The following is a 72,089-nucleotide window of genomic DNA, read 5'->3' as shown; positions in this document are numbered from 1 at the left end:
CGCAGACGAGCAGTGCAGGCGGCGTTGGGCAGACGGCCGACTCTGACCTGCTGAGGCGCATAGTAGGCCTGGTGCGTGGTGCCGGAACTGGTGGTACCGGACTGGAGACCCGCACCTCAAGGCTAGTGCGGGGAGCAGGACCAGGGCACACTGGACTCTCGAGGCACACTATAGGCCTGGTACGTGGTGCCAGCACTGGTGGTACCGGGCTGAGGGCACACACCTCAGGGTAAGTGCGGGGAGAAGGAACAGTGCGTACAGGGCTCTGGAGACGCACAGGAGGCTTGGTGCGTGGTGTAGGCACTGGTGGTACTGGGCTGGGGCGGGAAGGTGGAGCCAGATATACCGGACCGTGCAGGCGTACTTGCTCCCTTTCGCATCGAGCCTGCCCAACCTTACCTGGTTGAATGCTCCCCGTAGCCCGTCCAGTGCGGGGAGGTGGAATAACCCTTACTGGGCTGTGTTGGCAAACCGGGGACACCATGCGTAAGGCTGGTGCCATGTACACCGGCCCGAGGAGACGTACTGGAGGCCAGATATGTTGAGCCGGCTTCATGGCACTTGGCTCAATGCTCAATCTAGCCCGGCCAGTGCGGGGAGGTAGAATAACCCGCACCGGGCTATGCACACGTACAGGAGACACTGTGCGCTCTTCCGCATAACACGGTGTCTGCCCGTACTCCCGCTCTCCACGGTAAGCATGGAAAGTGGGCGCAGGTTTCCTACCTGCCTTCGCCACACTACCCTTTAGTCCCCCCCCAAGAAATTTTTGGGATTTCCTTTTGGGTTTCCGTGCTAGCCGCGTACCTTCATAACGCCGGTTCCTCTCTCCGGTTGCCTTTGCTCTCCTAGCTGCCTCCAGCTGTTCCCATGGGAGGCGATCCTTTCCAACCTTAGCCCAGGGTCCTTTACCGTTCATAATTTCCTCCCATGTCCAGGAGTCCTGTGTAGTGGGCCGCTGCTGCTGCCCGTAGCCACGCTGCTTGGTCCGATTTTGGTGGGTGGTTCTGTAACGGCAGTCTAACTCGTCCTCCTTCTCAGACGAGGAGAGGCGAGAAGGATCGGAGGACCAATGTGCAGCGTGGTAAGTTTCCATGATTTAATATGCACGAAAACAATATACAATTACAAAATAACAAAAGAACTAACCGTAACAGTCCCGTGTGGTACAAACACTGACACAGAAAACAACCACCCACAAAATCCCAACACAAAACAAGCCACCTATATATGATTCTCAATCAGGGACAACGATTGACAGCTGCCTCTGATTGAGAACCATATTAGGCTGAACACAGAAACAGACAAACTAGACACACAACATGAGCCCACCCAGCTCACGTCCTGACCAACACTAAAACAAGCACAACACATAAGAACTCTGGTCAGGACGTGACAGGAACACTACAGTTCTCCCACCAGCACTGCTTGTACAAGTCCTGTACTCCTCACAGGCTGTTATCTTCATCCAGTTCAAAACACATTCAGTCATACAGTATTTTGTCCATTCTTAAGCTGCAGGTATAGGCAGTGTAGAAGTGACTGGCCCAACTGTGGTGTATGTCCCCTCTGCCATGAGACTTAGTGGGATGGAAAGTGGTAATAATTCTTTGCTCAGAATGACATATCTCATGGCCTAACGATCCCACCTAAATAAGGGCTCTGTGACATGCACAGGAACAGCTGAGATTTTTTGCATTACTGAAATTGGCCCATGTGTCAAGGTTTCATTTCCCGGCCTTGTTTCTGTCTCAACCTTTAATTTGGGGTGCTGAAGCATCATTGTTCAACGAGTCACACACTGCCTGCAGCACAATATCAGTAATTGGGTTTGACCTTTTTTCTGGAATACCAAAGCTACAAATGAAATTCAAACGGAGTTTCAATAATGACGTTTTTGTAGGTGGGGGCTGGGAGATTTACAATGCCACAGCTGTAACAGTGTCTCAGTGCCCTGGGTAGGAGAATAATAAACATTAATTTAGGTGCCTGTATCACAAATACAACAGGGATAAATGGGACTGCTCCATCTGGGTTCACTTCCATGTGCTCCCTCTTTTCGAGGATCAACTATCACAATGTCATCACACTTTGGACTAAGAATATCATGCACTTACAAGAGCAAGAACAAATTTGTCTAAATCATCTTTTTGATAAGAACATGTAATGTGCACATACAGAGTGCTTATACTTTGAGACAGGAAGCACTATGACATCTAAGAGTAACTGTGAACATTAACATATGAATAAGAATGTCACATCCATGCTTGAGTGACAGTGGATGCTTTGGGCTACAAGATTCAGATGAAGACAGAATGAGTAATATGTTGTGGTTAGCTGTACTGTATTATTCATAGTCATGTGTTAGAAGACATCCTCGGAACATTCATATCAGTCAATATGATTTAGATCTGCAGTATTTACAGATTGCTGTATTGTGCATACTCTCAAATGAATCGAATAGAAAAACAATCAATACACTTGCATTTCTGTGTGAAATAGTTTAGATTCTCACAGAGAATCAAATAGTTTGTACAAAAGCATTAATAAGTGTTTTTAGTCTTGATTGAATAGTTTTCTACTAACATCTCTTTTATATCCATCCTAACATAAATCCGTCCTGCAATCTATTGTCGAAGGTTATCATATTTCTCTTAACATGTTGAATGTAGAGTGTGTCTGCTGGTCATAGTACATTGGTGTGTAAAAGGCTGTTTGTTTGACGGATGTCTCAATAGGAGTGAATACGGGGAAAGTAAACATGATATTTATAGTCCCGTTGTGCTTGGAATACAGTTGGTAAAGGTTATAAATGCGTCACTGGGAGTCATGTGCCTGCTTGATTGAGTTCAGTCAGTCACTTGTGACATAGCTTTCACAGGGAAGTAAAGCACTCCATTCCATCTCCAAACGTTTAGTGGTATGAAATTGTTCCAATACATTTTAAGTAGGTTAAATCTAAGTTAGGTAATATTTCCCCCAAAGCACTTTCTTTTGATAATATGAAAAAGGGACCCTGAATGTAACCGATGATCCTTGTACAATGAAAAAGTTTCTTTGCCCAGTACTTCCACTCCAATGTCGATGATGAGGATACATTGAACTCAATTTTCATCATCATCATCATCATCATCATCACAATCTACAGCAACCATTGCAAGAAACAGATGCTTACAGTATTAAGCATCAGCATGTCCCACATCTTAACAAAAGGCACGATTGATCAATAACCTGCCTGAGAAACATGATACTGGAGGGCATGTACAGTATACTGCATACAATAGTGGTCTGACACCTCTGTACCTAACCTCTGTATGGTGCCTATTCTCCTCTGTCTGTGTGTGCAGGGTGCAGCAGCCCGGGAGCTTTCCATGGTGCTGAATCTCCACCAAGAAAACCTTGCTGTAGCCTTCAACTGCATAGTCTCTCACTCACATCACATCCTATGAAGGGCCAAGGAGAGACAATTCAGGTTTGCTGGAGGAAGGTAGATAATGAGAAATTGAGTGAGTGCATTATATTTCTATCCTCCACTCGTCTCTCGAGGTTTAGAATAAGCTGTTAAGACAGGTATTTCGCCCCCCAGACTATTACCGTAGCCAGTTATCTAATGTTCTATCTCTGGAACAGTTATCTATCTCTGGAATGATCAACCCTCATTAGATGTCGTATAGATACAGACTTCGTTACCAACATTGGATCCTCATCTGTTGATTGTGGCAGTGAATGCTCACCACAGGAGGGCGATAGAGAGCTTCAGAGGCATTGGCGGTGGACAGTATGTTTGAGATCTTTTGAATACCCCCTATTGATTAGTAAACACTATTTAATATCCTATCAAATCCACTCAGTGATGCTGAATTTCCTCTTAGTATAATAGTATTTAACCATATTTTCTCTCTTAATAGAAAATAGCACAAGGCAACACAATTACCAATATGACATTATGGATGCTAACTTTAAGACAGCATAATTGACCCCTCTCTATTCCCTAAAAAAAGCTACAATGCATTTCCCTTTAAATGCCTGACTACATGGCATTATAATCATGCAATATATCCACAAAACCACAAAGTACATGATGCACTGGTCCATCAGTGAAGTGTGGTGGCAGACAGATAGGGAGAATCTACATTGTGATGCGAGCGCTGGCTGGCTGCTTTCATTACCTGTCGCACAACAGACCAGATGTTGAACCCAAGCGTGAAAATAATAACATGCTTGGTAAGTGTCTCCCTGCTGGAGATGCTATGCAAAATAGGATGGAGGGCTGAGGGTGGAGAGCCTAGAGCTCTGCTACTCGACCCGAGCCCGATGGGCCCCAACATTATACATCGGGTTAGGGCTGGGTAGGGCCTGTTTTTGATTAATAACTAGGGTACGGGTAGAGATTAGGTATCATTGAATGGAGTTTTGTCGTGGTGAAGTTTAGAGTGATGAAAAGCAGTTTAAAAGCTAGCTGTTCTCTGTCTCATCATGGAGCAGAGGCATTTCTATCTATACTCACACAAGCAGAACCATGCACAGAGCACATGCAGAGTGAGCAGCGCAGGGAGCGAGGGACAGACAGACGAGCTGTTAATACATTTACTAACGGAGCAAGACATTTCTGATTTCCGGCAGGGCCGGGCTTTAAATTTGGCAGAAGCAATCGGGCCTGGGTAGGGTAGGGCCTGAATGTCACAGGCATGGGTAGGGTAGGGCCTGAATGTCACAGGCCTGGGTAGGGTAGGGCCTGAATGTCACAGGCCTGGGTCGGGTAGGGCCTGAATGTCACAGGCATGGGTAGGGTAGGGCCTGAATGTCACAGGCCTGTGTAGGGTAGGGCCTGAATGTCACAGGCATGGGTAGGGTAGGGCCTGAATGTCACAGGCATGGGAAGGGTAGGGCCTGAATGTCACAGGCATGGGTAGGGTAGGGCCTGAATGTCACAGGCATGGGAAGGGTAGGGCCTGAATGTCACAGGCATGGGTAGGGTAGGGCCTGAATGTCACAGGCATGGGTAGGGTAGGGCCTGAATGTCACAGGCACGGGTAGGGTAGGGCCTGAATGTCACAGGCCTGGGTAGGGTAGGGCCTGAATGTCACATGCATGGGTAGGGTAGGGCCTGAATGTCACAGGCATGGGTAGGGCTTAAAATGTTTGCCTGTGGTGGGCTCTTGGAGGGGCTGGTGGCAGTGGTTGTAGGTCAGTGTCACTGGTGGTCTGTGGGTACTGTGACCAAAAGGGACACTGCTGCATGAGGAAAAGTCCCTGAGAGGTCTTCAAAGCATCCTTGGAATGGTCCACCGAAGACACCTCATCCTTGGAATCTCCATCTTTCCAGACTGCACACCTACTGTATGTGAGAATGGTTCCTTACAACCCCCACTCACTGAAAGGGAAAACAAGTGGAATATGAAACAGTTGGAAAGATAAGGAACCGTATTCACAACACTGAACTTAATTGTGTGAAGTTACAAAGTAATTACTACACTATTATATAACAGCATATAAGTATGATCTTGTCTCTACAGTAATTAGTGTTACAGTTACTTGTTCAAGGGGAAAGTGTTACCAAACAGGGATATAACGGAGCAAACCCTGGTACAAATAAAATGTGAATAACTATCAGACCCGTTGCAATTCACATCACTTGTCCAATCAGATGAGTGAAGTGAGTGCTAATGGAAGGGTTGGTTTACAGGCGGGTTCTGCTTTCAGAGGGTAACAATGCTATTTTCTAATCCCAAATGCAATTCCCTCTGATTGTTTTTAGAGGTCTTTCTATTGTTCTGTGTCAGACATGCATATTCAATTACCTCAGATTAGCAGTATTCTTCATTACTTGATTCAGTCCGGAATTTAGAAACAGACCAGGTTTCAGGTATCAATCTGTTCTCAGGTGTAAGTATGTATTTGTTTGTGTGTGCGAGTGTTTGCGTGCGCCTGCGTGTTCACCTGCGTGTGTGTGTTTGTGAGTGTGGTGGGGGATGGTAAAATACTAATTCCTCTGATCCCAAGCAGTCATTCCGTGTGAGGATGCAGATATTGTAAGCTGGGAAGGTTACTACAGAATTGGATTTCACTCCGACATGTGGAAACTTTTTCAATCAAAGCTTTTGAAAGTTGGCTGTGGTACAGTTTATCAGTCAGAGGTATAGGAAAGGACTGGGGATAAAACCCGGGGTGATAGAAGATCATGTCAAACAATTGTCAGAAAATGAAGTTGAAAGGCAAGGCCTAAGGCTTCTTAAAAGTATCCTGCTTTCCAGAATGGGTTGAACTCCTGCTTTGCCTCCATTCACAGTGTTTAATTAGGATATTATTGATTTAAAGTACTAATGCATTATGGGCAGGTGCTATTATTAAAGAGGTAATAGTATTACATGTATTGGTGGTGTACATCACAGTTTATGGCAAATTTATATTCGAATGCACTGAGGCCCAAGGGCAAATTAGATTCACATGAATTCCCAACTGCATTTCAACAATTCTATTTATCCTGTTCATTGGATTTGAAGTCAAGTTCAGTCAAAACATAATCAAGATTGCATGAGGGTGTTGTTTATCAGATCATGCGGACAAAATGAACTACAAATGACTCGGTCTTTGACAGCAGTGAGCAACCTAATAATCACCTCGATTCAAAAAGTTATCACATCACCTTTCCTCTACGTAGTTAAATGAATAATATATTTTGTCAGATTCTCAGAGCCGCTTATCACTTTCATGGGGGCATCTCTGGAGGTAGTCCAATGCCTGAATACAAAAAGAGAACTACAAATAGGTCTGCCTTTGGATAATCTATGTATTCAGTAAGGATGCCATAAAAGCTTATCACATATTTCAGTGTCACGGAGCTCTGACGTTTTAAATACAAAATCAGTTGCTGTTGCATAGACTTTCAATAATTAATTTAGCTACTGGCTTGCAGTGCCTATAGTAATAACATTAGAGCCCGTTATCCTCTGCTACTCTGGTCTGTAGTAAACGTTATTTGCTATCAGTCGAGCTGTAGCCTGAGCTGCATTGCTCAGCAAATATCCTAGTAGGATTTTGTAGCTGGTGATAAACCCTAACATAAATCTCATTAGAGATTGTACAGTTAATCGTTCCTATCCGCCATGACATTGATAACACAATCACACACTCCATGGCAGGCACACTGCGTGGAATGTTCCACAGGAAAGCCTGGAGCAAGGGATGGTGAAAAAAAGAATAGTTAAGCATAAATATTATTTGAAGACCAAAGATCAATTGTCTCCAGTGATCAAAAACGACACCGCTGGACTGATTCACTTTGAAGCTGAAGGCACTTCTGCTGAAGCCTCCTGAATTCGAGCATTGCTGATTCAGTGACACGTTTGACCCTTTAAACTGCATTGGAGTGTCCAATCCATTTTATACTTAGTAGATGACACATAGAAAACTTTTTTTGGTGTGGCTTGAGACCCCCTTTTTTTCTACTGCAGAACTTCAAGTACATCGGGATGTCAGTTGATATTGAATGGCTAAACTGCCCTTGGCAAATACTGTTTGGTATTCTTCTCAAATTCTCACAAATGCGAGTAGACAAATGCACATACCAGAGAGAGAATCTCCATAACCCCTTGACACATTATGTCTGTCTCTGTGTAGATATGGAATACTTGGAGCTGGAGGGTTTTAAATTACACTGCTCGTCCTAACTGATGCTGTTTGAGGATAACCTTTTTTATATTCTGTCTGCTTGCAAACTGAGGAATGACAATGTCAGCATTCCAGTATGTGACACCATGCTAAATAACAGCGCTTTGCTTTCAGGTCTTATTTGAGGCCGTGTTGGCAGGCCTGATCAAGCTTACCAAACAGAGATAAATTACTAATACAACATCTTCTACGAAAAAGGCAAGACGCTTCACTGAATAAATCAGACCTCTGCTTAGCTGGAAAAGGAAGATATATTTCTAAACAGTATTCTAGGAACGATCGTCAAGATGACCAGGTGCCCTTCAGTCTTAATGATGGGATGAAGATGATGATGTATTTTAATTAGGAAATCTTGATATTGATTATGTCTTTTAGACCAATGATGATGTAATACATACTAACGTGAAACTGCACGTGCACTGTAGCACCTTTGTACTTTGTATGGCGTATTTCATGATCTCAAGGATGATATCTGTCTGATGGTGTTTAATATCTGTTTCTATGTTGCGAAGCCAAAGACAAAATTCCATTTCCACATTGCGTGGACAATAAAAAAATTCTAATTCTAATTCAGAATTATCTGAAAACCCAATTTCGAACCTGTATTAAGATATAGTTTTTCTCTCCTCACCACTGTCTCCAGATTCTTGTCAATGCTTCCTTACAGTATGTGTGACCTTTCTGTGATGAAATGTTGGGGACATGAGTTCTGACATGTCGCTTTGTCTTGGGAATCTCTGGCAGCGGAGGAGGTTCAGCCCTCAGTGCAAGGATGCACGACAGAAACCTGGGGTATCCCAAAGGCCACTATCTGTCTTTAGTACATTTGCCAAGCATAGCATTTAAAAGGGAAATGTATTCATCATCTCCAGCACTACCCGAACATCAGCGTAGTGAAAATGGCACGTTTCTACGTTTTGTAGTAAAAAAAGATTGAGGAAGAAACGTTTTTCCAATGGCATCATCTGGCATCGTGATTTAAATCCACATGAAATCACAAATCACATGATGCACACCAGATGATGCAATTGAATTAACACATAATAGTCCCTTCAACACTAGAAGCGCCAAGTGAGTGATTTTGACTCAATATGAATTTAAATTTGAAATATATTTTTAAGCCATGCCCCCCTCAGTCTTTGACATTTCCTAAATACATCTATTTCACACACATATGTTAGAATTTCAATAACACAAACATAATTTGGGTTATAAGCAGTTTTAAGAGGACACCAAAAAGTGACTATTTCAAATCCTCCTACAGAGTCACATGCAGGTAAGACATTTTTATTCATATTTAGTATCATACGAGCAGATTCTGAGGTTTCCAAAACACTTACCATTGGCAAATGACTCTCAAAATACAACTTTTCCCAAAAATAACCACTGTTCCGTGCACTACACATTTCAGCACATGGCAACAGATAGCCTACAGTAACAAAAACGAATGAAAATGCTATTGCGTGTTAATGGAATGCACAACCAAAATCCCATTTTTCCGATAGTGTTTGGTATATGAAATGTATTTATTTATTTAATGTTGAAGTCAAAATGACTCGTTTTGGCCTGAAGGGGGGGTCCCTCAAGGCCAGACTTTTCCAGTGTTAAAGGTACATCTCAAATAGAGAACAAAGGGAAGAACTTTCTTCAGAACTGTTTTGTACCATCTAACCCACAGCCTCTGGCATCAAGATCAGTGGTGTTCACTCCTGGTCTCATATAGTCACAGTGTCTGATGGTGCACTTTGTTATGCACAACATACTGGACGTACTGTTGGTGAGAGAGAGAAAAACACCGCCTGAAACCACGTCAGATCTACCGAGCAGTAAGGGAGACTCATGCTGAGTCGGAAAAACAAAGTAAGACTTTCACTTCAAAGCCTACAGGAGAGCTTCGTCTATGTCAAAGCTCTGCTAACAACACACACTTTCTGAGAATAAAAATACCTACAGGGAATAGAAAAAACTCACAACTGCCCTTGACATTCTGACTGTCGTAGTGAAAGTGATAGGACTCGGATTGCCACTGTTCGAGCGCTAGAATTCAGTTTGAAAGTCCCTCTCCAAACTTTGTGAAGATTCTAAAACTGTCACAGAGATCAGAGGACAAATTAAGACAGGCTGTGAGAATATCAATCATTAACATCCTATAATATTTAGTGGAGTGCAAATTCTTCTGTCTTCCTCATCACCCTTTCCTCTTTTAAGACACGCATGGCATGTTTTACATATCTCAGTAAGTGTCTGGTTGGGAATGACTCTGCCGCTGCTGACTCTGGTTTGAGACCCTAGACAGTAAAGCTGACGACATTAACAATGGAGCCTGGGCTTCCCTTGACATAAAATGCAACAAATGAATGGGTATACTCTATAGTAATCATGCTGTGACACATTCTGATCTTTATTCAACTTATGTTGTATTCAAATTGTTGACAGCCCTTTTTAATTACTCACTGCACACACTGTGATGTTGAAATGACAAACACAAACGCCGGCTGTTCCACTGGAGCCGAAGTCCCAATTAAGTCAACAAAATATTCATGTTTCATTTCTTGGCAATATCTGCTTATCTTTGGAACTTGTTTGGTACTACCTGTCACATATTCTGGATTGATGTATTTTTGCGTTTACAGAGCCTCTTTGTAATTACAAACTTGATGAGGAAATGATACAGCATTGTCCTCCACTGTATATGTGTTCCAGACCTGTGACTGATAAGGTATTACTTACAGGAACTTGTGATGTGGGTCTAAAAATGAAGTACTGGTCCTGACCTTCTGTTGTGCTCAGCGGTGCTGCCTGCGCTACTCACGCCATTTTTAAGGCCGGTCGCCATGTCTCTCCAGTTATCGACCATATGCTAGGCTCTTCAGCGCCTGAAAAACAACACAGGCAGGCCGCTTTCTCTCTACAGAAGGTTTGTTTTCAAGAACTATGGACCTGTGTGGATGAACCAGTGTCCTCTGTCTCTGTACAACCCTGTGTGGATGAACCAGTGAGAGCTGGTCAAACTTTTCGCTTTTTGCCATTCTCAGTGCAGGTGGTACATAAAGCCCTGAAATCCTTAGATCAAAGAAAGCCTGCAGGTCCTGATCTTTTGGATCCCTGCTTTTTAAATCTGCCAGCTGATTTCATAGCTGAAACTTACATATCTGTTCAATCTAACCCTGGAATGTAATGAAATTCCAAAGATCTGGAAATCAGCATTTGTCCTGCCACTTTTAAAAGGGGGAGATCCAACTCTTTTAAATAATTATAGGCCAATCTCAAAGCTGTCATCCCTGGTGAAAATACATTTACATTTACATTTAAGTCATTTAGCAGACGCTCTTATCCAGAGCGACTTACAAATTGGTGCATTCACCTAATGACATCATACTTGAAACCCTTGTAAGTGAACAGCTAAAATAATTTTTATTTACTAACTCTATTTTATCAATGTACCAATCGGGCTTCAGGAAGAAGAATAGCACAATTACAGCAGCCATGAAGGTTTTAAATGATATCACTGAAGCCCTTGACAAAAAACAGCACTGTGTCTCACTTTTTATTGATCTCTCTAAGACTTTTGATACAGTTGATCATGCTATACTAAGGCAGAGATTGTTGAGTGTAGGTCTTTTGGAGCATGCAGTTGCATGGTTTGCTAACTATCTGTCTGATAGAACTCAGTGCACTCAATTTGATGGGCTTATGTCTGTTAAATTGTCTGTCTTTAATGGTGTGCCCCAAGGCTCTGTACTTGGTCCTCTCTTATTCACTATTTATATAAATTATTTAGACAAAAATGTCCAAAATGCACAACTTCATTTTTATGCTGATGATACTGTTATTTACTGTTGTGGCTCGTCTTTTACAAAAGCTTTCCAGAACTTGCAAACTGCTTTTCTATACTGTTCAACATACCTTGTGTCAATTGAAAGCTTATCCTCAATACTGACAAAACTAAACTAATGGTGTTTTCTAATGCAAGAAATAGACCTCAGAACCTTTCACCTATTACTACCTGTCAGGGCAAGGAGATTGAGTTTGTAACCTCATATAAATATCTTGGAATTCTATTTGATGACGGCCTCTCTTTTAAATTGCATATTCAACAACTTACAAAAAAATTTGAAGCTGAAATTGGGATTTTATTTTAGGAATAAGGCCTGTTTTTCTTTTGAAGCCAGAAGGAAGCTAGTATCAGCTATATTTATGCCTTTACTAGACTATGGGGATATTTTATATGTGAACGCTTCCGCTCAGTGTTTGAGATCAATTGACACTCTTTACCATGGCACTTTGAGATTTATTTTAAACTGCAAAACCCTTACGCACCACTGCACTTTGTATACCAGGGTTGGCTGGCCTTCTCTAGTCACTCGTAGGCTCAGTCACTGGTATACTTTTATTTACAAAGCCATTTTGGGTTTACTACCTTTTTATTTTGGCATTTTTATTGTTCAGAAATGTGGTGGGTACTCTCTTCGTTCGCTGGACTTTATCCTGCTAACTGTTCCAAATGTAGGAACTGAATTTGGTAAAAGGTCTTTTATGTACTCTGCGCCATCGTCTTGGAACACCTTACAAAATAATTTTTAACTGGAAGAACTTGTCCCGATTGGTGTTTTTAAATCACTGATGAAGGATTTTGAGGCTGATTCCCTGACCTGTCAACGTTTTTAATCTGCTGTTTTTGATTTTGTTATACTCTTGTGAATTTTATGGTCTTTACTAGAATACTTGTAGTTTTTCATGTTGTCTGTCTGTAATTTTTGTAATGACTTGGTGCTGCCTATCTTGGCGAGGACGCTCTTGAAAAATAGATTTTACATCTCAATGAGCCCTTTCTGGTTAAATAAAGGTTAAATAAATAAATAAAATAAATAAATTCAATAAAGTAGTTCCAATGGTAACATCTGAATAGCGATTACTTTACTATACTACTTTTTCTGTTATAAAATGCTTTTTTAAAATTCATTCTATCACCAATTTTGAAAAACCTGTATTATAATGGATTTCAGAATACAGCGCAATCAATGGTAATTAAATGGACCGGTTCTCTGATTGTGTTGCTATCCTTTCAGAGCATGAGGAAACAAATGGATTCTCTCAGAGCTCAATCAGAGTGGAATGGACTAGGATTCATCAAGAGGTGAACAGTTTCCTTCTGTCTTTTTACTGAAGTTGATAATTACTTCGTGATTAAATGGTTGTCAATATCAGTGGGGAAAAACTGTCAGAAGAGTTATTCAACTTTGAGTCCTGTCAACAAAGTGAAATGGCCTCTCTGCCTTAATGGATATTAATAGCAGACAGAACCACAGAGAAGATATCCTGGGAGGTCTATTAATCCCTAGTTGATAGGAATACATCTGTTTCACACCCATGCTAATCCATTGGCTTTTATGAATGTATGACTTACGCTATTAACTGATATGAGCTTCTCAACAGAATGAGAATAATATATTTTTTGATGCCATGCAGGGAATTAAATGTCACAATGGGAAGTGCTTGGATACGGAATACTAAACCACCAGCAGTGTGAGAACAAAATAGCTTGCCAAAGTCTACAATAATTCCACTTCCTGCCGAGTATAATCTATTATTTTGTCTGATTGCAACAAATGGTCTCCTGCTTTCTAGAGTAAAACCATTAGACCCACAAATACTGACAGTTATGCCCCCGAATGATCCATGTATTTTCCCTAACTGCATACACATTACGGGTCAATGAGACATTACATCAGCAGACCACGTCTCCCCACCCTGTTTGTGGCATCGATTAGGCTTTATTCACACCCTCCAAACAGCCATGACAGGTTTATGACTCAGTATTATGAGAAATGCCTTTATAAATCTGAGCTTCACACTACTAATTGGAACTCGGCTAGCAGCAAAACAGCAGTAGAGAATTTATCTCTTGCGAATAACCAAACAGTTGTCAATAGCATTAGCCTTTATTCTTACCGCTTTCAACAATGTTATTTAAGAACGTTACAACTGGCTTTGTTGGACCAAAGCAATTCGATACTTAGACCTTGAAAAGGCATAGACAGACCCACCAAATTACCATTGCAACCCAGTGCATAGCACCTTAAATAACAGGGTATTTACACTTCACCCATGATGTTCTTATATTCAGGTTGTGGTGCAGAGACCACACCTTAGATTCTGAATCTAAATCTATAACCTAAAAGTAGACAGAGCTTTCACTTTGCCAATGAACGTTTTCACAGTTGTCAGAGACATTTACATCATCATTTGGCAGTCGTCTCCTCATCGTCTGGGGTGTGAGAGAGACAGATAGGGTGGGCAGGAGGCAGAACACAGGTGGTGTGAAGCTATGAAATGTGAGAAAATCTTTCTGTACAAGACACTGAAGACTGGTTTGCAAGCTGGTATTTAAAAGTGAGAAGAATGTTTAGGGGGTGAGAGCACCGAGCAGATAAATGGACATTCAAATGAGCACATGTCCTTGGCATTGTTACTACAGTAAATCCCAGGGAATCCCAGCATCAAACAAATAGGCCGTAGGTAGTCATTTTTAAATACAACTGAGAATTTCAGGATTATACGTGTGCTTGTCAAGTAATACGTGATTGGAATTATAATGATTTGCATGAATTAACGTTGTTATTTAAAGGCCTCCGCAAAGAGGAAATCGGAGTAGATAAAACATGCATCAAATCAATTGTAACCAATATCTGTGAAGCACGTTTGAGAAAGACTAATAGAAAATGCTGGAATACCGTCAGAGCGTTCAAATATACTGCAATTACAACTGCTTTGACTATCAGTAATGATGGAAGGATCGGTCCGCATGCAAACAAGATATGCGAATGGGATCAATATGTATCCAATCATTAAATGTATCTGGCTCTGAGCACATCCTAACACCCTGTACAGTACATCCAGTGCATACTACACAGCACACTGTCAGTTGAGTTGTATAAGATCCTGAGGGGATGCAGAGGAGTATGAGTACAAGAGAATGCAAATGGCTACGCATGCATGAATCTGGGACAAGCTGGCCGTGACCTCCAGAGGTCTACCCATGGCTGGTGGTACTGTAGCTATCCAGGGAGCTGGTATCCTCCAACGTTGCAGCTCGTTGCTAATTAGCCACACTGGGGTCCTGAAATCCTGTCCTGAGACTGACCTTTCTCCAAGGTAAGGCAGCTTACTGCATGTTCAACAGGCCGCGGAGAAATGAGACCAGTCAAGGTAGAGCGTTTCCTGATCAGGTTAAGAGGGGCCACAGTCCAGGGAAAGTCTATTGAGAGACATGTCGCAGAGACGTTCACCAACAAACTTTTTAACTCTGGAACCAACCTGAAAATAGAATCTTATTTATACCGTTAGGTGTGGGGTCTCTGAAGAATGCAGAGAATCAAAAGATGTTTTACTATACCATGGTGTGTGTATCCATACGTTTTTGTCTTTTCTTCTCACTACACGTACAGGGCTTGACAGGATCAAAGGCGATGAGACTTTCTGCAGCAGTTTTAATGGCATTGGTCTTCGTTAGTGTGGCGTTCAGCCTGTCAGGTGGAGAGCACATCAACTATGAAGCAGCAACATCCACACAGCTTCCCTTCCAGACCTCTCAATAACAAATGTGTTATCCACTATCACTCCTGTCTGGGAAATATCTGCATTCATTTTGTACACCTTTTGATTTCAAATATCCCCTTGAGGTAAAGCATAGCAAATATGTGTTCTCAGGGAAGGCCTTGGGGAATTATAGGGATTCATGCACTATTGATGCACGTAGAGGTTTGCTCACATGCCATCTCCTGCTTTTAATGAGAGTTCCTTGGAGAGGGGGTTATTGCTGCCACCATATAAATCATCCATATTGCTTCCTTATTGTTCTACGGAGAAAAGAAACATCCTCATTATCCTCTATGGCTTTGCCTTAGAAGGAGAGAGAAGGTGATGTCTCAGATAAAATAATCTATAAATACCACAAGACTATTAACTTTTATACGGAAGAATCCAAGTTGCTGAGAAAAGTGGGGGGGTGGGGAGATACCATAGCCATATGTTCAGACTTACATATTTATTAAAATGGTTAAATGTCCCTGCAGTGCATTGGTCACCAGTTTTATTGTGCACCCTACAGTGTTACGGTGATTCATTTAGAGAACCACATACAATTATGCGACCATGTAAATGCTGAATCATTCCATCTGGATACAACCCAGGTTAAAGGGGTTCAGATGGATCTGTTTTCTTCTAAAGTAAAAGAGAGTGAACATTGAATATCAATCCACATACTTTCAATTTCCTGTTTTGAGAAAAAGTTCTCTGTCTCCAGTTTCTGTATAATTGCTGTTAGAACTAAACCAACACTGAACAAGCTGGCTAATCATTGCCTGCCACAAATATCTAAATATACCTGGCCTGTCATCTGAACTAAGTTCTTGTGAATGTGCAGAGAGAAAGATGAGTGGCAACTAATTTGGTGTAAGGACTGCAGAAACGGTTAGTTCAGTCCTCAACAGATGCTCCTCTGATCAGCTACAGTAGATGGAAATTGGAACTGAGTAACACTCACCTTTTCAAGCTGAAACATCTGGTTTATAAGTGGGAACCTCCCAAATGCTATAATCATTGGGGATGGTACGCCTCTGGAGTGACCTACTGTGTGGTGAATTTTGACATGACATAATCTACTGTACAGTAGGTTGTATGAAAGGCCAACACGACATAAGTCAAATATTGAAGGGCATGATAAAGTTGCCTATAGGACAACAGACAATCAGCACAATAAACTGCAAGTCTGTCTAAAAAAGAATTCCAAGCTCAGTTGAAGCTTAAACTCCGGAAAGAGAATAGGTAAGAGTTCAGGTAATTTTGTCACACCCTGATCAGTATCACCTGTGCTTGTTATTGTCTCCACCCCCTCCAGGTGTCGCTTGTTATCCCTGGTGTATATATCCCTGTGTTTCCTGTCTCTCGGTGCCAGTTCATCTTGTATGTTCAAGTCAACCAGCATGTTTTTCCCGTGTTCCTTCCTTTTCTATTCTCTTTTTGACCCTTGCCTGTTTTCTGGACTCTGTACCTGCCTGCCCTGACCTTGAGCCTGCCTGCCACACTGTACCTCCTGGACTCTGAACTGGTTTTGACCTTTTGCCTGTACACGACCATTCTCTTGCGTACCCCTTTTGGATGTAATAAATATCAAAGACTCAAACCATCTGCCTCCCTTGTCTGCATATCGGTCTCGCCTTGTGCCCTTATAAATTCCCCCATACATTTCCTCCCAGACGTCAGCTAATGGAAAAATAAATATGTAAAAGTTTTATGTATAAACCTGGCTTTTAAGATTATTTGAACAGGCTTTTTCCTCATCTTAGAAGTTTTAGTGCCCGCAACCATTTTTCCATTATTGATGTCTCATAACCAATATAATTTCAGAGATGAGCATACAGCACACCCTGGGACTGTACAACCCTCTTCATTTCTCTCTTTTAACAGTTGTTTATTTAACACTGCCGAGAGCAGACATCAATTCTGTAAAGTTCATGAAGTTTCGGGTCCCCCTTGAAATCACAATGGGATTTCCTGTCTGGTAAGGTAAAAGAAGTTTCAGTAAACCGGTATCAACTCTGCTGTCCTGCAAGTATATTGTTTTTTCATTCAAAAGCTGTCCTGACAGTGAAGGGTTTGACGAAATGAAACAATGAATCCATTGGAATTGATCATGTACTGCCTGACATTGCCTGGTAAACGCTGTAGCAAAACTTGCCTCAGTCTTTTCAAAGTTCATGACATTTACAACAGCAGCCTGTTTGCTCCTTGGTATTTCTTTTGAAGGTTAGCCTGGCCATTGGAGGTAATTGGACTGTTACTTCTCCCATGATCATGTCCATTCAATACCTGATGTGGAGAGCACAGTAGAGTAGGCCTGGGAAAGATGCCATTTTGCCTATGACCATACCAGTTCACTATGCTGACTGTAGTGGCTAAAGGACAGTTCTGAGGTTCACTGTCAATACAGTCTATTTGAATGACAGGGAAGAAATAGAACACACAAGGGATAATATATGAGCCTCAGATTTCAGGCTGTAGACAGATTTCTGTACATTACCATGGTGATACATTCTCACACACTCCTCTTTATTGTCAACCATCTGGGAATAGTTACCCATAAACATTATGTGAGGTGTGTTCCTTGCATGGCTGCTACAAGTCAGCTAGAAATCCCATACGTCTGTTTTCTTTGTACAGGATGGATCATTATTTCTGTCTGCAATGCAATCGCACCAAACCGGGAAATAACTTTCTCTCAGTGCTCTGTAGTCAAGCCAAATGCATTCTGGGAGGAAAAAAAGTTGTAATCAACTGTGGTTAGATAAAGTTGAGCTCATTGCTAAACTGCTCAGCGTATCAGTGTGTACGGTGGTGGCTCACAAAGTAGCAGGCAGGGGTAGACAAGCATTGGTATGTTAATCAAGAATTAATGGAGAGTATCACAAATGACAATTTAAATTAGGGATGGGAAACTTTGATGGGGGTGGGGGCTGCAGAGGCTCGCAGGTCTGCATACCCATATCCATACCCACACATGCAGTCAGAGCCAGCCCTAGCCTTTTGGGGGCCCTAAGCAACATTTTAAATAGTGCTATGGCACGTAGGTCCCCTGAACGCAGCTCACTCTCCAGATCCCAGTCACCTGAATTCTAATCACCTGTTCAGACACCTGTAGGTCATTATCACACACTATTTAGTTCAGTTCTTTGCACCCCACTACTGTGAGGTATTGCTTGTTTTGTGATACATGTCTTCGGAACGCTGTTTTTCCCGTGATTTACACCTCCCGTGTATGATAGTTTTTGCCTGCCTCATTGACGACGCCTTTTGCCTATTCCCTGCCTGTACTTTAGCCTATCGGATTTCCTGTTATCTACCTATTGCCTGATCTCCCGGACAACGTTACTAGCCTTTTCCCTGCCTGTACTGTTGCCCTTTTGGACCCCATGTGTATGACCTTTTGCCTGCCCCTGGACCCAGCTACCTGCCTCCTCCTGTGGTCCTTTTCAATTATCACTTGCTGCGCCCTGCGCTTGAAACCAGCACTCTGTCTCCCCTCGTGTTCATGACGGACATGCCGTGGAAGGAACAACACAGTTTTTATGCTGCTGCTATGAATATGTAATAAATATGTAAAATATGCATTGGTTCTATGCGTCAATGTTACATGGAGGTGGTTATTTTACAACCCTTATGATTGCAATTAAACTAGGAATACTGGGCATTTATTACATCCCCAAATTTGCAAACGCTTTGTAAGGGTTAAATTAGATGTAACGCTCTGTAATTCGTGTACTTCTATGTACTGTTTGGGCAATGTTAGTACACAAGTTCTGCCTTAAAACATTTAACCAAGACTGCAGTACTCAACTTACATTATTCAATCTGAATCTGCTTGTTTGGGAGCTTCTTAGTTTAGCGTCTTTAATCAAGCCATTCCTAATTTCTCAAAAGGCAGAGTAAAAACATTGGCTATTTTTCTACATGCTGCCTTGGATGAAGAGCTCACTTTGCTCTGTAGTTCAACTCCACATCTTCGTCTATGTCTTTCCATTACACTCTACCTCTTCTCTGTGTGAAGCTGAAAAGACAAATGCTTCCAATTATCATCATAATGCCCATGATTTGATACGATAATATGCATGAGGGCATCCATTAACCATTTTTACATTCATTATTGTCTCAATTTGCCAGAATGCCTTTATGATACACATTTTATGCCAAGTTCACATACTATAGCTTTGTCATGTCTGTGATCATACTGTAGCATAGGACAGACATGTTACAACAAATCTCAGCTGTCTCTATACTCTTTATTGTTGTCCATTGAGTTGGAACGATTGACATGGTACAGTGTTGCAAAAGTAACAGGCCTTTGTGAAGAAACACAATTCGGGGCATGACGAATACTAATTGTGAGATTAAATGGCATGGCAGCATATCTTTCTCTTTTATTTGGTTAACAAAACCGGCATGATGTTAAAGTAGGAACTAGGAAATTATATCAAAGGTTTTAAAGTTAGAGGCAGATTACACACACCTTGTTAAACTCGCACTGTATTTTCAAACATGAAGAGAAATTGGATTTACTTGTCCTCATTCGAATGACTCCACTGAGGTATCCATTTCAATAAGCACATATCACCTGCTTTTTTAAAATCAGATTCTCAATCCCACCTAAAGTCTTGCCCCACCATCTCATAGAATTTGATATTAAAAGGCCTATAAAAGTCCCGGAGCTGCTCAATGACCTCTCGGTCTATCTGCACATGAGTTCTACCCTTTGACTTGCCCAGGCAGCGGGGCTGGCTGCTGCTCTCCGGCTTCTTCAGGCAAGGGAAGCCTTTGGTTCGGTTAAAGTAGAAGTGCTTGTCTGTGATGATGCGTTTGAGACCCAAGAAGTCCTGGACGCGGCCCAGCTCCCCCGCCGGGTCCGTGATCAGCCGCTCGCCGCTCACAAAGTGGATCTGGGAGAGGCGAAAGTACTGCAACCAGTTCTCTAGGTGGAGGATGTACATCCCTATGCGGATAGCATTCCATGAGGTGTCTACCAGACCCTGGCTCCGGTTCTGGAAGGCCAGCTCCTCGAAGGTTGGGATGTCCGGCTTCTTGGACAGAGTCTGTGTGTAGTCTGAGATGGCCCTGGTGACTGGGTTACGCACCACCACAATCAGCTTGGTGTTGGGGGACATACTGGCGATGCGTCTGGGAGCCTCTCGTGTCACAAAGTAGCTGGGGGTTTTCTCCAAGGTGATTTGGCTGTCTAGAGTCCGTGGCATTAGTCCTCTAAATAGGGAAAGGCAGAAAGAGAAAAACATAGATTTAAAATGTATTTTTTATGCCTGGAATCCATTGTATTAGTACTATACAAGGGGATAGAATAGTAAAGCAATTTAATTGTCTTGCAGAAATTGTTATCCACTTCGATAGCTGAAAAGGTTTCATGAAAACAACTCATGTTCCCTATCTCCAGGGTTACAGTGATGCTGAGGGCTGGAGGGAAATCATCCAATCACATTTTAGACTGGTGTTCATAAATCACAATCACCTGCATTAAGGACATCCAACAGAAAAAAATACTTGGGAAAATCTGGGTCACACTAAATAGGTCATCATTTTCATAAAGTTTCTGGGGAAATGCAAGTTTTTCTCATATCTATTTAAACTATGCACAGCAAAGTAAAGACTGGTGTTCTGATATTTCCCAAGAAAATGTAGAGACTGACATTTCTCTGGAAATTTCCTTTCATGATTCGAGCAATGGGAGTTAAGAAATGCATCATTCCTGTTTAAAACCTGGGTTATGCAAAAGTTGTATTTAAACAAGGAGGAATAGACTAGAGCCAAGTACCCCACCGGCCAAACCCTCCCCTAACCCAAACAACGCTGGGCCAATTGTGCGCCGTCCTATGGGACTCCCGGCCACGGCCGGTTGTGGCACAGCCCAGGAATGAACCCGGGTCTGCAGTAACGCCTCTAGCACTGCAATGCAGTGCCTTACACCGCTGTACCACTCGGGAGGCCTGAATAGTTCTAAGATCCAATTACATCCTACATTTGAATACAACATTATTGTCCATTGGTTAGAACAGAAATGTGTCTTCTGGCTTTCCCAACATGCTTCTGGTCCACCCATTGTGTATCCATAATACAAGCTCTAGATCCAGTAAAATGCTTCTTCCCTCCAGGTCAGGACCTTGTTTCGAGAAACCTTTGAACATTAACATGGATAGAGCCCACCTAAAGTGCATCGAGCAGTTTCTCCCAAAACCATTCTTGCACTAAAACTGATACAGTAAATATAATAGTAACTTTATGTCTGTGACTGATGATTCTGTGCTTCCGACTTTGTGGCAACAGTTTGGGGAAGGCCCTTTCCTGTTTCTGCATGGCAATACAGAAATGGTGTGTCAAGATCTTTGTGGAAGAACTTGACTGTCCTGCTCAGATCCCTGACCTCAACCCCATCGAACACCTTTGGGATGAATTGGTATACCGACTGCGAGCCAGGCCTAATCGCCCCAATATCACTGCCCGACCTCACCAATGCTCTTGTGGCTGAATGGAAGCAAGTCCCCGCAGCAATGTTCCAACATCTATTGGAAAGCCTTCCCAGAAGAGTGGAGGCTGTTATAGCAGCAAAGGGGGAGACCAACTCCATATTAATGCCTATGATTTTGGAATGAGATGTTTGGCTTGAAGGTGTCCACATACTTTTGGTAATGTAGTGTACCTTAACAGTCTGAGTTATATTGATCAGTTTAGCTTGATTTATGAATCCTGTGCTGTTCTGCTGGGTGTCTCAGTTAGCCTTACCAGTTTAGGGCCACAGGCAATCATTAATCTTCCATGGGATGGAAGGAACAGAACAGCAGTAGCACCATCCCCAGAAAACAGCTTTACAGTACGCTAAAAGCATGCTACTACTGTATATCTCAGGTGCTATGTGATGGAGTCCCAACTTAGTTACATCAGCCTTAAACCTTTAGTATAGCATATTCTTCCTCTGTCTTCACACTGCCATCATCATACATGTATTATTGCGTTGATGGAATTTTAGGGACCTATATAATCTCACGGAGAAAGCTACAGACATTCCAACACTGTTGGGTTATATAATTTCAAATGCTACCCTTTTCGGTTTGACAATTCTCACCAACACTGTTAAAAGAAATAGCTGCAATTAGGCATATTACATAAACCTTTTTTAAAACATCCACACAACCAACACCCAGGATGGTGTTATGGACAGTCTAACACTTCCCCTGTTGCCTGGTGCAGGAGCTGAACGCAGAAGGAACAAGATCTGAAATGGTCACTTTTTTGCTGATGAGAAGGAGTGTTGGTGCTGTACTAGCTTTAGTGTACTCCGTAGCATTTCCCAACTGCCACCAAGAGGTGCATTTCTTGTCGATTAGGAATGAAAGACAAACCATCACCTCCTATAACTTTATTTAATCCACCAAGGTTTCAGACGAGACCAGGACACAAACAGGTTTTGTGCAGCTTCCCATAGAGAAAGCCATAATGGAACATATCATTCATGGGATGCTCTTACTTCACACAACCAATTACATTCTCCATTTTCCAAGTACAAGACAACAATGATCCACTGCCTAAAGATGAACATGTGCATTTTGGGGAGCACAAGAACAACATGACATGCTCACATTATCTACTGGGTTTGCTGAGTCCCGGGTTTGGTTAAACAGAAACCTAGCTTGAATCGAACTTTATTTGTCCATGATTGGAGTGATGAGATACGCATGTACATTTGCTCTTTAGATTATTCCCCCCTTCTCTTTATCAGTAAACGTTAACAACTTGTCAGGGACAGCTTTACCACTGTTTTATTAACCTGGTTTTAATTACATTGGTGGAATTAGCATGAACATAATCTGCACTTCCACAGTGTAGGCCTACACGTTGTGCGTACATTCTCAAATCAGCTGGGATTTAATCCATGTCATGTATTTGAGAAATGAATTTACCCTCTCAGATCTAATAAATTACATTGATAAAATAAATGGTCCATCTGCTGTTCTCTGTAGTTTTTTATATTGAACTAACATTTGTTTTACAGATATTGATTATTATAAATTAAAGCCCATCCACATGATTACAAAACATTCAATTGCGTTGGCCTCCCTGTATTTAGATGCCTGCCTTTTTCAGTGGAGGTGCTTGTGGCATAAGAGAGGACAGGAGGAGGCTGTATTTGTAATATGCCACGGTTACTGTGACATGTTGTAAGCCATTTAGCAGCAGCGTATTCTGTCCTGACACCCTATGGTGGTTGAAGAGAACAGCGAGCACCTTCAGTAGTGTAGCTTTCTGAAAGCCTTCATTGTCGCTCGGTAGGCCTACTCTCAAAAGGATAGGGTCACCATGATCACTCCAGCTCTCAATACCGACGAGCTTTTTGGAGCTTTGGGACTAAGTTACAGTGGAGAATGCTGGTAGATGATATATTGTAAATCATATCAGATAACCCCGTAGAATTAACCATTAGTACACATTTTGACACATAAAGTACACCCCCCCCCCCCCACACACACACGCACCCACGCACACACACACACACACACACACACACACACACACACACACACACACACACACACACACACACACACACACACACACACACACACACACACACACACACACACACATATCTATAAAGCTGGTAGTAACTGGCATTTTGTGTCATGAATCAAAGTTGTAGAGAGATGGATGGGCTCCCTGCTCTGATCATCATCCGGAACCTGTGAGCTGGAACAAAATTGACTGGAGTAATTTACAGCCGTCTCCTGTTCAGGTTATTGGTGAAACTCTGAGAGGAGTCAGGATGCGTTACAGGCTTGGCTGTGACATTTTAATCACTCTGTTAAAATGAATCGAGGTGTGGAGGATCTATCCCAACATTGTAAATGTGCCCAGTGCTCACAAGATTGCAAAGAGATAGCAATTCCCCCCTCACCGGTAAAAACACACGTGTGTATTTAATATCCCCCTCCTGACAGATGTGTTGAGAAAAATCATGTCTGGCATACTGTAACATTAAAAGTGCCAAAGGATGTGCCAAGTTCCCTGGCTGCTAACGTGGCTCCACTGAGCAAGTCAACATTGTACAGACACCCAGGCACCAGCCATATTTTTTTAATTTGTTTTATTTCACCTTTATTTAACCAGGTAGGCTAGTTGAGAACAAGTTCTCATTTGCAACTGCGACCTGGCCAAGATAAAGCATAGCAGTGTGAACAGACAACAACACAGAGTTACACATGGAGTAAACAATAAACAAGTCAATAACATGGTAGAAAAAAAAGAATCTATATACAATGTGTGCAAAAGGCATGAGGTAGGCAATAAATCGAATAATTACAATTTAGCAGATTAACACTGGAGTGATAAATCATCAGATGATCATGTGCAAGAAGAGACACTGGTGTGCAAAAGAGCAGAAAAGTAAATAAATAAAAGCAGTATGGGGGTGAGGTAGGTAAATTGGGTGGGTAGTTTACAGATGGACTATGTACAGCTGCAGCGATCGGTTAGCTGCTCGGATAGCAGATTTTTAAAGTTGTTGAGGGAGATAAAAGTCTCCAACTTCAGAGATTTTTGCAATTAGTTCCAGTCGCAGGCAGCAGAGAACTGTAAGGAAAGGCGTCCAAATGAGGTTTTGGCTTTAGGGATGATCAGTGAGATACACCTGCTGGAGCGCGTGCTACGGGTGGGTGTAGCCATCGTGACCAGGCATGTCAGACCGTAGCAGCAGGTAAAGGTCAGCTTTGGATCATCTCCTTCAGCACAATCAATTAACCCAAACCTCGCCAGTGTAACTTCATTGATGTTTCAAATCAAGAGGGAATTGAGTGCATTGTAAGAGTCCTCAGTAAATATTTGCTTGTGAACCACAGTAGTGCGTATACAAAACTTTGGTATGGTCATTAGCAGGTCTTTTGATGTGGACGAAATGGAATGTGTGTGACGGCAGATTCACAGAACACTTGTAGCATCTCTAAGGATGAGCTAAAATGTAGCATAGCATCTTTCAATAGATGCACAGAACATGTGTGGCCTCTCTAAGGTTGAGCTAAAATGTAGCATAGCATCTTTCAAAAGATGTAGAGAACATGTGTAGCATCTCTAAGGTTGAGCTAAAATGTAGCATAGCATCTTTCAATAGATGCACAGAACATGTGTGGCCTCTCTAAGGTTGAGCTAAAATGTAGCATAGCATCTTTCAATAGATGCACAGAACATGTGTAGCATCTCTAAGGTTGAGCTAAAATGTAGCATAGCATCTTTCAAAAGATGTAGAGAACATGTGTAGCATCTCTAAGGTTGAGCTAAAATGTAGCATAGCATCTTTCAAAAGACGCACAGAACATGTGTAGCATCTCTAAGGTTGAGCTAAAATGTAGCATAGCATCTTTCAATAGATGCACAGAACATGTGTAGCATCTCTAAGGTTGAGCTAAAATGTAGCATAGCATCTTTCAATAGATGCACAGAACACGTGTAGCATCTCTAAGGTTGAGCTAAAATGTAGCATAGCATCTTTCAATAGATGTAGAGAAGATGTGTAGCATCTCTAAGGTTGAGCTAAAATGTAGCATAGCATCTTTCAATAGATGTACAGAGTCAGGTATTGATGTGGCTAAGTCAATAACTCAATCATGGAATATTCTGCTTAATCTTAAACCTTTGTAGCACAGGAGGTTGGTGGCACCTTAATTGGGGAGGACGGGCTCGTGGTAATGGCTTGAGCGGAATCAGTGGAATGGTATCAAACACATCAAACATGGTTTGATGTCATTCCATTTGCTCTGTTCCAGACATTATTGTGAGCCGTCCTCCCCTCAGCAGCCTCCACTGCTTTGTTGATTTTGTTAGCCTTCTTCAGTGTTGTATGCACATCCTCCACGTTCAAGCTATCGCCCACTGTCAGTACAAAGGTTGTGGCGGTGACACACTGTTTTCAACAGAATTAATCTAGGCCTCATGGTACTAATTACCCAGCTTTATGATGAGTCGGAGGATTGGACAGTAATGCGAAGGCCAGGCCTGATCTGATTGGGATTTAAATTGGAAACCATCAATCATGACAAGCAGGCAGCGTCCCTGCAACAGACAGACAGACGGAGAGATTTAGAGAGTGGCCCCTATCTCTGGCAGAGCAGAACGTGTCTGTCATCACACAGACTAATAACGAACCCTGCCTATTATACAACACACAGCTTGTGAGTTACTGTCTACTAACCAGAGACAGGGAGCGTGGTGACTTCAACGTGTCCATTATCTGTGGTGTTGGGACGGCCTCGGCTCGAGCGGGGGTTATTTGGAAAACACCCCTGATTAAATTATGACAAAGGTCTCATGGCTTATCATGGTCACTTCCAAATGATCTGTAGAACGTAAGATGAAGTGAGATCAGTGCAGGGAAAAGCCTGGGATTTAGAGCATGTCTATACTGCTTTCTTGGTGGATGCTAAGAGCATGTTGTTGAAGTGTAGTGTTATACAGTATTGTATGTGGATTTCAAAGCTTTCTCACATACCTCTATTACCGGGGCCTGAATTATATTCACATTCACATAGACAGTCATACTCTTATCCATTGCTTTCATTCTGAAGCCTTTCATCTTCTAATTTGTATTACATCTCACAACAATACAGGGAATACTCTATCTAAGGTTATAGGATTCAGGGACAGATAATACCAGTATGTGAGAAAGCTTTTAAATCATTATAGAGTATTGCTACAAACCCCGGTATGTGTCTATGTTTAAGGTATGGCTACGTCATATCTTCAATGACACAAGGAGGGTTAATTTGTACAGACCATGTTGTGTTACGATTGCAAACAACCCCGATTGCAATTACACATGTGTTCTAACGCACAATTGCTGTGATAAAACCAGAGTCGCTATACAACCGCATCACCAACTGCAGTCTACTCCCCTCGCCTGGTACGAAGGAAAAAGCGTAATTCTGTCTCCACTGGAAAAGATGATCTTATTAATATTTCACTCACTCCCATTTCTGCTGGGATGACGTCCAAGCATTAATCACCAGTCAGCAGCGACGGAAGCTGGTCTCAATGGAAGTCAATTAAGAGTTACCGAGCAATGTCCCAGCAATACTGAAGCCAGGTCAGCTGGTTGGTTAACTAGACCAAGAAATCAGTTATAGTCAACCGCCAAGACAACCAGCAGCAGGTCTTTTTCAATTTGAAACAAAGCAAATCTGCTGTGTACACACCTTGTCAATCTTTTCCAGAGTAAACTATGTTTTTCCATCAGGACTGTCCTGTTTGTCTGTATGGGAAAAAAATATTTCTGAATCAGAATCAGTCTGACCTCAATGATGTCTGATTTAGTCGTGTTGGCTGTGCACTGTGTTTCACAGAAATGACAACACATTGGAATATTCTAATCCACTGAGGATGTTGAGAGACAATTGCTCTCCTGAAGCGATAAAGCGTTGAATTAAGGCGAACCAAATGCTGTTACTGTGTCTGACTTTGATGTGGGAAAGTGTCCAACTATCCCAAAATGAAGACACTCTCAGGAAGACACCAAAATCCATGGCTGGCAAGCTGCACATCCTCAGATGAGCATTTCAGTTAATTGTGTAAATGTTTCAGATTAATTAACTGCGGCTCAGCTGCCAATTTCAATGAAACACAGTGTAAACAAAACTATTTCAGTGCATGTCAGCCTGTCCTCACATCCTGTTCAGTTTAAACTTGTTTCCTCCTGTCACATTTCCCCCTGTCTGTCTTTGCAAAAGGCTTTCTGCTGAACTGCAGCGAGTAACGGAAAACATTACCAACACATAATGACACAATGCAAATATTCATTCAGTCTGTATTTGAAATACAAATGGTTCTAAAGACACCTGGCATATGCTAGAGATAGGAAATATTGGAATATTGCTTGCAAGGAATCAATTCAAAATCAAATCAAATTGTATTTGTTACATGCAACAGGTGTAGACCTTATAGTGAAATGCTTACTTACAAGCCCTTAACCAACAATGCTTTAAGAAGTTAATAACATTTTTTAAAGTGTTAAGTAAAAAATAGATGAGTAAAATTTTTTTTTTTTTAAATAAAATAATAACAAGCGAGACAATATACGGGGGTACCGGTACAGAGTCAATGTGCGGGGGCACCGGTTAGTCAAGGTAATTGAGGTAATATGTACATGTAGGAAGAGTTAAAGTGATTATACATAGATTATGAACAGAGAGTAGCAGCAGTGTAAAAGAGGGGTCTGGGAGGCCCTTTGATAAGCTGTTCAGGAGTCTTATGGCTTGGGGGTAGAAGCTATTAAGGAGCCTTTTGGACCTAGACAAGCGGTACCGCTTGTCGTGAGGTAGCAGAGAGAACAGTCTATGACTAGGGTGGCTGGAGTCTTTGACAATTTTTAGGGCCTTCCTCTGACACCGCCTGATATAGAGGTTCTGGGTGGCAGGAAGCTTGGCTCCAGTGATGTACTGGACCCTACACACTACCCTCTGTAGTGCCTTGCGGTCGGAGGCCGAGCAGTTGCCGTACCAGGCAGTGAGGCAACCAGTCAGGATGCTCTCGATGGTGCAGCTGTAGAACCTTTTGAGGATCTGAGGACCCATGCCAAATCTTTTCAGTCTCCTGAGGGGGAATAGACTTGGGTCGTGCCCTCTTTACGACTGTCTTAGTGTGTTTAGACCAGGATAGTTTGTTGATGATGTGGACACCAAGGAACTTAAAGCTCTCAACCTGGTCCACTACAGCCCCGTCGATGAGAATGAGGGCGTGCTCGGGTCCTCCTTTTCCTGTAGTTCACAGTCATCACATTTACATTACATTACATTTAAGTCATTTAGCAAACGCTCTTATCCAGAGCGACTTACGAAATTGGTGCATTCAACTTATGATATCCAGTGGAACAACCACTTTACAATAGTGCATCTAAATCTTTTAAGGGGGGAGGGGGGGGGGGGGGTTAGAAGGATTACTTTATCCTATCCTAGGTATTCCTTAAAGAGGTGGGGTTTCAGGTGTCTCCGGAAGGTGGTGAGTGACTCCGCTGACCTGGCGTCGTGAGGGAGTTTGTTCCAGCATTGGGGTGCCAGAGCAGCGAACAGTTTTGACTGGGCTGAGCGGGAACTGTACTTCCTCAGAGGTAGGGAGGCGAGCAGGCCAGAGGTGGATGAACGCAGTGCCCTTATTTGGGTGTAGGGCCTGATCAGAGCCTGAAGGTACGGAGGTGCCGTTCCCCTCACAGCTCCGTAGGCAAGCATCATGGTCTTGTAGCAGATGCGAGCTTCAACTGGAAGCCAGTGGAGAGAGCGGAGGAGCGGGGTGACGTGAGAGAACTTGGGAAGGTTGAACACCAGACGGGTGTTCACCTTTGTCTTGATCACGTTGAGGGAGAGGTTGTTGCCCTGGCACCACACGACCAGGTCTCTGACCTCCTCCCTATAGGCTGTCTTATCGTTGTCGGTGATCAGGTCTACCACTGTTGTGTCAACGGGAAAATTGATGATGGTGTTGGAGTCATGCCTGGAAATGCAGGCATGAGGGAACATTGAGAACAGAAGGGGACTAAGTACAATCCCCTGAGGGGTCCCCGTGTTGGTGGATGTGTTGTTTCCTACCCTTACCACCTGGAGGCGGCCAATCAGAAAGTCCAGGATCCAGTTGCAGAGGGAGGTGTTTAGTCCCAGGGTCCATAGCTTAGTGATGAGCTTTGAGGGCACTATGGTGTTGAAGTCTGTAGTCAATGAATAGCATTCTCACACCGGAGTTCCTTTTGTCCAGGTGAGAAAGGGCAGTGTTGAGTGCATTAGAGATTGCATCATCTGTGGATCTGTTGGGGCAGTATGCAAATTGGAGTGGGTCTAGGGTTTCTGGGATAATGGTTTTGATGTGAGCCATTACCAGCCGTTCAAAGCACTTCATGGCTACAGATGTGAGTGCTACAGGTCAGTAGTCATTTAGGTAGGTTACCTACTGTTCTTGGGCACAGGAACTATGGTGGTCTGCTTGAAACATGTTGGTATTACAGACTGTCAGTGAAGACACTTGCCAGTTGGTCAGCGCATGCTCGGAGTACATGTCCTGGCAATCCGTCTGGCCCTGCGGTCTTGTGAATGTTGATCTGTTTAAAGGTCTTACTCACATCGGCTACGGAGAGCGTTATCACACAGTCTTCCGGAACAGCTGGTGCTCTCATGCATATTTCAGTGTTACTTGCCTCGAAGCGAGCATATAAGTAATTTAGCTAATCTGGTAGGTCTGTGTCACTGGGCAGCTCGTGGCTGTGCTTCCCTTTGTAATCTGTAATAGTTTGCAAGCCCTGCCACATCCGTGACGGATCCTTACAAGGCACCCGGACCGTCGTCCACGAGATCTCCGTCTTTTCCTCCTGCGAATGACAGGGATGAGGGCCTTGTCGGGTGTCTGGAGTAAATCCTTCCTGTCCAACTCGTTGGAGAAAATGAATTCCTCCAGTACGGAGTGAGTAATCGCTGCCCTGATATCAAGATGCTCTTTTCGGTCATAAGACACGGTGGCAGAAACCTTATGTACAAAATGAGTTACAAGTAACGCAAAAAAAACATACACAATAGTACAATTGGTTATGGGATCGTAAAACGGCGGCCATCTCCTTCGGCGCCATGATCATCCCGGAAATAGTTAAAGTATAACCATAGTATACTATGTATTGTACTAACTAGACTAGACTCCAGGAACAGTTGTGCAGTTTGAACAGAGTTTGTACAGTTTGAACAGAGTTGTGCATATCCCCATTTAATCAAACTAAATTTAATACAGTCAAAACTACACATTTAATTAATCACATTACACATTTATAGATTTGGTGATGGCCGTGTTAGATTCTGTCTCTCAGAATAGTGTCATTGTGTGGCCTTGCCTCCAGGGTGGCCTACCGTTCTCAACAGCTCTTAATGATATATATGTACAGCTGGGTTACCTACAGTTGGTAAAGGCTCTATCCCTGTCTCTTTGAGTAGGAAACTCACAACACCACTACCTCTGTCTCTTGCTGCTGGCAACTCCAGCTAATGACTTATTCAATACAAAATCCTAATACCAAAACCTCACTGTGCCATGGTGTCTTTGGGGGATATTCCCAAGAGGAGTTGTTTTTGTAATTAATGTTAACTGCTACATGTTTCTGAGCTATATCGGGATTAAGACTCCTCATTACTAGTGGAGAGGGATGCCTGGGCCAGTGGAATGTGCACTTCCCTCCGTTAAATGAGCAGCAGACAACTTTCTGTCCTCGTCAACCTTTCTGACGCTAGAGTTCCGGGGCTCAGTATCCTCCCTGAGCCAATTAATGGTGGACCTGGAGAATACTCTTGGCTGAAGCAGATTCTACGAGGCCTCTTGCACAATTTGAACACTTCTCAGGGAATCTATTTGATGTGCGTCTGACTCCTGTAAAATCAGTAGAGCTGAGATGCCCTTTTAAGTTGTGATGGTGATGGTGTGAAGTGATGCGGATTTGTTCTATTTTTTTGATCGTGTGCGAAAATGGAAAAACGCGTCCCCGAAGTGTTGCGGAATTGGTTGCAGTATAATGTATGATTCAGCTGCCCCTTATAAAGTCACAGGGATGGAGAGACACTCACATCCAATCTAAATGAGGCCAAATGGGTCTTATTCTATTCTGGAGATCAAGTAATGAACACTGCACCATTTCACTGTCGTCGCACAGGTCTGTCACTTACAATGGGGTGAAAATAGTTGGATTATGCAAGTAATGCTCAATTAAAAAGATAAAAAATAGAGGACAGTCTATCACAGTGCCTCATTAGACGATGGTGACAATCGTATTATTTAAGGCTGAGACCAGGTCGTATTAGTTCTCGTCTGCATAAAGTTTCAGCCACCATGACTGAGGTGAACTAATACAGCAAACACCCATTACATTTAAATGGATGGTGTCTCATGTCTTGGACTGAAATAAAATGAAAAATAAGACTCTCTAAAGCACATTATTAAAGGTGATTTGTATGGAACTTCTGACGTTAATCAGCCAATTTATCTGTCTCATTACTGGCGGCATTTATGTGGCTCTTATTGCAAGACGTCAGTGGCTAAACTAAAATTGCTTTCAGAGGGGATTAGAGACACTGTTGCGAGGTCCTGGCCTCTGTAGCATTTTAATTCATCAGTCCCCAAATAGTACTGATGAATTTAGAGCCTGTGTGTGTGTGTGTGTGTGTGTGTGTGTGTGTGTGTGTGTGTGTGTGTGTGTGTGTGTGTGTGTGTGTGTGTGTGTGTGTGTGTGTGTGTGTGTGTCTGTGTGTGTGTGTGTGTGTGTGTGTGTGTGTGTGTGTGTGTGTGTGTGTGTGTGTGTGTGTGTGTGTGTGCATGGGGGTGGATACGTAAGTGTGAGTGTGTAATTAATAATTAACGTGAAACTAATTATATGAATACAGTATCTGCTAATATTGGCACTATATTGGCACAAGCCTACTGCACACAAACTTCCCGCTGTTCTATTAGTCTAATATTAGCATTATTGCAGTTATATTATAGGCCTATTCTTAACCTCCAGAGCTAAGTGTGTGAAAAAGCACTGCTACGTCAAGTCCTCAGCCCTGAACTGAATGCCTCCAGGTCCTTTTTATTGATTTAAGCAGCTCCCCATGGGTGAGTCTGACTCAATTGACTTAAACACAGCAGGTATAACTGCCTTCACACTACGATGGGACAGTGAGCACACACCACAACCAACTGGGCTTAGGGAGAGCTGCTGGGTGATTTCACTAAAGTGGCCTGTCTGACAGAACCTCCTACAAAACAGAACACTTTCTAATGGCACATTCTTTGTTTCAGTGGGTTTTCTCTCTCAGCTAACTGTAGATGCGACCCATGAGAGTTCCCTGCTTGGTTTCACTCAACAGGCACCATGTTCTGCCAGAGAGGAGAATGTGACACCTGTGTAATGCCTGCTTTTAGGCATGCAGGTACCATCTTCAGCAAAGGTCTTACGGTTGCCAAGAGACGAGAGCAGGTGGAGTCACACAACTGAGCCAAGCAGAGCTGAGATTTACTGGATCTGGCCATGCTGGAAAGGATTATGTGAAAGGAAAATATCAAAGCCAGCACGGTACTGTTTGGGTAGGCACAATAATGAGAAAAGGCTATTACTCTTCTATGGACTTCTTTATCCAAGGTCTGACTCGTGGGTAAGAGACAGCGCCAGTGTCCCGTCTCATCGATGTACACTGGAGCGGCATCCCGTCAGAGGGAAGGCAGGAGGAGTCCTACCTTATCCGAGGTCACTAATCAATATTAGCCATGTTTCTGCTGGAGAGAGTTTCTTAAAAGTCTGCCTCTGAAAATATATTTTACCGTTGATCTGCATGTTTACTTACTGAAATTCGACACTGCAGCTATACTGTGGCATTTCAACCTGGGTATCAAGCCAAAGTAACTTCATCCTGGATTTGGGGCATGATTTGGGGCATGATTCATGCTTACGATTCCAATTGCTTTCGGTTTGAGTGTTTCTTTTACTCTGGTATTCCGAAGTATTTGTATGCTTTGGGAAATCAAAGCTTTAGATCAATTGTCTCACAAACTACACTATATGGTATGTGGCTCCCCCCTTCAAATTAGTGGATTTGACTATTTCAGTCACACCATTGCTGACAGGTGTATAAAATTGAGCGCACAGCCATGCAATCTCCATAGAAAAACATTGGCAGTAGAATGGCCTTACTGAAGAGCTTATTGACTTTCAACAAGTCAGTGTGTCAAATCTCTGCCCTGCTACAGCTGCCTCGGTCAACTGCTGTTATTGTGAAGTGGCAACGTCTAGGAGCAACAACGCCTCAGCCGCAAAGTGGTAGGCCACACAAGCGCACAGAACGGGACCACTGAGTGCTGAAGCGCGTAGCGAGTAGAAATCATCTGTGTTCGGTTGCAACACTCACTACCGTGTTCCAAACTGCCTCTGGAAGCAATGTCAGCACAATAACTGTTCATCAGGAGCTTCATGAAATGGGTTTCCATGGATGAGCAGCCGCACACAAGCCTAAGATCACTATGCGCAATAACAAGCGTCGGCTGGAGTGGTGTAAAGCTCGCCACGGTGGAGCAGTGGAAACGGGTTCTCTGGAGTGATGAATCACGCTTCACCAACTGGCAGCCCGACGGACAAATCTGGGTTTGGCAGATGGCAGGAGAACGCTACCTGCCCCAATGCACAGTGCCAACTGTAAAGTTTGGTGGAGGAGGAATAATAGTCTAGGGCTGTTTTTCATTGTTCGGGGTAGGCCACTTTGTTCCAGTGAAGGGAAAATTTAACGCTACAGCATACAATGACATTCTAGACGATTCTGTGCTTCCAACTTTGTGGCAACAGTTTGAGGAAGAACTTTTCCTATTTCAGCATGACAGTGCCCCCATGCACAAAGCGAGGTCCATACAGAAAAGGTTTGTCGAGATCAGTGTGGAAGAACTTGACTGGCCTGCACAGAGCCCTGACCTCAACCCCATTGAACACTTTAGGGATGAATTGGAACAGTGACTGCGACCCAACCTCACTAATGCTCTTGTGGCTGAATGAAAGCAAGTCTTACCAGAAGAGTGGAGGTTGTTATAGCAGCAATTAGGGGAACCAAAATCCATATTAATACCCAGAATTTTGGAATGAGATGTTCGACGAGCAGGTGTCCACACAATTTTTGGTAATGTAGTGTATCTACACTGAGAATACAAAACATGAATAACACCTGCACTTTCCATGAAATAGACTGACCAGGTGAATCTAGGTGAAAGCAATAATCCCTTATTGACGTCACTTGTTAAATCCACTTCAATTACTTTAGATGAAGGGGAGGAGACATATTAATAAGGAAGGATATTTAAGATATTTAAGACATGGATTGTGTATGTGCGCCATTCAGAGAGTGAATGGGCAAGACAAAATATTTAAGTGTCTTTGAATGGGGTATGGTAGTAGGTGCCAGGTGCACCGGTTTGTGTCAAGAACAGCAACGCTGATGGGTTTTTCACGCTCAACAGTTTCCCGTGTGTATCAAAAATTGTCCACCACTCAAAGGACATCCAGCCAACTTGATACAACTGTGGGAAGCATTGGAGTCAACATGGGCCAACATCTCTGTGGAATGCTTTCGACACCTTGTAGAGTCCATGCCCGGATGAACTGAGGCTGCAACTCAATATCAGGAAGGTGTCCCTAATTGTTGTTATACTCAGTGTATCTATGAGTGTTCTCTACTGTATTGTGTTATGAAAAATGATCTCTAAGTGATCGTTATCAACCGACCAACAAGAGTGGTCGGTAGAGAGGAGGGAATATACTGCACACTTATTCCATCCCACAAGGTACAGGATTAGCCTAATGATCATGAAAAACGTTATGGACTTTCACGAACACAATCGTGGGACAGTCAAGTATACACCCTGGTACATACTTTTAACGCTGACTAATAATGTCAGAGATACGCATTGGAATAGAATGGATATAAATGCAATACACCCAAGCTTATCTATATTATATCATAGGCAGGCCTACATACATTAGGTTGTAAGAAATTATAAGCCTACTTAGCCTAAGCCTACTGTTTTATTGTGACAAATTCCTTTGTAGGGGGCATGCACTTGTTCAAAAAATAAAATATTGAAAATGAATATATATCATGAACAGACAAATTAGTTTATTATATATTGAAATCAACGTGACATTTCGTACCTGTACCAGTCCAATCCTCTGTCATAGTTTCTATCGAAAAAGTGGGGCTCTGTTCCAAGCGCGCGCACATCTGGATGAATTCGAATGAACTCCAGCACCGCCCTGGTGCCGCCCTTCTTCACCCCGATGATTAGTGCGTTAGGTAACTTTTTGTTTCCATATTTCTGTGCAACAGTAATATTATATTCGGATGGGGCAATACTCCGTTTGTGAGTGATGGGCAAGGCAGAATTTCTACTTTGGTTGCGAGCATGACTTGATCCTTGGTGAGTGAGTGCCACGTTTAAAGTCTCATCCAGAGCAGTCCTCCTGTCCGCGGTGCAATCTTTTTGCAGAAGTTTTTTGCTTCCTACGTTCTTGTGATGGAGGCACCTTTTTTCCTCATAACTCTGGGTTGGCATGATTGTACCACAACAAAACAGTATGCTGTAGCATAAATATGTGAAGGACAATGAAATGGTGAATATAAAAATAAATCGTTTGCTCAACCTATTTGAAGATGGCACGATTCGGTTTGAGATGAACCTATATGCCATATCTCCATGGGTCAAGGGACTGCATGTTTTTCTTCTGTGCTGCGCCTGGACTGCGGTGTCTCCCTGTGGAACCGGACTCTGCCTCTGCCAACATCCCAATACGACAGAAAACCAGGTAAATGTTCCTCCAAGAAATTACATGTGCACAATTGGCATCGTTTCCAATTAAACAATTGTTGGATAACTTTGGAGTAAATTGATTTCAGCTATTTTCTTGGAAAAATGAAAATGATTCCGCCTAAATTAGTTCATATAGTTTGAGTGGTAGGATGATTGCATCAGGAATATTAACTAATTGCGTAATATTTTGTCGAAACACTTAAACCCCCACGGAGTCGTTATCCTCAATCCCATTCTTCGTTTTCCTCAATTCGTTGGTCTGGGTAAAATATGCCGTCCGTTGGATAATGATGAGTGACTTTGGAAACCTGCCGAAATCCATAAATCTGCTTCTCTTCCAAAAGGCACGATGTAATCTGCCATTGACTCTAATCCATGCGAAGCCTCAGCCTCGCCTTCACGAGATCTGCGATGTTCAGCTCATGTTTGGCTGCTTTCTCAAAGTTCTCAAGAATGTGGTTGCGGCAGTCAGGGACAGATGATGAATATATAAAGATGCAGTCTGACGTCACTCTTCATATGATCATATTCTCCATGCATTTAACTTTTTAAAGTAATACTCCTGGTAGCCTATTTTATAGAGACATACAGCATATATAGTTGGCAGGTGAAGCAATGTAGTCAGTGTAATAGTCAATGTGGACACCTGTGTGTGAACATTTCCACATAACTCACATGAATGTGTGTTCTCGTAGCCAATTGGAATTCATAGGACAACAAGCATTTTTATTGAGAAAATAACTTTGAATTGCACAATGGCAGGCCATTAACTGCTCCCTTTCAATCATGAAAGTACACAACAAAGATTATCTCTAATCTTGAATCTCCACGCTGTTGCACAGATCTCTGCTTCAAGGACATTCTAAACTGAGAGACATGACTGAATATTCCTAGTCTGAGTCATAAAAGGCTTAGATTTGAACAGGTGAAATCTCCATGATTCTGTGCTCTCTCTCACAGATGGGTGTTCTGGGGCCCTGCACTGTAGCCAAGGAGATAAACATGTTGCTTTGTGTCATACCTAAGCACAACCATTGAGCAGATGCTATCCAGTAAAGCCATACAGTCTACCCACCAGACAACATCAAATCACATCACATTTTATTTGTCACATGCGCCGATAACAACAGTGAAATGCTTACTCACAAGCCCTTAAACAACAATGCAGTTTTACGAAAAATAAGTGTTCTTAGAACTGCATTGTTGGTTAATGGCTTGTAAGTAAGTGTAAGAATCAAAATATTTATTCACACACACATACACACACACACACCGTATTTTGTTATTCCACAATTCCATCACAGCTTTTTATTTCAGTCATTTTAGCATCATTACTTGAAAACCAAACAGAAAACGTAATGGCTCACAATTCATCATTACATGATTTGAGCATATTTTAATCAGTTTACTCAGCTAATGTGGATGCTCTCCCAGCCTCACAGAGCAGAGAGGGAACGTTGGAGTAGTGAAACACTAGATTTTCCAAATTAGCGAGGCACCAGGGAGTCTGTTTCTCTGTTTCACTCTGTGGCTCTGCCATGGGGCTGAATCTGCTATTAGTGAAATGTGATTTGGGACCACCGATCAACTGGGGCCACAGTCCCCAGTAATATGACATTGATACAGTGAGGCGTAGGGGGGTTCATTAACCTTTCCAGCCCAGCTAGAGAGAACCCTGGGGCTTCAAAGTGCAAATGCTTTAAGGGAGCTCTACAGTATTACCCAACTGTGTACTGCTCAGTTTGTACTGGTCATGTAGGTTCATCACTCTTAGAATGGCGGAGGGCTGTTGTATTGAGGCTGGGTTCTGGACTCATGTCCTCATAGCTCAACCTCCATCTAGCAGAATTGTTAATATTGAAAGAATCCACGGGACAGTGCAAAGGGAATTTTAAAAGCATGTCTTCTCTGGCTGTATTCCTTGCCTAACAGTTAGCTTTTTTATTTCATAATGAGTCTCAATGTCTAATTTGGAAAAGTAGGCACTGTAGGTCTCTGTATAAACATGGATAAAACGCTCAAACTCTTGTCCTTGCGTGGGGGGGGTTCTAAATTCTCCTATTTCAAATAAATTAGGTCTACTCATCAGATTCTGAGGGAGTAGTAAGGATTGGTGGCTGATGGTTAATGTCCTATCAGTCTTTGATAATCAATCATTTTAAGGAAGACATTTTCCCCACAGTATTACTTTGGATGCTGTCCATGGTGCTGAAAATGGTTCAAAGTTATAATAATGTGCATGATGCTGTCCATGGTGCTGAAAATGGTTCACAGTTCTAATAATGTGCATTGTGCTGTCCTTGGTGCTGAAAATGGCAACTGTTCTCTACTGTATGCTGCTCTGAGCTCTAACTCCTGTACCCCAATGCTGTAAAAAGGACGGATGTCTCAATGCAGTGCATGTAGGGGACTTAATACTGTTATCCAGTATAGATTATGTATGACATTTTACATGTTATTGTCGTCATTTTTTACCTGTTGAATACTGTTAATGAGAGATTGTCACACAGTTACAATGAACGTTGAGATACATACATGTTCTAGTGCTTTTCCACAGTGGGAGAACTTTGAATGTGTTTCTTTATACCCTATGGGAGAAACTGCAGTTGCACTGACAACTGTAATGCAATGACACAATATCCCTCACCCGTATATATAGTAAATAAATAAATGTGCCATCCAAGTTGAAAAAAAATGATTAGCCAGCTTGTGTTTTATTGAAGTCTGATGTAGTTTGTTGTTGTTGAACAGGGATAAACTACTGTATTCCACCGCCATGATACTGTACAGTATGCAGCACAGCAGGAGGATTTTACATATTTAAGCAAACCACTCCACCAAACTGCTGGCTGCCCTTTCTGTTACCTTTTGCATCGAGCTGAGCTGTCCCCCTCGCTCTTTACTTTACTGTCCATAACACATCTGTTCATTTCTTTTAATGTGGTTTCATGCTATCATTCAGCCATAATGAGATAACAGACTTGACTGCATGCGTCACTTGGAGTCTGAAAGAGAAAATGACTCCACCCACACTAAGGGTGCTACCTAGAGTGGAAAACGTGACATTATGTACTGGAGAATACATGACATATGCAGCACAATTGTAGATACATTTGAGTAAGAGACCTATGTGAAGCTAACGCTGAAGAATGTGTTTTCATATGAACCTGTTTGATTTCTTCACCGCTAGGCAGTACTACGTATACATTTACATGGACTTTTTCATGGAATTATGAACAATCTACTTGTCAAACTCAGCCAACAACAGTAAAACATTAAACTATGACTTTGTGCAGACCTTCGTGTACGGTATACACATCATTTGGGTGGCAGGTAGCCTAGCGGTTAGAGCATTGGGCCAGAAACCGAAAAGTTGCTGGTTTGATTTCAGAGCCGACAAGGTGAAAAATCGGTCTGTGCCCTTGAGCAAGGCACTTAACCCTAATTTACTCCAGGGGTGCTGTACTACTATGGCTGACCCTATAAAACAACACATTTCACTGCACCTGTCTGGGGGTTTTATTTATTTGTTTTTTTTATAAATATCTTAGAAACAGAATAACAGACAAGCCAGAACCCAGCTAAAGGCCATTGAACAGCAGGCCATTTCCCTGCCTGCCAGCCACTGACTCAGCTAATTGTTGCTGACATTTTGCCCGTGTTGTTCAAATCAGAACAATTTTCATCTATCGATTTCCTAAGTCTCTCACAAAAGGAGGAACATGGGCTTAGAAATGTCACCCTTTTGGTGATCCGCTGAGTGTCTCAGTGGGAGTGCTTCCTGGAAATGAGTAATTGTCTCATAGACAGTTTATGCTGGCAGTGTTCAGCAGGATCCTCAGAACAGGGACCAGGTCTGATCCTCTCCAATCTGTTCACACTGAGGAGCAGGGTCCAAAGTCCGAGCACAGCGTTTTTGCAAGCACAGGGGAAAAAGATGCCAACCAGCCAAGACTCCAACGTCACATTATTCATATCCTGTGCACATAGAGCTGAGACACAGGAGCTTAGAAAGGGGCTGTGAACTCTCTGAGAGGTAGCAGAGACTATATAACTAACTTCTACAGAAGGCTAGACATGCTACTGTGGCAAGATGTAGTATGTGTTCATTAATGCAATCTCAAGCTGGTCTGTTTTGAACTCCTCAAAAAGACTTCCTAACATGGATTTTATTCTGAAGGGTTTTGTCGGTCTGATATTAGGTATTTAGTCGATTTGAATATGTTGAATTATTTATCTGTGTTGGATGTCCAAAGGCTGTAACTTTATGAGGAAATAAAAATGTTATGAATAACTCTGACTGTTATGTGGTCTGACAGTGTATAATGTACATTTTCAATATTCTTACCTGTATTATTAGTAATGGTAATTAATAAGCTTTCCTAGTGGCATTTCTTGCTCAGTTCTTGATGGTTTGTGTACAATGACGGAGGTATTGTCAAACACTATATTTGAAGAATGCAGAATGATACTAAGAACGGCACATGGCATAATTCATCGGAAAGTGTCATCTTTCAAATTGTGGGTTGTTTTTCTAGTGCTGGTTGTGTCTCTGCCAGACAGCTGAGGAGGATTTGACTATAAAAATGTTATTAGATGTCATAAAGAGCCCCTCCATACATCTTCTCTGTCCCACCCACACATTTGATATTAAACTCTAGTTTTAATTGGAGCACCTACCATAAGTGGTTTTCTGCTGAGGCGCCAGCATCATTGAGTTCTTAAAAGGTAGGAGACTATCATGGACTTTTGGAAGTTTATAATACTTATAGGTAACACATTTATTTGCATACATTTTTTCAATAGCGATCAGGTATGGAATGCTATATGTTTAACTATCAGCACAGCCTTCTCCTGTGGATGGACTGTGGTTTACAGTGGAAGACACAGAACCAATAACATACTGTAGACGCTGCAAAAATACTGTACCATCTTCTCTGAGTTGACTGTTTTGCTAATTTACATTACATTCACACCCCGTGTCATGGTTACAGTTTTAGATGCACCAGCATTTTAGGGACAGAGCTGTTCATTAGTGGGGGGAAACATCATTTTGAGACATAGGTGACTGTCAGTCAAATGGTACAGGGCAAGGGAAACAACATAGCTGAAAATGGGGGCATTTTTGAGTGAGAGATATTGCATATTTAATGTTGATGGAATTAAATGGGAAGAAAATGCTAACAAACCTTTTCACAATAACAGAGTTTAACATTAAAACATTTTGTTTAAGTATGAGCATAGAACAGGTGGCAAATATTTATATATTTTGGTATTTCTTGCCAGACAACATTTTGGAAGTTGACTGTATAGGTCAGGATTTCAACAGCAGGAACCAGACCTTTGTCTTTGAAAACTATACTGTCGAACATAATCCAGGCATTTTTCTGCAAACCTCAAATGCAATGAGAGTAGATCGATGGGTGTGATGAGGTTTTCAACGCCTTTTCATTTCCTGCCCCCTCTTTAAGATTGCATTTCCACATATTCTTTACAGCATCTGGTTCACTGACACCCTGTGAAATGCACGCAAACAGCGAGCACCTAACCAGAGCGTTATCTATTTTGAGCCCCCAACCAAATTGAATCCAAACAAAATGGCTGAGGAATGAGAGCTGGCCCTCAATGAGGCCATCTATCACAGGTTCTCCTCAGGCTTCCAGACCGGAAATTATTCTGATAATGACACTGAATGTGCTGAATCTCTCCCTGTCCCAATAAACCAAACTTTGCCCTCTCATTAGTAAGGCCAGTGACGACTATTAGTTACTGTCAACGGATTCCTTAGTAATTAGCGGAACGCAATTTAAAGGGCAGTCTCTGTTTATTTTCTGCATCCTTTAGTGATGACAGTATCTGCTTCTTTTCAGTTGGACTCAGACAGTGGCTTTAGATGAGTCTAATAGGAGTTTCAGCTCAACCGTAGAAAGGTGTAACACATATGTGTAACACACTGTTCGGTACACACTGATTAAGTCTTGTATTGATCACTTATCAATAGGAGATGAAGGAAGCATTATTGAACAAAATCCAACAAGTGCCTAGACTATGGTAGACTTGTCTCTGGTAAAAGCTTTTAAATGGATAGGATACTAGGTGAGTGACCCATACTGCTCCGTAAAGCTCACCCTATTGTCTATGTAAATCACAGTTGTTTGTGTCACTGACTCCTCCCCCAGACAGAAGCACTTGTCTGTGAAATGGGTTGACACAGACCATTGATCCCAGTACTAACAGGTGATTTGCTAGAGGCCACGATCAAAACATGCCTGCAACGAGGAGGCGAGGAGGGCCTCATGGTCTTCATAGGGTGCTTATTTCAACGGCTGGCACACATAAAGACATTGACTCATTGCAGTGTCCTTCTATCAAAGAGTTGAGGGAAATGTTTGCAGAGCTACACTCATAGAAAAAAAGGGTTCCCAAAGGGTTCTGCGGCTGTCCCATAGGATAACCCTTTTTGGTTTCAGGTAGAACTCTTTTAGATTCTATGTAGAACCCTCTGTGGAAAGGGTTCTACATGGAACCCAAAAGGGTTCTACTTGGAACCAAAAGGGGTTCTTCAAAGGGTTCTACGGGGAGAACCGAAGAACCCTTTTTGGTTCCAGGTAGCACCTTTTTTTTCCTAGAGTGTCACCAATGCAACGTTCAAATGACTTGAAAAGCTAGTTATACTATTTTTAACCAAGTACATACAAGCAACTCATGACTATACTTTGATGTTAAGTTGCTTCGACGGAGCAGAGCAAATTTCAATCTTCACCATCAATAGGGAAATGTAATATTGAATTCTTACTAGACAAACAGAATACAGATGTTTAGCTTTTCACTGTCACAAACACCAGTACATAAAATCTCAAATGGATCAGCCAAGCACCAAACCATATGCATAATTCATGTGTGAGGGCTACATTTTAGAGCACTCTGAGATTCAACTGTGTTCATTATTTATGTGTGAATATTACTCAGTCCCCTCTTCATATTCAGAACTCATTTAGTCTCATCCATGCAGACGTGGCACCTTTATCCTCCTGAAATCTGGTCTCAATTAATGTTCTTACTGGGATTTGGGAAGGGATTTAAAATAGAAAGGCACGGGGCGCCGACTGTGGAGAAATACTGAGCTGAAACTGTCTGCGGGTTCTTGCACATCCGTTTTCTCTTGTTCTTCTTTAGAATAACTTGTGGCGATAATACTGACAGATTCTTTGTTGCTATGTTTGCATCATACTCTGTGTCACAAAGTTCTGAAACAGCCAGAGAGAAGACGTGCTGCACACTACAGTATGTTCATTTCAATCTGAGGATATCGGGCACCGCAGAGACCATCTAGTGAGGTCTTTATCACGAGGCAGCTTTGGGACAGATACATAAATATTTAATAAGAACAAGTTGATTGTGGCAAATACTGATGCTGCTGTTACATTTTCTGCTCAGTTGGTCCTGTCTGGATGGAGGCCAGTCAGATAGGCAGTCAGTGTCTGCTGGAGGAGAGGTACTGTAGGGGGGGGGGGGGGGGGGGGGGCTGTAGCTAGGTACCTTGTGGTGGAAAGAAAACAGGAGGACAGGAGTAAAAAAAATGCAATCATTGATCATCTCTCCCTGCGCCAAAGTCAAGTTGAGGAGGAGAATAAGCATAAACAGAACAAGGTCCCAAAAAATAGGAGAGAACCTTTTTTTGGTCATTTGTCATATGCTGACTGTCGCGTCAGAGACTCTATTGCATTACCATTTGGTCGTTGGCAGGATTTCCTGGAACACAATGTCCAAAGTGTCAGCTGGAGATTGTTGTTGTGTGTTTTGTTTGTGTGTTTGGTAACAGTTTACTTGACACCCAGCGTAATAAGACGGTCATAACCGTGTCATAATATGTTATAACAGCTGACATAACGTGTAATAACCTGTTACAATATGGTCATAGCACTGTCATGACACATATATTTTGACCTGTTGTGACATATATTGCGTACAAAACCTACCACACAAGGCAAAACATCCCATTACGCCATAGCCTACGTGTCACCAGTATGTTTATGTTATATAACATGACAGGCCTATCTGGCTTATGATTATGGTGGTCATAATGCTTCATGACAGTGTCAAAGTGTATTTTCTAAAAGTTATTTAAAATATGATGTAAAAAACATGACTGTAAAGAATTCATTACTAAAACAACAACAATAACAACAGATTTAAGAAACAAACTTTCAAAGGAAAGGAACCTTCTTGGCAGGCAAAAAAACGAATTTGGATAAATGTAGGTGTCATAACCAGCCATTAAATAATGCAATATGTCACAACAGGTGTAAACATATGGGGCATAACAGAGTTATGACATATTATGACAGGGTTATGACTGTGTTTAAGCCTTGAGACATGGATTGTGTATGTGTGCCTTTCAGAGGGTGAATGGGCACTACAAAACGTTTAAGTGCCTTTGAACGGGTTATGGTAGTAGATGCCACGAGCACCGGTTTGAGTAGGACAAGAACTGCAAAGCTGCTGGGTTTTTCACACTCAAGAGTTTCCTGGTTGTATCAAGAATGGTCCACCACCCAAAGGACATCCAGCCACATAACATGTTATGACACTGGTTGTCAAGTAAAGTGTTACTGTTTGGATATAACCTGCACGTTTAAACAGACTTTGAGCTGTGCAAACATCAAATGTAGCCTGATCATACTCGATTTAATTAAGATGAGAAAAACTACTTTTCTGTAGTTAATAGGGATGGTAGCCAGCCAGGAATTCCATCCTCATTCAGACCACATTCTCCTACGAGCCTCCCCCTCTACAGTCCAGCCATACTAAACACAAGAGTCTGAACAGTAAAACTCGGACCTGATCCCCAGTCAGGTATACTGCTCTTTTGTATTTGTCTAAACTGGTCCACTGGGTCCTGTTACAGACGTTTTGAAGGGCGTAGTGTCCTTCTGTGTATCAGTGCATTGGATTACCTCCCATACTAATACTTATCCAGTCATCTCGAGAGACTTCTTTGTTGTGGTTGAAGTCTCATCCATTGCTAGTGCATGACACAAATACACAAATATACTGCAGACACACACATTGCCGTATTGCAACACATAGCACAATATATTTGATCAGATGCAGGTATCAGCACTCAAAGCACTAGGAATCTATGTCTGAATGGGAATCATATAATAACTAAGATACATTCTGTCTGTCTGTCTGTCTGTCTGTCTGTCTGTCTGTCTGTCTCGCTATTCCTCTCTTCTCTGAGCTACAGCCACATATATGTGTTTTTGTTTGCTGTCCATGACACCTGCATAAAGAACAATTTCCAATTTAGTATACAGCATTGTAGATATACACGACTCTTTCCAGTCAGTGTAGATGAAGGGGAGGAAACAGGTTAACAGATGTTTAAGCCTTGAGGCAAGACACAATATTTAAGTGCCTTTGAATGGGGTATGGTATTAGGTGCAAGGAGCACCGGTTTGAGTATGTCAAGAACTGCAAATCTGCTGGGTTTTTCACGCTCAAGAGTTTCCCGGGTGTATCAAGAATGGTCCAACACCCAAAGGATATCCAGCCACCGGCAGGAAAGTTGTCGAAAACGGGTCATTGATGAAAGAGGACAAAGGAGTCTGACACGAATTCTGCAGAGCAACAGACGGGTTACAGTTAGTCGACTGACAGTCCAGTACAACATTGGTGCCCAAAGACCCATAAAAGAATGAACAACTCATTGTACCTTGACATGAATGGGGTATGGCAGCCGACGACCTTACAGATGTCCTCTTCTTTCAGCAAGAAACAAGAAACTGCGGTTGCAGTGGGCAAAGGAACAAAAACACAGGACACTGGAGAATTGGAGAAACATTGGCTGGTCTGATGAATCCTGGTTCCTGCTGTTTCAAGCTGACGGGAGGACTAGGGTATGGAGAAAACCACATGAGTACATGCATCCATCATGCCGTGTGTCAACATTGCAGGCTGCTGCTGGTGGTGTGATGGTGTGGGGTTTGTTTTCATGACACACATTGGGCCCCTTGATAAAAGTGGAGCAACGTTTGAATGCCACAGCATATCTGAACATCATTGCCAATCAGGTGCATCCCTTCATGACAGCAGTGTATCTATCTGTGAATAGATTTTTTTTCAGCAGGATAAAGCCCCATGCCACAAGGCTAAGATTGTCCAGGAATGGTTCCATGAACATGACTGGGAATTCAGCTTACTGCAGTGGCCTGCCCAGTCACCAGATCTCAATCCAATTGAGCTTCTGTGGGATGAGATGGAACGAGCTATTCGGAGTAGAGATCCACTGCCAGCCAACTTGACACAACTGCAGTTAACATGGGCCAGCATCCCTGTTGAGCACTTTCAACACCTTGTAGAGTCCATGGCCCGACGAACTGAGGCTGTTCTAAGGGCTAAAGGGGGTACAAAATGTCTTCGTGTGTTGTATACTCAGTGTAGATCTGAGTGAGAAGCTGAACCTTTCTATTCACTTTTAGTCCTTCTCCCAAAGGTGAAAAGCTATTCATTTTTATTCAACTTAAATAACTTTTCTCGTAATTGTCTAAACTTCTAAAATGTAATGAAAACTATAGATTCTTATTGATCGCTTGCATGAGTTGCATTATGCCCTACTGATCTCGCCTTAACTCCCAGAGATAAGAGGATATTACAGATAAGAACTATTAAGGAAAACAAAGATGAAAGTTGAGGTTCTTATTCCAGGAAAAGTATCTGCCAGCAGCAATTACTTTCAACCAATCTTCATCAAGGGCGACAAATACAGCCTCAGATGAAACAATCCCCCAAAATACTCCAGAATGGAGTGTAGCAACACAATGCAGCGTCAATGGTTTCAAATGGAAAGACAGAATAACACTCCTTGCCAACTGAAGCTGAGAGCACTCCCATTTTAAGGAAATTACAGCCCTGAAAGCTTTGCTTGACTTGATACGTCCGTTGAAAGCATGTTATAATGTCCTACCACTGAGGCTTGACAGGCTGCCACGCTATCAATTGTACCACCCTGCTATTAAGGGGGGCTGGAGGAACACAGACCACCCAATGAAGATTTGATGCAAAAGGTTGCTCAGCTGTGACCACCAGGCTGAGAGCATGTATACAGACCAACCTGAAGACTATGTTGATATCCCCCAATAAATGAAGGCTGAATACTGTCTCACTCTGAAAGATGAACCCTTTAGTTTGGGATGATAGGAAGGATTTTACAGTATATTCCAGCGCAGGTATAGACACCACAAAAGCTATACTGTTACAGTCCAGAGTCCAGTGTGACTATTTTAGATGCATTATCCAGTGTTTCAAAGGACAATACTGCATTAAATATCAGTACAGTACAGATACAACTCTTACAACTAAATAGGGAAATACTCTATCGGAGCTGCTCTCAAATCATAATCAATTGAACGTTTATTGGTTGCGTACACAGATTTGCAGGTGTTATAGCAGGTGCAGCAAAATTCTTATGTTACTAGCTCCAACAGTGCAGTAGAATGTCTAGCAAATACAATACAAATACAAAAAAATATCAAAAATCGAAACAAGTAATCAAGAAATTACCGAACGAGTACAATTAAGAATCCAGATTAGACATATTACAATGAGCATGTGTCAGAATCCAGATTAGATATATTACAGTGACCATGTGTCAGAATCCAGATTAGATATATTACAGTGACCATGTGTCAGAATCCAGATTAGATATATTACAGTGACCATGTGTCAGAATACAGCATATTCATATGTGGTGTCTATAGACAGTAGAGAATTACATTTGGAAGGGATAAATTCATTAGAGTTAACTGCACCTCAGATTGCATCCCAAATAAATGCTTCACAGAGATCTCTGCATGTGTGGTTCCCACCGTGAAGCATGGAGGAGGGTGTGTGATGGTGTGGGGCTGCTTTGCTGGTGACACTGTCAGTGATTTATTTAGAATGCATGGCACACTTAACCAGCATGGCTACCACATCATTCTGCAGCAATACGCCATCCCATCTGGTTTGCGCTTAGTGGGACTATCATTTGTTTTTCAATGACCCAACACACCTCCAGGCTGTGTAAGGGCTATTTGACCAAGAAAGAGTGATGAAGTGCTGCATCAGTTTACCTGACCTCCACAATCACCGGACCTCAACCCAATTGAGATGGTGTGGGATGTTGGGACAGCATTCCAGGTGAAGCTGGTTGAGAGAATGCCAAGAGTGTGGAAAACTGTCATCAAAGCAAAGGATGGCTACTTTGAGTAAACTAAAATCTAAAATGTATTTTGATTTGTTTAACACTTTTTTGGTTACTACATGATTCCATATGTGTTATTTCATAGTTTTTAATTATTCTATAATGTAGAAAATAGTAAAAATAAAGAAAAACCCTTGAATGAGTAGGTGTGTCCAAACTTTTGACTCTTACTGTAAGTATTCATACCCCGGAGTCAAAACATGTTAGAACCACCTTTGGCAGCAATTATAGTCTGTGGGATGAGATGGAACGAGCTATTCGGAGTAGAGATCCACTACCAGACAACTTGACACAACTGGAGTTAACATGGGCCAGCATCCCTGTTGAGCACTTGAGTCTTTCTGTAAGAGCTTTGCACATCTGGATTGTACAATATTTGCACATTATTCCTTAAAACATTCTTCAAACTCTATCAAGTTGGTTGTATATCAGTCATTTTCAAATATTGCCATACATTTTCAAGCCTATTTAAGGCAAAACTGTAACTTGCCACACAGGAACGTTCAATGTCATCTTGGTAAACTCCAGAGTATATTTGGCCTTGTGTTTTAGGTTATTGTCCTGCTGAAAGGTGAATTTGTCTCCCAATGTCTGTTGGAAAGCAGACTTAACCATGTTTTCCTCAAGGACTTTGCCTGTGCTTAGCTCTATTCCATTTATTTTTATCCTAAAAATCTCCTTAGTCTTTGCCGAAGACCAGCATACCCATAACATGATGCAGTCCCATCATGCTTGAAAATATGAGTACTGAGTGGTACTCAGTGATGTGTTGGATTTGCCCCAAACATAACCCTTTGTATTCAGGACATAAAGTTCATTTCTTTGCCACATTTATTTACATTTACTTTAGTAACTTATTGCAAACAGGATGCATGTTTCGGAATATTTTTATTCTGTAAAAGCTTCCTTCTTTTCACTTTAGTTTAGTGGAGTAACTACAATGTTGTTGATCCATCCTCATTTATTTTATGTAATTAGGGCAGATGTTCGTATCCAGAATGGCTTACAGGAGCAATTAGGTCGAAGTGCCTTGCTCAAGGGCACATCAACAGATTTTTCACTTAGTCAGCTCAGGGACTCGAAGCAGCAACCTTTCAGTTACTGGCCCAACGCACTTAACCTTGGCTACCTCCCGCCCCAGGTTGCTCAATCATTAAAAAAGCATGTTAAACACTATTATGGCACACAGAGTGAGTCCGTGCAACTTATTAGGTGACTTGTCCGTGCAACTTATTATGTGACTTGTCCGTGCAACTTATTATGTGACTTGTCCGTGCAACTTATTATGTGACTTGTGCGTGCAACTTATTATGTGACTTGTCCGTGCAACTTATTATGTGACTTGTCCGTGCAACTTATTATGTGACTTGTGCGTGCAACTTATTATGTGACTTGTCCGTGCAACTTATTATGTGACTTGTGCGTGCAACTTATTATGTGATTTGTCCGTGCAACTTATTATGTGACTTGTCCGTGCAACTTATTATGTGACTTGTCCGTGCAACTTATTATGTGACTTGTGCGTGCAACTTATTATGTGACTTGTCCGTGCAACTTATTACGTGACTTGTGCGTGCAACTTATTATGTGACTTGTCCGTGCAACTTATTACGTGACTTGTCCGTGCAACTTATTATGTGACTTGTCCGTGCAACTTATTATGTGACTTGTCCGTGCAACTTATTATGTGACTTGTCCGTGCAACTTATTATGTGACTTGTGCGTGCAACTTATTATGTGACTTGTCCGTGCAACTTATGATGTGACTTGTCCGTGCAACTTATTATGTGACTTGTCCGTGCAACTTATTATGTGACTTGTCCGTGCAACTTATGATGTGACTTGTCCGTGCAACTTATTATGTGACTTGTCCGTGCAACTTATTATGTGACTTGTCCGTGCAACTTATTACGTGACTTGTGCGTGCAACTTATTATGTGACTTGTCCGTGCAACTTATTACGTGACTTGTCTGTGCAACTTATTATGTGACTTGTCCGTGCAACTTATTACGTGACTTGTGCGCGCAACTTATTATGTGACTTGTCCATGCAACTTATTACGTGACTTGTCCGTGCAACTTATTACGTGACTTGTCCGTGCAACTTATTATGTGACTTGTCCGTGCAACTTATTACGTGACTTGTCCGTGCAACTTATTATGTGACTTGTCCGTGCAACTTATTATGTGACTTGTCCGTGCAACTTATTATGTGACTTGTCCGTGTAACTTATTATGTGACTTGTCCGTGTAACTTATTATGTGACTTGTCCGTGCAACTTATTATGTGACTTGTCCGTGCAACTTATTATGTGATTTGTCCGTGCAACTTATTATGTGACTTGTCCGTGCAACTTATTATGTGACTTGTGCGTGCAACTTATTATGTGACTTGTTAAGCAAAAAAAACCATAGGCAAAAGGGTTCCAAAAGGGTTCTTTGATTGTTTCCATAGGAAAACACTTTTTGGTTCCATGGAGAACCCTTTTTGGTTCCAGGTAGAACCCTTGTGGGTTGCATGTAAAACCCTCTGTGGAAAGGGTTCTATATGGAACCCAAAAAGGTTCTACCTGGAAACAAAAAATGGTTATTCTATGGGAACAGCCGAAGAAGCCTTTTAGGTTCTAGATAGCAAAAAATTATACTGTACATGGGGCATTAGTCTCAAGGTGCAGGGCAGAGTACCGGGCAGGTAGCTGGCTAGTGATGGCTGTTCAATAGTCTGATGTCCTGAAGATGGGCTGTCTCCAGACTATCGAGCTTTCTCCACTGTGTAAAAAACAATTTCATTAGAACTCAAAAGGTAAATGTTGATTGTGCCGAGAGATGGAGAATAGATAGAGGAGAATAGAGAGAGTGTTTAGAGACGCACATATAAAGAGAGAGAGCTGAGTGCAGGAGGAGCAGTACCACAGACAGTGGTCCTACTGAGTGGTCTATGTCTACCCTGGCACTCTGTGTGCTCTGATTAAACTTTGATTCATGGGTCTGCTGGAGAGCATTTTCAGCAATCCGTCTCCTCAATTAGATTTTTTCCCCTTTCAAGAGGTTTGGTAAATCAAGCATTCCTGGCAAGGATCCTGGCTGGACAATGTCTATGTATTGCTGAGGGTGAGTTATTAAACACTATTATCACGGAAGCACAGGGGTCTGATCGCCACACACAGACACATATTCATCTTGCCACTGTCAGTGGAATAACATCACCATGTGGAGACGGTTAGGTAATCACTCCCAAGACTGACCAGAGTAGCTTCCCACCTCCCGCCCTCCCTCTGCAGTGCTCATCTGCAGAATGTGAGTGAGCATGCTGGTGCTGTTTGATGGTGGATGTGTAATAGCGCTCTATGGGCGTTGCCAATTCTACATATTCTATTCCTCTGTAATCCTACAGTATTCAGTAAATATAACAAATGAATTAGATGCCTGCCGCAATGTGTAACGTACAGTGCACAAAGCAAGTTGTATGCAGGTATACTGTAGGCGTGATTGATTTACCCTACTGTAAAGCTGTAGATTATACAGGTACAAAAAAGAGATTCAGGGTACATATTGTGAGAACTGGTAGCTTCAATAGACATGGCAGCCCATTGCTATAGTAAGTGTTTTGATGCACTCATCAATCATTATCGAATCGCCTTGGGGCTGGGGTGTATCAGACACTATTATGATGCGACTAGTCCATTCCATAACTGTTAGATGTCCACGTGTTCTGTACCTCTATTAAGAGCAATTCCTGCATTGATAAATTATATACCTTTACATTCACTCTGTAACGATCGTCGTCCTCGTCTGATGAGAAATATGAAAGATCGGACCAAACTGCAGCGTGGTACGTGTCCATGTTAAATGTATTACAACTGAACACTGAATACAAAATAACAAAAGTGAAACAACGAAAATCGAAACAGTCCTATCAGGTGACACAACACAACACAAAACAGGAAACAACTACCTACAAACACAGGTGGGAACAGGCTACCTAAATATGGTTCTCAATCAAGACAACGATAAACAGCTGCCTCTGATTGGGAACCATACCAGGCCAAACACATAGAAATACAACACGCAGAACAAAACATAGAATGAAAAAACATAGAATGCCCACCCCAACTCACGCCCTGACCAAACCAAAATAGAGACATAAAAAAGGAACTAAGGTCAGGACGTGACACACTCATTGTCGTCAAAGTCTAGACCTAGAGCACAGAAGCCTGTACATAAAAGACAACACATTCCTGTCCTTGCTGTGATCACTGTATTCAGGTCGGCTATCCAAAGTACCGAAATAATGCAGAGGGGGGTGTTAGAGCTGTCTGAAGACCTAAAGGATCACAGGCAACATCAGAGCAGTGCTTTGTGACAGCAACGGATATAAAAGGAGCCCTTGCATGAGAGCGTGTGGACAGGAAAAGCTAGGCACAAACATTGCTTGCAGCATCCACAGCCATCCATAATCAATGACAAATGGGCATTTATATTGGATCGGAGTGCTACTGTGTTCGAGTCAGATTAGACATAGAGTTGATTTGTTGGTCAACTGTGAAGGTTGCCTCAGGAAGAGAGTAAGGAAACCATTTGGCCACAGATTATTGAAAATACTAGGATGTCTCTGGATCATAGTGACTAAAGCAAAATGAAGGATTTTCTTCCCTAGAAGGACTTGTTATGACATTGGCGACTATAACTGCCCTATTAAGGTTTCTATTTGCGAAACTAATCTCATAAAGACTTTAATTGCTTACATTGCATATCATTGTAATTGACCTCTTCTCAAAAGATGCCTTTACAATAGCTGGTTTATTGGAAGAAAATAATGACATACTTTATTACAGAAGCCAGTAATTTGTAAGTGTAGCTCGTGTTCACAGTAAATCCCTCGGTTATTAGTTATTTTCATGTTACTTTGAGCATTCTTGAGCACTGTGTCTCTGTAATCTGTTCAAAACTTCTCCTTGGGCCACCTTGACATCCTGTAGTATAATCTTGTAATTGCCAACAATAAATCCTAAACCATGATTGACATGAGGGACATTATTGAGCTTTAGATGTTTAATCAATCACATTTATTTTATGAAGATATTTCTACATCAGCAGTTGGCACAAAGTGCTTCACAGATACCCAGCCTAAAACCCCAAAGAGAAAGCAATGCAGATACCCAGCCTAAAACCCCAAAGAGAAAGCAATGCAGATACCCAGCCTAAAACCCCAAAGAGAAAGCAATGCAGATACCCAGCCTAAAACCCCAAAGAGAAAGCAATGCAGATACCCAGCCTAAAACCCCAAAGAGAAAGCAATGCAGATACCCAGCCTAAAACCCCAAAGAGAAAGCAATGCAGATACCCAGCCTAAAACCCCAAAGAGAAAGCAATGCAGATACCCAGCCTAAAACCCCAAAGAGAAAGCAATGCAGATACCCAGCCTAAAACCCCAAAGAGAAAGCAATGCAGATACCCAGCCTAAAACCCCAAAGAGAAAGCAATGCAGATACCCAGCCTAAAACCCCAAAGAGAAAGCAATGCAGATACCCAGCCTAAAACCCCAAAGAGAAAGCAATGCAGATGCCCAGCCTAAAACCCCAAAGAGAAAGCTGTCACGCCCTGGCCTTATTATTCTTTGTTTTCTTTATTATTTTAGTTAGGTCAGGGTGTGACATGGGGAATGTTTTTGTTTTGTTGGTTTTGGGTGTTGTTTATGGTAAAGGGGTTGTGTATAGTATATGGGTTTGTGTGGAGTACAGGTTTCTAGTATTGTCTATGTATGTTTAGTTGTCTAGGAGAGTCTATGGTTACCTGAATGAGTTCCCAATTAGAGACAGCTGATTTCGGTTGTCTCTGATTGGGAGCCTTATTTAGGGTAGCCATAGGCTCTCATTGGTTGTGGGTAATTGTCTATGTAAGAACGTTAGTAGCCTGTATGTTTGTGCACAACGTTTGTAGCTTCACGGTCGTTTTGTTGTTTTGTATAGTTTTGTTAAAGTGTTTCGTGTCGTGTTCATCTTCGTCTTTTAAATAAAAAAAGAGAAGATGTATTCATATCCAGCTGCGCCTTGGTCCTCATTCTCTCCAGTACACGATCGTGACAGAATTACCCACCATAGGACCAAGCGGCATGGAAGGCGGCAACAGGACCTACCCACAAAGGATTTCTGGACATGGGAGGAGATACTGGATGGTAAGGGGCCGTGGGATCAACCTGGAGAATATCGCCTCCCTCGTGAAGAGCTGGAGGCAGCGAAAGCCGAGAGGAGGCGATATGAGGAGGCAGCACGGAGACAAGGCTGGAAGCCCGTGAGTACAACCCAAAAATTTCTTGGGGGGGGCCTTAAAGGGAGTGTGGCAAAGTCAGGTAGGAAACCTGCGCCTACTCCCTGTACTTACCGTGGAGAGCGAGAGTACGGGCAGACACCGTGTTACGCAGTAGAGCGCACGGTGTCTCCTGTACGCGTGCATAGCCCGGTTCGGTACATTGCAGCTCCACGTATCGGCCGGGCTAGACTGAGCGTTGAGCCATATGTCATGAAGCCGGCCCAACGCATCTGGTCACCAGTGCGTCTCCTCGGGCCGGCATACATGGCACCAGCCTTACGCATGGTGTCCCCGGTTCGCCTACATAGGCCGGTGCGGGTTATTCCACCTCCCCGCACTGGTCAGGCGACGGGGAGCATAGAACCAGGTAAGGTTGGGCAGGCTCGGCGTTCAAGGGAGCCAGTACGCCTGCACGGTCCGGTATTTCCGGCGCCACCTTCCCGCCCCAACCCAGTACCACCAGTGCCTCCTCCACGCACTAGCTATATGGTGCGTGTCTCCAGCCCTTTACCACCAGTGTCTAAACCACGCACCAAGCCTCCTGTGTGTCCCCAGAGTCCTGTGCGTCCTGTTGCTGCTCCCCGCACTAGCCCTGAGATGCGTGTCCCCAGCCTGGTGCCACCAGTCCCGGCACCACGCACCAGGCCTACAGTGCGCCTCAGCCGGCAGGAGTCTGCCGTCTGCACAGCATTGACTGAACTGCTCGTCTCCCCAGCGCCATCTGAGCCATCCGTCTCCCCAGCGCCATCTGAGCCATCCGTCTCCCCAGCGCCATCTGAGCCATCCGTCTGCAATGAGCCTGCAAAGCCGCCCGTCTGCCATGAGCCTGCAAAGCCGCCCGTCTGCCATGAGCCCACTGAGCCGTCCGCCAGACAGGAGCCGCTAGAGCCGCCAGCCAGACAGGAGCCGCTAGAGCCGCCAGCCAGACAGGAGCCGCTAGAGCCGTCCGTCAGACAGGATCTGCCAGAGCCGCCAACCAGACAGGATCTGCCAGAGCCGCCAACCAGACAGGAGCAGCCAGATCAGTCAGCCAGCCATGAGCAGCCAGATCCGTCAGCTAGCCATGAGCAGCCAGATCCGTCAGCTAGCCATGAGCAGCCAGATCCGTCAGCTAGCCATGAGCAGCCAGATCCGTCAGCTAGCCATGAGCAGCCAGATCCGTCAGCTAGCCATGAGCAGCCAGATCCGTCAGCTAGCCATGAGCAGCCAGATCCGTCAGCTAGCCATGAGCAGCCAGATCCGTCAGCTAGCCATGAGCAGCCAGATCCGTCAGCTAGCCATGAGCAGCCAGATCCGTCAGCTAGCCATGAGCAGCCAGATCCGTCAGCTAGCCATGAGCAGCCAGATCCGTCAGCTAGCCATGAGCAGCCAGATCCGTCAGCTAGCCATGAGCAGCCAGATCCGTCAGCCAGCCATGAGCAGCCAGATCCGTCAGCCAGCCATGAGCAGCCAGATCCGTCAGCCAGCCATGAGCAGCCAGATCAGTTAGCCAGCCATGAGCAGCCAGATCCGTTAGCCAGCCATGAGCAGCCAGATCTGTCAGCCAGCCATGGGCCGTCCCTCAGTCCGGAGCTGCAGTCCCTCAGTCCGGAGCTGCAGTCCCTCAGTCCGGAGCTGCCATTCCTCAGTCCGGAGCTGCCCCTTACCCTGGAGCTGCCCCTTCCCCTGGTGCTGCCCCTTACCCTGGTGCTGCCCCTTACCCTGGTGCTGCCCCTTACCCTGGTGCTGCCCCTTACCCTGGTACTGCCTCTTATCCTGGTACTGCCCCTGACCCTGGTACTGCCCCTTACCCTGGTACTGGTCCTTAGTCCGGAGCTGTCCCTTAGTCCGGAACTCCCCCTTAATGCAATGGGGTTAATGTGGAGGGGGGTCGTTTGGAGGAAGCCTAGGAGGTGGTTAGGTACTGTGGTGACGTGGGGACTACGACCAGAGCCGGAGCCGCCACCGTGGAGGGGAGCCCACCCAGACCCTCCCCTAGACTGTGTATGGTGCGCCCGGAGTTCGCGCCTCAAGGGGGGGGTTATGTCACGCCCTGGCCTTATTATTCTTTGTTTTCTTTATTATTTTAGTTAGGTCAGGGTGTGACATGGGGAATGTTTTTGTTTTGTTGGTTTTGGGTGTTGTTTATGGTAAAGGGGTTGTGTATAGTATATGGGTTTGTGTGGAGTACAGGTTTCTAGTATTGTCTATGTATGTTTAGTTGTCTAGGAGAGTCTATGGTTACCTGAATGAGTTCCCAATTAGAGACAGCTGATTTCGGTTGTCTCTGATTGGGAGCCTTATTTAGGGTAGCCATAGGCTCTCATTGGTTGTGGGTAATTGTCTATGTAAGAACGTTAGTAGCCTGTATGTTTGTGCACAACGTTTGTAGCTTCACGGTCGTTTTGTTGTTTTGTATAGTTTTGTTAAAGTGTTTCGTGTCGTGTTCATCTTCGTCTTTTAAATAAAAAAAGAGAAGATGTATTCATATCCAGCTGCGCCTTGGTCCTCATTCTCTCCAGTACACGATCGTGACAAAAGCAATGCAGATGCCCAGCCTAAAACCCCAAAGAGAAAGCAATGCAGATGCAGGAGTACAGTGGCTAGGAAAAACTCACATTTCTATTTATTATTATTGTTTGAACAGTTCCTGTAATCAGTGATTTACATGTATTTATCCCTGTGTTGTCCTTAAGTACAATCCTCCATGTGTTGTCCATACAGTACAACCCTCCATGTGTTGTCTATACAGTACAACCCTCCATGTGTTGTCCTTAAGTTCAACCCTCCATGTGTTGTCCTTAAGTTCAACTCTCCATGTGTTGTCCTTAAGTTCAACCCTCCATGTGTTGTCTATACAGTACAACCCTCCATGTGTTGTCTATACAGTACAACCCTCCATGTGTTGTCCTTAAGTTCAACCCTCCATGTGTTGTCTATACAGTACAACCCTCCATGTGTTGTCTATACAGTACAACCCTCCATGTGTTGTCCTTAAGTTCAACCCTCCATGTGTTGTCCTTAAATACAACCCTCCATGTGTTGTCTATACAGTACAACCCTCCATGTGTTGTCCTTAAGTTCAACCCTCCATGTGTTGTCCTTAAATACAACCCTCCATGTGTTGTCTATACAGTACAACCCTCCATGTGTTGTCTATACAGTTCAACCCTCCATGTGTTGTCCTTAAGTTCAACCCTCCATGTGTTGTCCATACAGTACAATCCTCCATGTGTTGTCTATACAGTTCAACCCTCCATGTGTTGTCCTTAAGTTCAACCCTCCATGTGTTGTCTATACAGTTCAACCCTCCATGTGTTGTCCTTAAGTTCAACCCTCCATGTGTTGTCTATACAGTACAATCCTCCATGTGTTGTCTATACAGTACGATCCTCCATGTGTAGTCTATACAGTACGATCCTCCATGTGTTGTCTATACAGTACAACCCTCCATGTGTTGTCCTTAAATACAACCCTCCATGTGTTGTCTATACAGTACAACCCTCCATGTGTTGTCTATACAGTTCAACCCTCCATGTGTTGTCCTTAAGTTCAACCCTCCATGTGTTGTCCATACAGTACAATCCTCCATGTGTTGTCTATACAGTTCAACCCTCCATGTGTTGTCCTTAAGTTCAACCCTCCATGTGTTGTCTATACAGTTCAACCCTCCATGTGTTGTCCTTAAGTTCAACCCTCCATGTGTTGTCTATACAGTACAACCCTCCATGTGTTGTCCTTAAGTACAATCCTCCATGTGTTGTCTATACAGTACAATCCTCCATGTGTTGTCTATACAGTACGATCCTCCATGTGTAGTCTATACAGTACGATCCTCCATGTGTTGTCTATACAGTACAACCCTCCATGTGTTGTCTATACAGTACAACCCTCCATGTGTTGTCTATACAGTACAACCCTCCATGTGTTGTCTATACAGTACAACCCTCCATGTGTTGTCTATACAGTTCAACCCTCCATGTGTTGTCTATACAGTACAACCCTCCATGTGTAGTCTATACAGTACAATCCTCCATGTGTTGTCTATACAGTACAACCCTCCATGTGTTGTGTATACAGTACAACCCTCCATGTGTTGTCTATACAGTACAACCCTCCATGTGTTGTCTATACAGTACAACCCTCCATGTGTTGTCTATACAGTACAACCCTCCATGTGTTTTCTATACAGTACAACCCTCCATGTGTTGTCTATACAGTACAACCCTCCATGTGTTGTCTATACAGTACAACCCTCCATGTGTTTTCTATACAGTACAACCCTCCATGTGTTGTGTATACAGTACAACCCTCCATGTGTTGTGTATACAGTACAACCCTCCATGTGTTGTCTATACAGTACAACCCTCCATGTGTTGTCTATACAGTACAACCCTCCATGTGTTGTCTATACAGTACGACCCTCCATGTGTTGTCTAAACAGTCCAACCCTCCATGTGTGTCCATACAGTACAACCCTCCATACAATGTCCATACAGTGTGTGTACTTAGCATACTAAGACGCACAGTTTAACACAAGCACGTTACCATGCCAAGATTACATTAGCTTAACCGTTTTTAACAGTCACAGCACACCCTGCCACATCATATGATGATGTTTTCAATCATGCCTTCCCATTCACCCATTTACATGAATTAGAATGTATATTTATGCCCCACAACAAATAATCCAATGAACTAAACCAATTATTCATATTCTGTGAAGGTAATTACCACCTACTGTTTCAATTAATATAATATAATATTATTTATGTTGGGGAAGTGTTGCTGTGAAGCTGTGCTAGCCACATTGAAACATGAGAGATTTGCTTCATTGTCTGTCTTTGTTTGGATGACAATGTAAATATCTAATTATTAGATTTGACAAAAATATAAACAAATGAAGACCACATTTTCTTCATTTGAATATGAGATGAAGGAGGTAAAGCTCACAGATGTTGACCACTTGTAATGCAGACTGTGACCTAGCTGTGAACGATCAACATGGCCTGAGGGCTGTACAAACATTCTGGCAGTATGCATCAGTAAACAGCAGCCATTGCTGTTATTGTAGTGTAATCTCCAGAGTCTCTGCTGTGATATTTACCATTTCTCTGTTAAGTCTTGTCCAATAGTGTGGGGATGCCCATTGACCAGAGTACGCTTAAATGTTTATTCATTTTATTAATTTGGATTTTGTACATTTTTGCAGTTATACGTAACTCTGAAAATATCATGTTACTTTAATGCAAACAAAAATCTGCATGGCCCCCCAGCTAGAGTCCTTTTTTTTTACCTGGTCCTAACGCGATTCTATAGTTTCCAGTATACAGTATACTATTGGGTTAGTTGTCTGACTTTTAAAATTCACATCTTTCTTTAATCCATTGACAATTGGGAGATGGTACTGAGATTTCACACAGATTGTCACGCCCTGACCTGAGTATTCTTTGTTTTCTTTAAATATTTTGGTTAGGTCAGGGTGTGACGAGGGTGGTTTGTGTGTTTTTGTCTCGTCTAGGGTGTTTGTACTGTCTAGTTTTTTTTTGTAGATTTAGGGGGTTGTGTTCATTCTAGGTGTTTATGTAAGTCTATGGTTGCCTAGATTGGGTCTCAATTAGAGGCAGCTGTTTATCGTTGTCTCTGATTGGGAACCATATTTAGGCAGCCATGTTCTTTGGGTATTTTGTGGGTGATTGTTTCCTGTGTCAGTGTTTGTGCCACACGGGACTGTTTCGGTTTGTTCACGTTTATTGTTTTTGTATTTGTGTTCATGTTCAGTTTTCCCTATTAAAACATGGACACCTACCACGCTGCGTATTGGTCCGATCCTTGCTACACCTCTTCAGAGGAAGAAGAGAACGACAGCCGTTACACAGATGTAGGTGGTGAGAGAAAGCTCTACAGCTGTGAGGTAGTTATGCAGCCTAGTCTCATATACTTGACGTAACATAGTAAATGTAAATCCGAGACACTGAAATGTGTATATTTTACGTTTGGTATGGTTACATACATAAATTAAAAGGGGGTGGATGGGTAGTTGTATAACGCAAATGTCTAGCAACCCAAAGGTTGCATGTTCGAATCTCATCAAGGACAACTTTAAATAATTAGCAACTTTGCAACTAGGGAAAGGGGGACACCTAGTCAGTTGTACAACTGAATGCCTTCAACTGAAATGTGTCTTCTGCATTTAACCCAACCCTCTGAATCAGAGCGCCCGGGGAACAGTGGGTTAACTGCCTTGCTCAGGGGCAGAATGACAGATTTTTACCTTGTCAGCTTGGGGATTCAATCCAGCAACCTTTCGGTTACTGGCCCAACGCTCTAACAACTAGGCTACCTGCCGCTACTTGCTACTTTCTAGTTACTTTGCAAGTACAACACTTCCCCCTAACCATAATCGTAACCCTTTAACCTAACCCCTAACCTTAACCTTAACCTTAAACCTAGCCACCAAGCTGACGTTAGGACACAACAAATTGGAATTCGTAATTAGCATACGTATGGCAAATTTGTAACATATTGTATCAATTGCAATTGGTAACCTATCATACTAAATAGAGGGAGACAGATTTACATTTACTATGCCATGAGTCCAGGTTGCAGCTCCTCCACGTTCTCCTCCACATCCTATGCCATGTTGGAACAATGACTCCCCATGATTTACCAGGTAGCACAGCTCACGTGGATATGACAAAGGCCCGCTGTGATTATGCGCTGAATAAGTTATGTATTTTTTCCGAAAGCAAGTGGTTAGCTCCCTGCAGCAGAACCATCTCCATGAAAAAAAGTGCCAATTATACTATTAAAGCTGTCTGTACCAGTGACCTTTTTGCATTTGCTCTGTATGCTATTAAACTCAATCAAGAAAGGTCAGCAGCGGACGTGGGTCCCATGCAAACCATCTGTTTCTCTATTGTGTCGGCTGTTTGTTCATTCTGACCTGAGCACACTGAATTATGCACTTGGATATTTGCTCATGGCCAAAGTGAACTTACATTTGATTTGATATTTGTTTTGTCTGATATAAATCCTATGCTGTTGGTTGTTCGATAGCAGGTTTATTATTTGGGGCAATGACTGACGAGGGCAGCTGGGAGAGGATGTATTGGTCAGTTAATTCCTGAACTGTATACCTTTAGTTCAGAAAGGATACAGTTGCATGCACGTTGCAGTTCCAGGTTCTAGGAGAAATATACAGAATAATTATGAAACAGAAGTCGAACACACTGGTATTCTTGTTTAATTTAATTTTCCATTTGAGTTATTTAGCAGACAATCTTATCCAGAGCAACTTACAGTTAGTGGATTCATCTTAAGATACAGTGCAGTCTTAAGATACAGTACAGTTCAGACCCATTGACTTTTTCCACATTTTGTTACTTTACAGCCTTATTCTAAAATGTATTAAGTAAATTGTTTTCCTCATCAATCTACACACAATTCCCCATAATGACAAAGCGAAAAAAAACAGGTTTTTAGAAATGTTTGCAAATGTATTAAAAATAAAAAATACCTTATTTCCATAAGTATTCAGACTCTTTGTTTACGAGACTTGAAAATTGAGCTCAGGTGCATCCTGTTTTCATTGATCCTCCTTGAGATGTTTCTCCAAAACTTGGGAGTCCAGCTGTGGTACATTGAATTGATTGTATGTGATTTGGAAAGGCACACACCTGTCTACAGTGCATTCGGAAAGTATTCAGACCCCTTGACTTTTTCCACATTTTGATACTTTACAGCCTTATTCTAAAATGTATTAAGTAAATTGTTTTCCTCATCAATCTACACACAATACCCCCTAATGACAAAGCAAAAAAAAAAAAGTTTTTTAGAAATGTCATCAAATGTATTAAAAATAAAATTCTAAAATATCTTATTTACATAAGGTAATCAGACACTGTTGTGGAATATCTTGAACATAAGTATTCAGACCCTGTTGTGGAATATCTTGAACATAAGTAATCAGACCCTGTTGTGGAATATCCTGAACATAAGTAATCAGACCCTGTTGTGGAATATCCTGAACATAAGTATTCAGACCCTGTTGTGGAATATCTTGAACATAAGTATTCAGACCCTGTTGTGGAATATCTTGAACATAAGTATTCAGACCCTGTTGTGGAATATCTTGAACATAAGTATTCAGACCCTGTTGTGGAGTATCTTGAACATAAGTAATCAGACCCTGTTGTGGAATATCCTGAACATAAGTAATCAGACCCTGTTGTGGAATATCTTGAACATAAGTATTCAGACCCTGTTGTGGAATATCTTGAACATAAGTATTCAGACCCTGTTGTGGAATATCTTGAACATAAGTAATCAGACCCTGTTGTGGAATATCTTGAACATAAGTAATCAGACCCTGTTGTGGAATATCTTGAACATAAGTATTCAGACCCTGTTGTGGAATATCTTGAACATAAGTATTCAGACCCTGTTGTGGAATATCTTGAACATAAGTAATCAGACCCTGTTGTGGAATATCTTGAACATAAGTAATCAGACCCTGTTGTGGAATATCTTGAACATAAGTATTCAGACCCTGTTGTGGAATATCTTGAACATAAGTATTCAGACCCTGTTGTGGAATATCTTGAACATAAGTATTCAGACCCTGTTGTGGAATATCTTGAACATAAGTATTCAGACCCTGTTGTGGAATATCTTGAACATAAGAATTCAGACCCTGTTGTGGAATATCTTGAACATAAGTAATCAGACCCTGTTGTGGAATATCTTGAACATAAGTAATCAGACCCTGTTGTGGAATATCTTGAACATAAGTATTCAGACCCTGTTGTGGAATATCTTGAACATAAGTATTCAGACCCTGTTGTGGAGTATCTTGAACATAAGTATTCAGACCCTGTTGTGGAGTATCTTGAACATAAGTATTCAGACCCTGTTGTGGAGTATCTTGAGTCAAATATTTGCACAGATACCGGAACTTGTGAATTCAATTTAGACTTTATTACAAACGTAACAGAGCTGAGCCCTTCCATGGAAAATACTAAATTCTCTAATCACAGAGTTCTGACTTTATAGTTTTCCCGTCTTTACATTGCACATATAGTCACTCCTTGTATGTACATGAACAACTCCTACTGGCCTTATAGTTCTCCCATCTTTTCATTACGTATAGAATTCCCTCCCTCTATACGAAAATAACTCATCTTGACCTTTCTCCACCATTATCTTTCCATCTCAGTTCTTGCTTGTTAACGCCCACATCTGACAGCTGTATAGGTTGTAATGGTAGCGGCCCTGTTCATATATGTTCCATTCCTTATATAGCCACTCTGTCTTAACACTTCAAAGTGGACAGTCTAAACAATGCCTGCTAATATTGGAGTCATGTGTTTTTCACGAGTTTCGCTACCACAACCTTTTGTTACGAGACTTGAAAATTGAGCTCAGGTGCATCCTGTTTTCATTGATCCTCCTTGAGATGTTTCTCCAAAACTTGATTGGAGTCCAAATCACATCCAACATTGAATTGATTGGATGTGATTTGGAAAGGCACACACCTGTCTACAGTGCATTCGGAAAGTATTCAGACCCCTTGACTTTTTCCATATTTTGTTACATTAAAGCCTTAATCTAAAATGGATTAAATCGTTTTTTCTCCCCTCATCAATCTACACATAATACCCCCTAATGACAAAGCAAAAACTGTTTTCTAGAAATTTAGCAAATATATTACAGTTAAGAAAAAAAAATATCAATTTACATAAGTATTCAGACCCTTCACTTAGTACTTTGTTGAAGCACCTTTGGCAGTGATTACAGCCTCAAGTCTTCTTGGGTATGACGTGACAATTTTGGCACACCTGTATTTGGGGAGTTTCTCCCGTTCTTCTCTGTAGATCCTCTCAAGCTCTGTCAGGTTGGATGAGTAGCGTTGCTCCACAGCTATTTTCAGGTCTCTCCAGAGATGTTCGATCAGGTTCAAGTCCGGGCTCTGGCTGAGCCACTCAAGGACATTCAGAGACTTGTCCCAAAGCCACTCCTGCATTGAACTCTGGCGCTCTGTCAGAGTGACCATCAGGTTCTTGTTCAGCTCCCTGACCAAGGCCCTTCTCCCCTGATTGCTCAGTTTGGCCGGCCGGCCAGCTCTAGGAAGAGTCTTGGTGGTTCCAAACTTCTTCCATTTAAGAATTATGGAGGCCACTGTGTTCTTGGGGACCTTCAATGCTGCAGAATTGTTTTGGTACACTTCCCTAGATCTGTGCCTCGACACAATCCTGTCTCGGAGCTCTATGGACAATTCCGTCGACTTCGTGGCTTGGTTTTTGCTCTGACATGCACTGTCAATTGTGGGACCTTATACAGACAGATGTGTGCCTTTCTAAATCAAACTACCCGCCCTCCAGGAAACCTACAGCACCTGATGTCACAGGAAGGCCAAAAAGATAATCAAGGACATCAACCACCCGAGCCACTGCCTGTTCACCCCGCTATCATCCAGAAGGCGAGGTCAGTACAGGTGCATCAAAGCTGGGACCGAGAGACTGAAAAACAGCTTCTATCTCAAGGCCATCAGACTGTTAAATAGCCATCACTAGCAGATTCGAGGCTGCTGCCTATATGCATAGATCAGGAATCACTGGCCACTTTAAGGAATGGAACACTAGTCACTTTAATAATGTTTACATATCTTGCATTACTCATCTCATATGTATATACTGTATTCTATACTACTCTACGGTATGTTAGTCACTTAATAATGTTTACATATCTTGCATTACTCATCTCATAAGTATATACTGTATTTTATACTATTCTACGGTATCTTAGTCCGTTCCGCTCTGATATTGCTCATCCATATGTGTATAAAGTCTTAATTCATTCCTACTTAGATTTGTGTGTATTGGGTATATGTTGTGTAATTTGTTAGATATTACTTGTTAGATATTGCTGCACTGTCGGAGCTATAAGCACAAGCATTTCGCTACACCTGCAAAAACATCTGCTAATCATGTGTATATGACCAATACGATTTGATTTGATTTGGAAACAGGATGCATCTGAGCTCAATTTCGAGTCTCATAGCAAAGGGTCTGAAATCTTATGTAAATGTTTTTTATACATTTGCAAAAGATTCTAAAAACCTGTTTTTGTTTGTCATTATGAGGTATTGTGCGTAGATTTATGAAAGAAAAATATAATTTTAGCAATTTTAGAATAAGGCTGTAAGGTAACAAAGTGTGGAAAAAGTCAAGGGGTCTGAATACTTTCCGAATGTACCGTAGATAGGTGGGACATCCACATATCACAGTCATACTAAGTACATTTTTCCTCAAGAAAATAGCCAACAGCAAAGTCAGATCTAGCAAGGGGGGGGGGGGGGGGGGGGGGATCAAGTGCAAGTTTTAGTTCACCACTCATTTATTAGTAGTAATGTTTTCTCTGCTGATGCCCCACTGTAAGCCTCTTTTAACCAACATTTTGGTTGGAAGACCGTCAGGGTATTCGATTAGCCTACTAAAAAGCACTCAAGACAACTTTGTTTCTCAAATCAGTGTCCTGTCACTGTCATTACAGTATGGGAGGTAGTAGCATTCCGATCTAGTGTTTCTTGGATATCACAGCTGTTTTTCAGACAGCACTCAGAAAGGTTGAGAAGGGAGACACTCAGTGGATAAAGACTGAACATAATCTTGCTGGATCAGAGGAAGAAGATGAGAAAACAACCATTAAAGGCCCTAAGCAGACATTTTTATGTCATTATCAAATCATTTATGATTAACAATTACCCTTACTGTAACAGTTTTCCATTTTATCAAAACTATTCCTCAATCCAGATTTTCGCTAGGACTGTCTGGGAGTGGTCTGAGTGGCAAGAAAAACTGATTGTTGGCTGATTATTGGTAGAGAAGTTTAGAACTCTCTTTCTGATTGGTCTATTAGCAAATTTACCGCCTGGCGGTGTCACCAGGTAAGATGAAACTCCACCCATGCAAAACCTGCTGATTAGAAGGTCCTATGTAGATTATGGTGAACTGTCATTACAATTGCTTCACGGGAACTGGTCAAATGAAGTTTGTAGTGTGGCTAACCACTGGATGGATCTGAATGCACTGTGCACGAAGTCAAAGCTACAAACCACTTTTGGAGCTAACAACTGCTCTCAAATCGTTTGCTGATGTCGACAGCAGATGAGAGTTAAATTCCTAATATAGCCAACGTGGATGCATTTGGAGAAAACAAGTTATATTAACTAACTGGTAAGCTAGCTATCTAGCGTTAACAACGTTTTCAATGAATGCTAGCAAACCAGCTAGCTAGCAAACAATGCAACAGTGTAATGATTCAAAACACTCTCCAACAGTCTCTGTATGTCAGGTATCGTAGTTGCAACTACCCCTGGTGCACTATTCAAATTATTTAGCCATTTACACAATACATTTTTTGTAAAAACATTGTTTTTGCCATTGCCTCATTGGGTTCCATTGGTTTGAGGTGTCAGACTCGTCGACAGTTGCTTTCCACCGAAGTGCTATGAGGCACGTGTTGCTAGACATCCCCCTGAACAGTGCACTGGCTAAAGCCAGTGTGAGAAACTTTCTAGCAAACGTTTGTCCTATTAAACTAAACAAATACTGCACTCTGAACCACAAAACGTATTTGTTAGTTTCATTGTAGTGTTGTTAGACAAAGCAGGGAAAGTAAACTTCAAAACATTATGCAGTTTTATTGGGATTTGCAGCTGTTGTTGGTAAGTAATGCATCCTGAAATCTTCTAAAATAACGTACTCAACCTTTTCCAGTGTTGCCAACAACTGTTCAGTGAAAATCACTATTGGCTCCTTGATTTATCGCTAGAAGTGGCTAGATGAAGTTGTGCACTGTTGCTTTGACTTCTGTTGCACAGACAGCTTCTCGCACTCTCGTTTACGGCAGAATAGAAATCCTCAATGTCATAATTCCCTAAAGGCAGCCTGAAAGTATCTGAATTATTCTACCTTTATTTAACTAGGCAAATCAGTTAAGAACAAATTCTTATTTACAATGGTGTTGTAACGGCTGTCTATCTCTTCCTCCTCATCTGACGAGGAGAGGCGAGAAGGATCGGAGGACCAATACGCAGAGTGGTAAGTGTCCATGTTTTAATAATATACACTGAACACTAGACAAATAACAAAATAACAAATGTGAACAAACCGAAACAGTACTGTGTGGCGACAAACACTGACACGGAAGACAAACACCCACAAACCAACAGTGAAAACAGGCAACCTAAATATGGCTCCCAATCAGAGACAATGCAAAACACCTGCCTCTGATTGAGAACCATATCAGGCTAAATGAACAAACCTAAACATAGAAACAAATAACATAGACTGCCCACCCCAACTCACGCCCTGACCATACTAAATAAAGACAAAACAAAGGAAAATAAGTCAGAACGTGACAGTACCCCCCCCCCCCCCCCAAAGGTGCGGACTCCGGCCGCAAAACCTAAACCTATAGGGGAGGGTCTGGGTGGGCGTCTGGCCGCGGTGGCGGCTCTGGCGCGGGACGTGGACCCCACTTCACCATTGTTTTTGTCCGCTTCCTTAACCGCCCCCGTGGCCTCTTATGAGTGGTGATCCTCGCCGCCGACCTTGGCCTGGGGACCCTAACCATGGGTCCCGAATGGACAGGATACTCCGGCAGCACCGGAGTGAAAGACGACTCCGGCAGCGCCGGAGTAAAAGGCAATTCCGGCATCGCCGGCTTGACAGGCAGCTCTGGCAGCTCCTGGCTGACTGACGGCTCTGGCAGCTCCTGGCTGACTGACGGCTCTGGCAGGTCCTGGCTGACTGACGGCTCTGGCAGGTCCTGGCTGACTGACGGCTCTGGCAGGTCCTGGCTGACTGACGGCTCTGGCAGCTCCTGGCTGACTGACGGCTCTGGCAGCTCCTGGCTGACTGACGGCTCTGGCAGCTCCTGGCTGACTGGCTCTGGCAACTCCTGGCTGGCTGGCAGCTCCTGGCTGGCTGACGGCTCTGGCAGGTCCTGCCTGACTGACGGCTCTGGCAGCTCCTGGCTTGCTAGCGGCTCTGGCAGGTCCTGGCTGACTGACGGCTTTGGCAGCTCCTGGCTTGCTAGCGGCTCAGGCAGGTCCTGGCCGACTGACGGCTCTGGCAGTTCGGGACAGACGGGCGGCTCTGACGGCTCGGGACTGACGGACAGCTCAGACGGCGCTGGACAGACGGGCAGTTCAGACGGCGCTGGGCAGACGGGCAGCTCAGACGGCGCTGGGCAGACGGGCAGCTCAGACGGCGCTGGGCAGACGGGCAGCTCAGACGGCGCTGGGCAGACGGGCAGCTCAGACGGCGCTGGGCAGACGGGCAGCTCAGACGGCGCTGGGCAGACGGGCAGCTCAGACGGCGCTGGGCAGACGGGCAGCTCAGACGGCGCTGGGCAGACGGGCAGCTCAGACGGCGCTGGGCAGACGGGAGACTCTGGCAGCGCTGGAGAAGAGGAAGGCTCTGGCAGCGCTGGACAGGCGGGAGCAACTGTAGAGAGAAACGTAAGCACGGGGAGTTGGCTCAGGTCTCCTACCTGGCTTAGCCACACTGTGCGCCTCCCCCCAATGGCTCAGGTCTCCTACCTGGCTTAGCCACACTGTGTGCCTCCCCCCAATAATTTTTTGGGGCTGACTCTCGGGCTTCCAACCGTGTCGCCGCGCTGCCTCCTCATACCGGCGTATCTCTTCCTTCGCTGCCTCCAACTCTGCTTTGGGACGCCGATATTCCCCTGAGCCCAGGGTCCCTTGCCGTCCAGAATCTCTTCCCAAGTCCATGAGTCCTGTGTCTTCTGCCGCTGTCCTTTGCCACTCTGCTTGGTCCTTGGTTGGTGGGTGTTTCTGTAACGGCTGTCTATCTCTTCCTCCTCATCTGACGAGGAGAGGCGAGAAGGATCGGAGGACCAATACGCAGAGTGGTAAGTGTCCATGTTTTAATAATATACACTGAACACTACACAAATAACAAAATAACAAATGTGAATAAACCGAAATAGTACCGTGTGGCGACAAACACTGACACGGAAGACAAACACCCACAAACCAACAGTAAAAACAGGCAACCTAAATATGGCTCCCAATCAGAGACAATGCAAAACACCTGCCTCTGATTGAGAACCATATTAGGCTAAATGAACAAACCTAAACATAGAAACAAATAACATAGACTGCCCACCCCAACTCACACCCTGACCATACTAACATTTACATTTTAGTCATTTAGCAGACGCTCTTATCCAGAGCGACTTACAAATTGGTGCGTTCACCTTATGACATCCAGTGGAACAGCCACTTTACAATAGTGCATCTAAATCTTTTAAGGGGTGGGGGGGTCAGAAGGATTACTTTATCCTATCCTAGGTATTCCTTAAAGAGGTGGGGTTTCAGGTGTCTCCGGAAGGTGGTGATTGACTCTGCTGTCCTAGCGTTGTGGGGAAGTTTGTTCCACCATTGGGGTGCCAGAGCAGCGAACAGTTTTGATGGGCTGAGCGGGAACTGTACTTCCTCAGTGGTAGGGAGGCGAGCAGGCCAGAGGTGGATGAACGCAGTGCCATTGTTTGGGTGTAGGGCCTGATCAGAGCCTGAAGGTACTGAGGTGCCGTTCCCCTCACAGCTCCGTAGGCAAGCACCATGGTCTTGTAGCGGATGCGAGCTTCAACTGGAAGCCAGTGGAGAGAGCGGAGGAGCGGGGTGACGTGAGAGAACTTGGGAAGGTTGAACACCAGTCGGGCTGCGGCGTTCTGGATGAGTTGTAGGGGTTTAATGGCACAGGCAGGGAGCCCAGCCAACAGCGAGTTGCAGTAATCCAGACGGGAGATGACAAGTGCCTGGACTAGGACCTGCGCCGCTTCCTGTGTGAGGCAGGGTCGTACTCTGCGGATGTTGTAGAGCATGAACCTACAGGAACGGGCCACCGCCTTGATGTTAGTTGAGAATGACAGGGTGTTGTCCAGGATCACGCCAAGGTTCTTAGCGCTCTGGGAGGAGGACACAATGGAGTTGTCAACCGTGATGGCGAGATCATGGAACGGGCAGTCCTTCCCCGGGAGGAAGAGCAGCTCCGTCTTGCCGAGGTTCAGCTTGAGGTGGTGATCCGTCATCCACACTGATATGTCTGCCAGACATGCAGAGATGCGATTCGCCACCTGGTTATCAGAAGGGGGAAAGGAGAAGATTAATTGTGTGTCGTCTGCATAGCAATGATAGGAGAGACCATGTGAGGTTATGACAGAGCCAAGTGACTTGGTGTATAGCGAGAATAGGAGAGGGCCTAGAACAGAGCCCTGGGGGACACCAGTGGTGAGAGCACGTGGTGAGGAGACAGATTCTCGCCACGCCACCTGGTAGGAGCGACCTGTCAGGTAGGACGCAATCCAAGCGTGGGCCGCGCCGGAGATGCCCAACTCGGAGAGGGTGGAGAGGAGGATCTGATGGTTCACAGTATCAAAGGCAGCCGATAGGTCTAGAAGGATGAGAGCAGAGGAGAGAGAGTTAGCTTTAGCAGTGCGGAGCGCCTCCGTGACACAGAGAAGAGCAGTTTCAGTTGAATGACTAGTCTTGAAACCTGACTGATTTGGATCAAGAAGGTCATTCTGAGAGAGATAGCGGGAGAGCTGGCCAAGGACGGCACGTTCAAGAGTTTTGGAGAGAAAAGAAAGAAGGGATACTGGTCTGTAGTTGTTGACATCGGAGGGATCGAGTGTAGTTTTTTTCAGAAGGGGTGCAACTCTCGCTCTCTTGAAGACAGAAGGGACGTAGCCAGCGGTCAAGGATGAGTTGATGAGCGAGGTGAGGTAAGGGAGAAGGTCTCCGGAAATGGTCTGGAGAAGAGAGGAGGGGATAGGGTCAAGCGGGCAGGTTGTTGGGCGGCCGGCCGTCACAAGACGCGAGATTTCATCTGAAGAGAGAGGGGAGAAAGAGGTCAGA

At 43.1% G+C, this 72,089-nt stretch overlaps 1 protein-coding gene across 1 annotated transcript; it reads right to left on the bottom strand.

Annotated features, from left to right (window-relative positions):
* Nucleotides 1-19,487: 19,487 nt before the first annotated feature.
* On the bottom strand, nt 19,488-37,103 carry LOC129833078 (heparan sulfate glucosamine 3-O-sulfotransferase 2-like). Its single transcript, XM_055897363.1, has 2 exons — nt 35,951-37,103; nt 19,488-20,481 (listed from the first exon to the last, which is right to left on the bottom strand). Exons 1-2 carry the CDS (start codon nt 36,484-36,486, stop codon nt 19,863-19,865), a joined length of 1,155 nt encoding a protein of 384 aa, XP_055753338.1. The 5' UTR covers nt 36,487-37,103; the 3' UTR covers nt 19,488-19,862.
* Nucleotides 37,104-72,089: the final 34,986 nt, after the last annotated feature.

This window comes from Salvelinus fontinalis, chromosome 34 (genome assembly GCF_029448725.1).
Source record: "Salvelinus fontinalis isolate EN_2023a chromosome 34, ASM2944872v1, whole genome shotgun sequence".
Classification (NCBI taxonomy): Eukaryota; Metazoa; Chordata; class Actinopteri; order Salmoniformes; family Salmonidae; genus Salvelinus; species Salvelinus fontinalis.
The sequence above is the reverse complement of the archived record's forward strand: the minus strand, read 5'-3'. Positions and strand labels throughout refer to the sequence as shown.

Coding starts and splice junctions, on each gene's coding strand:
- LOC129833078 (XM_055897363.1), bottom strand. CDS start 36,486: ATGGCATATAGGTTCATCTCAAACCGAATCGTGCCATCTTCAAATAGG. Junction 20,482..35,950: donor AGAGGATTGGACTGGTACAG/GTACGAAATGTC, acceptor TTCCCTATTTAG/AGGACTAATGCCACGGACTC.